Source organism: Lepidochelys kempii, chromosome 23, assembly GCF_965140285.1.
Source record: "Lepidochelys kempii isolate rLepKem1 chromosome 23, rLepKem1.hap1, whole genome shotgun sequence".
Lineage (NCBI taxonomy): Eukaryota > Metazoa > Chordata > Testudines > Cheloniidae > Lepidochelys > Lepidochelys kempii.
In genome coordinates this window covers 16,577,391-16,641,574 of record NC_136402.1, presented here as the reverse complement: position 1 = coordinate 16,641,574, position 64,184 = coordinate 16,577,391, and the positions used below count along the sequence as shown (strand labels likewise).

Below are 64,184 nucleotides of genomic sequence, written 5' to 3'. Positions count from 1 at the left end.
CCAGTGGGAGGGGGCCCAGTGAGGGGGCTCTGAGTGGGGTGACCCCCAGAGAGGGGCTGAGTGGACCCAGTGAGGGGGCTCCGAGTGGGGTGACCCCCAGAGAGGGGCTGAGTGGACCCAGTGAGGGGGCTCCGAGTGGGGTGACCCCCAGTGAGGGGCTGAGTGGACCCAGTGAGGGGGCTCCGAGTGGGGTGACCCCCAGAGAGGGGCTGAGTGGACCCAGTGATGGGGCTCTGAGTGGGGTGACCCCCAGAGAGGGGCTGAAGGGACCCAGTGAGGGGGCTCCGAGTGGGGTGACCCCCAGAGAGGGGCTGAAGGGACCCAGTGGGAGGGGGCTCAGAGTGGGGGTGGGGGCCCACAGGAGGGGAGCGGTTGGTGCCAGGTGTTTGGCTTGGCAGGGGGACGTCCAAGGGGCACCCCCCCACCCCCCTGCTCCCCCCCAGATTTGCTGCAGCATCGGCAGGACAGCCGGCACGTGGCTGTCTTCCACGCCGGCCGGTTCTTCCGCGTGGGGCTGTACCACGGGGGGCGGCTGCTGGGCCCCCGCGAGCTGCAGGCCCAGTTCCAGCGGATCCTCGACGACCCCACGCCCCCCGCGCCCGGCGAGGAGACCCTGGCCGCCCTGACCGCCGGGCCCCGGTGAGAGCGGGGGGCAGGACGGGACCTAGGGGGATGGGAACTGGGGAGGGGGGACAATGGGCGGGGTGGGAACTGGGGGAAGGAGGGCAGTGGGTGGGACGGGACCTAGGGGGATGGGAACCAGGGGTGGCAGGGCGGGACGGGACTTAGGGGGATGAGAACCGCGGGGGGGAAGCAGTGGGCGGGACAGGAGTTAGGGGGATGAGAACCGCGGGGGGGGGAGCAGTGGGCGGGATGGGAGTTAGGGGGATGAGAACCGCGGGGGGGGGAGCAGTGGGCAGGACGGGACCTAGGGGGATGAGAACCGCGGGGGGGGGAGCAGTGGGCGGGATGGGAGTTAGGGGGATGAGAACCGCGGGGCGGGGGGGAGCAGTGGGTGGGACGGGACCTAGGGGGATGAGAACCGCGGGGGGGGGAAGCAGTGGGCGGGACAGGAGTTAGGGGGGATAAGAACCGCGGGGGGGGGAGCAGTGGGCAGGACGGGACCTAGGGGGATGAGAACCGCGGGGGGGGGGAGCAGTGGGCGGGATGGGAGTTAGGGGGATGAGAACCGCGGGGCGGGGGGGAGCAGTGGGCGGGACGGGACCTAGGGGGATGAGAACCGCGGGGGGGGGAGCAGTGGGCGGGACAGGAGTTAGGGGGATGAGAACCGCGGGGGGGGAGCAGTGGGCGGGACAGGAGTTAGGGGGATGAGAACCGTGGGGGGGGAGCAGTGGGCGGGACAGGAGTTAGGGGGATGAGAACCGCGGGGGGGGAGCAGTGGGCGGGACAGGAGTTAGGGGGATGAGAACCGCGGGGGGGGAGCAGTGGGCGGGACAGGAGTTAGGGGGATGAGAACCGTGGGGGGGGAGCAGTGGGCAGGACGGAACCTAGGGGGATGGGAACCGCGGGGGGGGAGGAATGGGCGGGACGGGACCTAGGGGGATGGGAACTGCGGGGGGGGGGAGCAGTGGACGGGACTTAGGGGGATGGGAACCGCGGGGGGGGAGCAATGGGCGGGATGGGAGTTAGGGGGATGAGAACCGTGGGGGGGGCAGCAGTGGGCAGGACGGGACCTAGGGGGATGAGAACCGCGGGGGGGGGAGCAGTGGGCGGGACAGGAGTTAGGGGGATGAGAACCGTGGGGGGGGGAGCAGTGGGCAGGACGGAACCTAGGGGGATGAGAACCGCGGGGGGGGAGCAGTGGGCGGGACGGGAGTTAGGGGGATGGGAACTGCGGGGGGGGGAGCAGTGGGCGGGACGGGACTTAGGGGGATGGGAACCGCGGGGGGGGGAGCAATGGGCGGAATGGGAGTTAGGGGGATTGGAAGCGGGGGGGGAGGAGTGGGTGGGACGGGAGTTGGGAGGGGTTGAGGGACGGGAGACACGTGGGGGGGGACGCAGGAGCCAGGTGCTGGGGGAAGGGTGATTGGGAGCTGGGGGGAGGGGGGATATGGGCACCCAGTGGGGCAGGGGAGGGGGGAGGAGGTGCTGACCCCCCCGTACCCCCCCACAGGGAGCCGTGGGCCCGAGCCCGCCGGTCGTACTTCGGGTCGGGCCGGAACCAGGAGTCGCTCCGGGCGGTGGAGCAAGCTGCCTTTTTCCTCACGCTGGACACCACCGAGCAGGGGCTGCTGGGCCCCGAGCCGGGCCGGGCGCTGGACCAGTACGCCAAGGCCCTGCTGCACGGGCAATGCCACGACAGGTGGGGGACCCCGGCCCCCCGAAGGCCCCCCCGAGCCCCCAGCACCCCCCTGACCCGCTCCCTGACCCCCCAACTCCCCCCCGACCCGCTCCGCCAAGGCCCTGCTGCACGGGCAATGCCACGACAGGTGGGGGACCCCTGCCCCCCTGACTCCCCCCAACTCCCTCCCTGAGCCCCCCAACTCTTCCCCCGGACCCGTGATGCGAAGGCCTTGCTGCGTCTGACTGGCCCCCCAACTCTCCCCTACCCGCTCCCCCTGACGACCCCCCTCCACCCCGCCAGCCTCCTCCCTGGCTGCTCCCATGAGATTCTCCCCTCCCCAGGCCCACCCTGCAGTGCCCCTACCCTTTCCCCCGCCCCCCTCCTTCCTTGGGCCCCGGCCACAGGCCCCCTCTCACCGCGCGGCTGCCCCCTTGCAGGTGGTTCGATAAATCCTTCACCGTGATCATCTTCCGCAACGGCAAGATAGGGCTGAACGCGGAGCACTCCTGGGCCGACGCCCCCATCATGGGCCACCTCTGGGAGGTACGCCCGGACGCCTGGGTTCCTTCTCCCAGAGCTGGGGGGGGGTGACCTGGGAGCCCGGACGCTTGGGTTCCCTCCCAGCTCCAAGGATGGGGGCGGGGGGGGGCGCGGCTGGGAGCCCGGACACCTGGGTTCTTAACTGCCTGTGTCTCCCCCGTCCCCCACAGTACACGCTGGCCACGGACATCTTCCAGCTGGGTTACAGCGCGGACGGTCACTGCAAGGGGGAGCTGGACCCCGACATCCCCCCGCCCCAGAAGCTGCAGTGGGAGATCCCTGGGGAGGTGAGCCGGGGGTGGGGCCTGGGCAGAGGAGGGGCTGAGGGTGGGGTGGGGTGTGGGGGGCTGGTCCCAATAGGGGGATGGAGCCAAAGGAAGGTGGGGGCGGGGCCTGAGGTGGGGGTGGAGCCAAGGAAAGGTGGGGGCGGGGCCTGAGGTGGGGGTGGAGCCAAGGGAAGGTGGGGGCGGGGCCTGGCACGAGCCAGAGGGGGGAGGTCTGTGGTCTGACCCCCCCCGCCCCCCTCCCAGTGCCAGCGGGTGATCCAGGACTCCCTGCGGGTGGCTCAGGCCCTGGCCGACGACGTCGATTTCCACACGTTCGCCTTCAAGGACTTCGGCAAGGGGCTGATCAAGAAATGCCGCACCAGCCCCGACAGCTTCATCCAGCTCGCCCTGCAGCTGGCGCACTTCCGGGTACGGCCCCGCCCCACGGCCAGCCCCACGGCCTGCCCCAGCCCCGCCAGCTTCATCCAGCTCGCCCTGCCGCTGGCGCCCTTTGGGGTACGGCCCCACCCCACGGCCAGCCCCACGGCCTGCCCCAGCCCCGACAGCTTCATCCAGCTCGCCCTGCAGCTGGCGCACTTCCGGGTACGGCCCCGCCCCACGGCCAGCCCCACGGCCTGCCCCAGCCCCGACAGCTTCATCCAGCTCGCCCTGCCGCTGGCGCCCTTTGGGGTACGGCCCCACCCCACGGCCAGCCCCACGGCCTGCCCCAGCCCCGACAGCTTCATCCAGCTCGCCCTGCAGCTAGCGCACTTCCGGGTACGGCCCCGCCCCACGGCCAGCCCCACGGCCTGCCCCAGCCCCGACAGCTTCATCCAGCTCGCCCTGCCGCTGGCGCCCTTTGGGGTACGGCCCCACCCCACGGCCAGCCCCACGGCCTGCCCCAGCCCCGACAGCTTCATCCAGCTCGCCCTGCAGCTGGCGCACTTCCGGGTACGGCCCCGCCCCACGGCCAGCCCCAGCCCCGACAGCTTCATCCAGCTCGCCCTGCAGCTGGCGCACTTCCGGGTACGGCCCCGCCCCACGGCCAGCCCCACGGCCTGCCCCAGCCCCGACAGCTTCATCCAGCTCGCCCTGCCGCTGGCGCCCTTTGGGGTACGGCCCCACCCCACGGCCAGCCCCACGGCCTGCCCCAGCCCCGACAGCTTCATCCAGCTCGCCCTGCAGCTGGCGCACTTCCGGGTACGGCCCCGCCCCACGGCCAGCCCCACGGCCTGCCCCAGCCCCGACAGCTTCATCCAGCTCGCCCTGCCGCTGGCGCCCTTTGGGGTACGGCCCCACCCCACGGCCAGCCCCACGGCCTGCCCCAGCCCCGACAGCTTCATCCAGCTCGCCCTGCAGCTGGCGCACTTCCGGGTACGGCCCCGCCCCACGGCCAGCCCCAGCCCCGACAGCTTCATCCAGCTCGCCCTGCAGCTGGCGCACTTCCGGGTACGGCCCCGCCCCACGGCCTGCCCCAGCCCCGACAGCTTCATCCAGCTCGCCCTGCCGCTGGCGCACTTCCGGGTACGGCCCCGCCCCACGGCCAGCCCCACGGCCTGCCCCAGCCCCGACAGCTTCATCCAGCTCGCCCTGCCGCTGGCGCCCTTCGGGGTACGGCCCCGCCCCACGGCCAGCCCCACGGCCTGCCCCAGCCCCGACAGCTTCATCCAGCTCGCCCTGCCGCTGGCGCCCTTCGGGGTACTGCCACGCCCCACGGCCTGCCCCACAGTTGGCCCCCGCCCTATGACCTGCCCCAGAGCCATCCCTGACAGCTTCATCCAGCTCACCCTCCAGCTGGCGCACTACCAGGTACAGCCCCAGCCCCACGGCCTGACCTGCCCCCCACCCCAGCGGGGCCACGTCCCGGCGCCGGGCGAGGGGGCCCCGTCTAAGCCTCCTCCTTCCCCGCAGGACAAAGGGAAGTTCTGCCTGACCTACGAGGCCGCCATGACGCGGCTCTTCCGCGAGGGGCGCACGGAGACCGTCCGCTCCTGCTCCATCGAGTCCTGCAACTTCGTCCGCGCCATGATGGATGCTGCCCAGAGCGTGAGTCGGGGCCGGGGCAGGGGAGCTGGGGCCTTCCACATCAGGGGACCGGCCCGCAAAAGCGGGACGGAGGCTGTGGGGAGGGGTGAAGGGGGTCTGGATGAGCTTCCCCGTCTGGATGAGCTGGGGCCCCACTGCCCCTGGGCCAACTTCCGGGGGGTTCCCGCCGGCGGGAGACGCGGGTGTTGGAGCAGGGCGTCTCTCTGGGCCACCGTCCCGTTTGTTGGTGGCCTCCAGGGCCCGCCAACGCCGCGGGGGCAGAACCGCTCACACTTCCTTCCCCGGTACGTCCCCGGGCCTCTGCCCGGCCAGCGCTTTGCCTCCAAAGTCCTCGGCTTGCCCCCCAGCCTTGTGCCGGCTGCCTTGGTCCCTCTCCTCTCACTCCCATGTCCGTCCGTTCCCCCCAGACCTCCCAGCGCCTGGCCCTGTTCCGTGTGGCAGCCACCAAGCACCAGACCCTGTACCGCCGGGCCATGATGGGTGCGGGCATCGACCGACACCTCTTTTGCCTCTACGTGGTCTCCAAGTACCTGGGTGTGGACTCCCCTTTCCTCAGGGAGGTAAGTGGGGGGAGGGGGCAGGGCTTGGGGGGCACGGGGGTGGGGCTTGAAGAGGGGCCAGGGTAATTTCCAGGAGGGGGCTGTCTCGGGGCAGAACTCGGAGACCAAGGAGGTGGGGCAATCTCAGGGAGGGGTGGGGCTTGGGGACCAAGGAGGTGGGGCTTGGGGGACCAGGGAGGCGGAGCTTGGGAGGGGTGGACCTTGCGTGGGGGGGGGGCTTTGGGGGCAGGGCAATCGCAGGAAGGGGGCGAGGTGGGGGGAAGGGGATCAGGGCTAGGCCCCCCTGACCCTCCGCGCCCCCGTCCCCGGCCTTGCCTGGCAGGTGCTGTCGGAGCCATGGGGCCTCTCCACCAGTCAGACCCCCATCCAGCAGTTCGAGCTCTTCGACCTCAAGAAACATCCTGATTACATCTCCTGTGGGGGCGGCTTCGGGCCGGTGAGTGCCGGACGCCTGGGTTCTATCCCGGCTCGGGGAAGGGGAGTGGGGGCGGCTTCGGGCCGGTGAGTGCCGGACGCCTGGGTTCTATCCCGGCTCAGGGAAGGGGAGTGGGGGGCTACAGGCTGGAGCAGGGGGCCCGGGAGCCAGGACTCCTGGGTTCTCTCCTGGCTCTGGGTGGGGAGTGGGGTCTAGTGGTTGGGGCCGGGGGGCCTGGGACCCAGGACTCCTGGGTTCTCTGCCCCCCCAGGTGGACGATAACGGCTACGGGGTGTCGTACATCATCATTGGCGAAGACCTGATCACATTCCACGTCTCCTGCAAGTTCTCCAGCCCCGAGACGGTGAGTGGAGCCTGCCCCCCTCCCTCCCTAACCCCCCCCCATGGCAATAACCTCGCCCCCCCCCCCCCAGCTAACCGGTCCTGTCTTCTCCACCAGGACGCTCACCGCTTCGGGGCCAACATCCGGACGGCTCTGCTCGACCTCCGGGCTCTCTTCAACCTGCCCACCAAGTAGCCTGAAGATGCGCTGCGGGGGGGGGAATGGCTGGTTTTCCCCCCTGCCAATAAAGCGATGGGGCATGGAGACCCTGCTAGGGCATGGGCTGTGTTTGTATTCAGAAACCCCCCACTAGTGCGTCTGATGGTGGGAGGGAGTGCAGGAGTGGGCGGCTGGGGTGACTGCCGGGGGCAGGATTTGGCCCGGGGGGTGTTTCCCCGTCCTGGTGCTGGCTGGTACAGTTGTGTGGGGGTGCTGCTCGGGATGGGTGCAAAGCCCCCAGCTCCTGCTGGCCCCCCATTCTACAGAGCCCCCCCCCACAGCTGAGACACTGATTGACACTTCACCTATCCTATGGGCCCCCAGGAAATGGGGGGAGACTTTGCCATACTCACCCCCCCCAATAAAACAAAATTGGGGTTTTCAGCTAAGGCTGCAGCCATTGAGGGGGTGTCTGTGGTAGGGCCCCCCCAGTTCTTGAGGCAGCTTCGTACTTGTTTGTGAAGGGGGACTCTGAGGGGGGCAGGGCCCACCCGGGGGCTGAGACTGGAGTCGCTGGCTGCAAATGCGGACAGGCAATAAAGATCCAACAACAACAAATGTGAGAGACCTGGGGAGGGGGACATCTAATGACCCCCCCCCACCATGACGGAGGAATCTGCCCTAGAGCAGCATCAATACCCTACAGCAGAGCCCTGGGTTGATGCCCCCCTGCCCCGAAGACCCACACATGCACACGGGGCCGGAGACGCGGGCCCAGGGCCAGGGCAGGCGCTTTATTGGTGGCTGCGGTGGGAGTCAGCGCTGCTGGGGTGGAGGCGGTGCTGGAGGCTGGGCCCCCCCGTCCTGGGCCAGCTGGGCCTGCAGGGAGCTGAGCCGGGCATGGAGGGGGTCCAGGCCGGGGGGCTTCTCCCTGCAGGGGGCAGAAGGAGACAGCATTTGACAAGGGGTCGCTCCTGCGTAGGAGAGAAGCTCCCTCCCGGCTCAGGTAAACTGAGTCAAAGTGGAGGACTGAAGGGTCGGTTAGCAGAAGAGTCACGCAGGGAACAAACCGGCAGAGGAAACACAAGGTGGAGAAATGCAAACTGATGCCCGCTGGAAAACAGAATCCCGCCCAGCCGTGCAAAACCCCGGGGGCTGCATGAGCTGCTCCCGCTCAAGGCGCAGCAGGGCCAAAAAAGCCAACCGAGCGCAGGGGTGGAGAATCTGACTCGGGCAGTATTATTCACCCCGTCACTGCACACAAGAAACCAGGGCCCCCCCCAGTGCAAGTGCCCGGTGGCAGGTTTAAAACAAACAGGTGGAGAGGTATTTCTTCGCCCAACACGTCCCTATTAACCTAGGGAACTCCCTGCCAGGGGAAATTGAGGCCAAAACGATAACTAGGTTCAGGAAAGAATGAGAGCGGGAGGGTGGGTCTGTCAATGGCTATTAGCCAGGATGGGCAGGGACGCAGCCCCATGCTCTGAGGTCCCCAAACCTCGGGAGCTGGGACCAGCTGCCGGGACTAATTGCGTTGGGGCCTGTTGGCAAACAGGACGCTGAGCAAGATGGATCATTGGTCTGACCTGGCTTTCCTCTCCCTCCGGCTTTTCCTCCCTCAGCTGCTGGTACCTGGCTTTCTTCTCCCCTGCCCCCCAACTCTACCAATACCCCTCAATCCTGACCCACAGCCCCTTGCTCTCCCAGCCCTGGGGTCACCCCATACATACAGAGGTGAGAGTGGCAGAGTGACCCCGGTTGCTCCATGTCCCGGGGAGCTCCTGTGGCCCTAGATTCCAGTGTCGGGTAGTTCCACTGGCCCTTCTGCCCCACTGCGGGGAGAGGGGGCTGCGCATTACTCACTGGGGGCTGAGCCGGACGCGCTCCACATAGGTCTTGGCTCTCAGGGCTTCATCCTGTGCCAGGCGTAAGTTGGAGCTCAGGGTCTCCGCTCGTGCGTGTGTGTCCAAGGCGGCCTCCTCCAGCTCCTGCCCGGGGGTGTGGGGGAAAGAGACCTCGTTACGTGGGGGAGAATGGAGGCCATGGGGGGAGCAGCGTGGGGGCAGTGGGAGGCCCCCAGTGTGGGACAGGGGAACTGGGTGGAGCAGGGGGGGCCTGGCTGGAGGACCCAGCCTGCGAGGGGTCTTGCAGCAGGGTGCCCCTCTCCTGCCATGGACTACTTAAGTGGGGGCTTGGGGCCGTGAGAGACACCCTGGATCCCCACATCCTCCTACCCCCAGCCCCATACCAGGATCTTGTTCTGCAGCCGCTGGCAGGCGGGGCAGGGGGCCGGGGGGAGCCCGCACTGCCTCAGTTCCTCCAGCAGGGGCGTCACCGCGCGCTCCACCATCTGCCCCAGGCTCTGGGCACTGATGCAGCCCTGGCTGGGGGACAGGGGGGAGACAGGTCACAGAAAGAGCACGGCGGCGCCCCTCGCTCCCGCCCCCGCCCCTCACTCCCTCCCCGCAGCCCCCCGCCAGCCCGGCCCCGCCGGCGCCCCTCGCTCCCGCCCCCGCCGGCGCCCCTCGCTCCCGCCCCGCAGCCCCCCGCCAGCCCGGCCCCGCCGGCGCCCCTCGCTCCCGCCGGCGCCCCTCGCTCCCGCCCCGCAGCCCCCCGCCAGCCCGGCCCCGCCGGCGCCCCTCGCTCCCGCCGGCGCCCCTCGCTCCCGCCCCGCAGCCCCCCGCCAGCCCGGCCCCGCCGGCGCCCCTCGCTCCCGCCCCCGCCGGCGCCCCTCGCTCCCGCCCCGCAGCCCCCCGCCAGCCCGGCCCCGCCGGCGCCCCTCGCTCCCGCCCCGCAGCCCCCCACCAGCCCGGCCCCGCCGGCGCCCCTTGCTCCCGCCGGCGCCCCTCGCTCCCGCCCCGCAGCCCCCCGCCAGCCCGGCCCCGCCGGCGCCCCTCGCTCCCGCCCCGCAGCCCCCCGCCAGCCCGGCCCCGCCGGCGCCCCTCGCTCCCGCCCCCGCCGGCGCCCCTCGCTCCCGCCCCGCAGCCCCCCGCCAGCCCGGCCCCGCCGGCGCCCCTCGCTCCCGCCCCGCAGCCCCCCGCCAGCCCGGCCCCGCCGGCGCCCCTCGCTCCCGCCGGCGCCCCTCGCTCCCGCCCCGCAGCCCCCCGCCAGCCCGGCCCCGCCGGCGCCCCTCGCTCCCGCCGGCGCCCCTCGCTCCCGCCCCGCAGCCCCCCGCCAGCCCGGCCCCGCCGGCACCCCTCGCTCCCGCCCCCGCCGGCGCCCCTCGCTCCCGCCCCGCAGCCCCCCGCCAGCACCCCTCGCTCCCGCCCCGCAGCCCCCCGCCAGCCCGCCCCCGCCGGCGCCCCTCGCTCCCGCCCCCGCCGGCGCCCCTCGCTCCCGCCCCGCAGCTCCCCGCCAGCACCCCTCGCTCCCGCCCCGCAGCCCCCCGCCAGCCCGGCCCCGCCGGCGCCCCTCGCTCCCCGCCCCCGCCGGCGCCCCTCGCTCCCGCCCCGCAGCCCCCCGCCAGCCCGGCCCCGCCGGCGCCCCTCGCTCCCGCCCCCGCCGGCGCCCCTCGCTCCCGCCCCGCAGCCCCCCGCCAGCCCGGCCCCGCCGGCGCCCCTCGCTCCCGCCCCGCAGCCCCCGGCCAGCCCGGCCCCGCCGGCGCCCCTCGCTCCCGCCCCGCAGCCCCCCGCCAGCCCGGCCCCGCCGGCGCCCCTCGCTCCTGCCCCCGCCGGCGCCCCTCGCTCCCGCCCCGCAGCCCCCCGCCAGCCCGGCCCCGCCGGCGCCCCTCGCTCCCGCCCCGCAGCCCCCCGCCAGCCCGGCCCCGCCGGCGCCCCTCGCTCCCGCCCCCGCCGGCGCCCCTCGCTCCCGCCCCGCAGCCCCCCGCCAGCCCGGCCCCGCCGGCGCCCCTCGCTCCCGCCCCGCAGCCCCCACTCCATTCCCCCAGCTGCTGGTACCTGGCAGAGCTGGTGGGGGGCCGGTCGGGCAGCTCCAGGGCCCTGAGGCTCCCCAGCTGACGGGCCACGTCCTCCAGCAGCGGCTTGACCTGCCGCAGCCCCTCGAGGTCGGCGCGGAGCTGGCTCAGGGCCTGGGCCGTGCAGTTCGCCCTGCCGGGAGGGGGATTGCCTGAGTCTGCCGCCAGCCTGAGCCCACTGTGGCCAGGGGGCGAGGGGAAGGGGAGGGTATGGAGCCGAGGGAGGTGCCCTGGGGTGTGGGAGGGGGCAAGGGGGGGTGCCCTGGGGGCAAGGAGGTGGGGGGGCAGTGCCCTGTGGGGGGGACCTACGTACGTGTTGAAGGCTTCGTCCAGCCGCCCCTGGAGCTCCTGGTGCCCCCGTTGCCACCGCACCCCAAGCCGCTCGATGGTCCGCAGCATGGCCCCCTGCCTGGGGAGAGGAGTCAGGGGGCTGGGCTGGCAGGGATCCCCCACAGCCGCCCGCCAGCCCCCTGCCTGGGGAGAGGGGTCGGGGGGCTGGGCTGGCAGGGATCCCCCACAGCCGCCCGCCAGCCCCCTGCCTGGGGAGAGGGGTCGGGGGGCTGGGCTGGCAGGGATCCCCCACAGCCGCCCGCTAGCCCCCTGCCTGGGGAGAGGGGTCGGGGGGCTGGGCTGGCAGGGCCCCCCCCCATAGCCGCCCGCCAGCCCCCTGCCTGGGAGGGGAATATAAGGAGGCCCCCAGCCCACAATCTGGTCCCCTCGCCCAATTCCCCCCCACCCTACATGACCCTGGCCTGACTCACCAGCCTCTCCCCCATAACCTAGGGCCCCTCCCACCCCCCATATCTGCCCCTCCCCTCACCTCACCTGGATTCCTCCAGCGCAGAGCCCGGCTCCCTGCCCTGCACCCCCTGCGGGCTGCCGATGGGATCTGTGGGGCTGCCCCCTGCCAGGTCCCGGCTGTGCTTGGAGATCTCCGTGGCCACGTGCTGCTCCGGTTCCTGCCCGCCGAGCTCCCCGCCCTGCGCCTGCTGCTGCAGCGTCCGCAGCTTCTCCTGGGGGCAGGGCTGTGAACTTCCCCGCAGCAGTGCCCCAGCTGGGGACCCCAGAGCTGCGAGCTTCCCCCAGCAGTGCCCCAGCCGGGGACCTGGCCCTGTGAGCTTCCCACAGCCATGCACCCTCCAGGGACCCTGGTGCTGCAAGCTTCCCCGCAGCAGTGCCCGAGCTGGGGACCCTGGTGCTGTGAACTTCCCCCCAGCAGTGTCCCTAGCCGGGGACCCCGGCGCTGCAAGCTTCCCCCGAGCAGTGCCCCAGCCAGGCAACTGCAAGCTTCCCCCCCAGCAGTGCCGCAGCCGGGGACCCTGGCGCTGCAAGCTTCCCCCCAGCAGTGCCCCAGCCCGCTGTGAGCTTCCCCCCAGCAGTGCCCACTCCCCCATGCTCTCACCTCCAGCAGGACGGAGCTTTTCTTGAGCGCATTGGTCTTGATCTCAGCGTCTTCCACCGACTGGCTGACCTTGCGGCAGCTCTCCTGCATTGCAGGGTGGGAAGGGGGTTAGCACCCTGGGGAGCTGGGTACCCCTCCCTGACGTGGGACCCCTCTCACCTGGAGCTGGGTGCAGTACTCCTCCAGGTCCTCGGCCTCCCTCCGCCGGCGCTCCAGGTTGTCACACAGCATCGAGCATTCGCTCTGGTGGGGGGGCAGAGTGGGGGGTGAGCGGGGGGAGGTGTCATGGCGGGGGGGGGGAGGGTCAGCACTGGGGGGGGAGGGTCCATTACCCCCCTGGCAGGGACCCTCTGACTTGGGGAGGGGGCACAACCTGGGCCTGGAATAAGGGGCCCTGGGGGGGAGGGCAGAGACGGTGAGGGTGGGGACCCCGGGGCGGGTGGACAGATCCGGGGCAGAGGGGCACAGACCTGGAGGCTCTGCACCCGCCGGTTGACCCGGGACGCCCGCTCCTTGAGGCTGGTGACGGAGTCCTTGGCGCGCACCAGACCGCTGTTCACCATGTCCTGCAGGGGGAGACGGTGAGGAGGGGAGTCGGGGGGGGGAGACCTGGCACAGACCCCCCCCAACCTGGGACCCCCGGCACAGAATTCCCCCCCTCCCACCGACCTGGGACCCAAGGAGCAAATTCTGCCATCCCCTGTATAGGGCAGGGTCGGGGACGGGGGGTGTCCTGCCAGGGTAGGTCCCTATGGGGGTGGGAGAGTTCCCAGGTAGGAGGGGGATCCATGTAGAGGTCAGTGTTAATTGGAAGGGGGGTGGAAGGGCCTGAGGGGAGGGGTTTCCTGATGGGGGAGGTCTTGGGGGGCTCTTTGCACATGGGGGGGTCAGTGTCCCCAGGCAGGGTTGGGGGGGTCTCACCAATGGGGTGGGGGGTTGGTGCCCCAGGAAGGGTCCCCGTGAAGTGGAGATGGGGGCCTCACCAGCGGGGTGGGGAGTTGGGGTCCCCAGGTGGGTCCCTAGGGGGTAGGGGTCTCACCAGCGGGATGCAGGGGGGGTGTCTTTGCACATGGGGGGGTCAGTGTCCCCAGGCAGGGTTGGGGGGTCTCACCAACGGGGTGGGGAGGTTGGTGCCCCAAGAAGGGTCCCCGTGAAGTGGAGATGGGGGCCTCACCAGCGGGGTGGGGAGTTGGGGTCCCCAGGCGGGTCCCTGGGGGGTGGGGGTCTCACCAGTGGGGTAGGGGGTCGGTATCCCCAGGCAGGTCCCTGGGGGGTGGGGGTCTCACCAGCGGGGTGCAGGGGGTCGGTGTCCCCAGGTGGGTCCCCGGCAGGGTGGGGAAGGGTCTCACCAGCGGGGTGGAGGGGTCGGTGTCGTCCTCAGACCAGGCGGGGTCCCCGGAGGGCAGGGGGGGGCTGAGGGGGGCGGCCCCCCGCCCGGCCCCGTCGTCCGTGGACTCGGAGTCGTCGCCCGTCAGGTTCAGCAGCGAGACGTTGGTGCAGGCTGAGGAGCGCTTTAAGTTCAGGCGGCCGGGGGGGGCCTCGCTGGCCGGGGGGGGCTCCACCCTGCGGGGTGGGGGGCAGAGGTCAGCCACACGGGCCCCTGAGCCCCCTTCTGCCCCCCCCAGCCAGTGCCACCCCCCCTCCACCCCCGGCCTCAGCCCCCCCCCCCCAGGCCTGACCCATGGAAGGACACGGCTTTCTTCTTCCTGGGGAAGGCCTTGGGGCTGGCTTTGCCCAGCAGGTCCCGGGTGCTCTGGGCTCGGGTCTCTGCCCCAGAGGGGGGGTCTCCAGCTTCGTTGATTTCCTTCGACTGCCAGATGGTTTTCACGACCACGTTGGCCATGGTCCGAACCAGGCCGGGCCCCCAGGGGCTCCACCGGCGAGGGCCGGGCCCTCGTGCCAGGGGCAGGCTGCTGGTGCCAGGGGGGTTCACTCGAGCCAGGGGCTGGAGCTCGGTACCGGCCCCTCGTGCGAAGGGCTCTCGCCGCGACTCCTCCCGGCCGCTCCCTGTGACCTCACAAGTGCCGCGTGCCATCGGCCCCCGCCCCCGCCAGCAGAGCTCTATGAGGTCACCAGGGCTCTTCAAGCGGAAGGGGCTGGTGTGTGTGTCATAGCGCCCATACTGCTGCGTGGGAAGAGCTGCTTCCTGGCAGCCCGAAGCAGGGGGAGGGGTGGGGGATTGTTGCTGCCCAAGGGCCTGATCCCACAGTCAGTAGCGGTGGGGCCGAGGGCAGAGGGGAAATAGAACCCAGGAGTCCTGGCTCCCAGCACCCCCTGTGCTAACCGCTAGACCCCACTCCCCTCCCAGCACCAGGGAGAGAACCCAGGAGTCCGGTGTGTCTGCACTTGCAGGCTGGGCTTGCTGTTAGGGCTCCTGACTGGGCCTGGGCTGATCTGAGTCTGAGTCCCTGCTAGCTGGGCCTCAGTTTCCCTGTTTGCGGAATGCAGCATTGTGCAGCAGGGGGAGGCCAGGGAGGGGGCATGTGGGGCACTAGCATTGGAATAGCATTTGGGAGGCCCGGAGCCAGACACCCTCCTTCCCCCCGTGGTGTCACTCTTTCTCCAGGGTCAGGCCCATGGCTTCACCCACCCCTCAGGCTGGACTTCTGGGCCTGCAGACCCCTGGCTGCCCCCCATGAGCTCCACCCAGTGAGTCCCACTGAGCCAGACCCCAAGGAAGCCTGGCACCATCGTGGGGAGCAACATGCCCTGCCACCAGCTGGCACCTGGGTGGGTTTAATCAGCCGACTGGACCCAGTGCAGGAAAGCCTTGGTCAGGCCAGAGAACAGACAGAATTGGCTGTGTCGAAGCAGGACTGTTCTTAATGTTTCATCTGAATACTGTGGGGGTGCCTCAGTTTCCCCTATGCAGTTCTTAAGTAGCTAGGGGGTGGGATAAGGGTGTACGATCATTGCAGAGCCCTAGAGTGCAGGGGTCTGGACACAGAGAATGGCCGACACCCTGTTTCCTGACAAGTGGTGGGAGCGGTGGGATGTACTGCACCCCGTGGACGGCGCTTACTGCAGTAAGTGACTGGGGAGCAGTAAAACGAAGGGGGATTGATGAGGACCAGGAGTGCTAAAGTCAGGGGCGGAGGAGCCTGCGGCTTGGCCCTGGGAGAGAGAAGGACTTTTGCAGTAACAGGGTTCCCCGGGGGATTGCAGCGAGCGGCCCCAGGGTCGGAGGAGTCTGCGGCTCGAGGTGGTGACCTCGAGAAGGGCTGGCACACTAGGGGTTCTCACTGGAAACCGTGGGGGAGCTGAGAGCACACAGGCCTGTGAGTCCACAGCAACTTGGGAAGAGCGGAGTGACGGCCTGCGGTCTCCTTAAGAAGGACATTGTAACCCTGTGCAGAGAGGGTTGAGCCTTGGAAAGTTCACCAAAGTTCATCGTGCAGCTGGAGGAGGATGACCGCTCTCAGGGACAGATTCCTGACCCCAAATGGGGCTATAGCAGGATCTGGGAGCAGCTGGAGTGGGAGCCAGTGTCATGGAGTCCCTGGGCGATGCTCTGGATCTGCTCCCCATGAAGCCAGGCAGGACTCTGGGGCAGTCGCCTTTCCGTGAGCAGCCTGTCTGCAGGACACACAGCTCCCCCGGCTCCACCTTCCTGGGGCTGACCTCGGAGCATTCAGCCTCCCCTGCCCCTCCGTGCGCTTCCCACAGCGAGTCTGCCCAGACGGGGCTCCTGGGGAAGCCAGAGGGTCCTGCCCCCCAACTCCACAGTCAGACGTGACTCTCAGCCAGCCAGTAAAACCGAGGTTTATTAGACGACAGGAACATGGTCTAACACAGAGCTTGTAGGTGCAGAGAACAGGACCCCTCAGCCAGGTCCATTTTGGGGGGCCGTGAGCTAGACAACCACGTCTGCCCTTCACTCCATGTCCCAGCCAGCCCCAAACTGAAACTCCCTCCAGCCCCTCCTCCTCTGGGCTTTGTTCCTTTCCCGGGCCAGGAGGTCACCTGACTCCTTTGTTCTCCAACCCTTTAGCTCTCACCTTGCAGGGGGGAAGGGCCCAGGCCATCAGTGGCCAGGAAACAGGGTGTCGGCCATTCTCTGTGTCCAGACCCCTGCACACACCTGCCCTCTAGGGCTCTGCAGTGATCATACACCCTTATCCCACCTCCTAGATACTTAAGAACTGCCTAGGGGAAACTGAGGCACCCCCACACTATTCAGAGGAAACATTAAGAACAGTCCCACTTCATCACAGGCAGGCATCCCCAAGACTCCTGTCCCCAACCAGATGAGGGTCTTCATGATTGGGTTCCCCATCGGGGGATCGGAGACGGACGGGATTGGAGCTGAGTCCAAGAGAGCAAGAGGACTGTGAGAGACAGTGAGAGCCCGAGAAAGAGCTGCAGAAGCAGCAGCAGCATGAACTGGCGGTGGGGGAGCGGAGAGGCCTAGGGGACCTCCCCGGGGTGAGTGGGGATAGACCCCGGGGGGCCAGTTCCACAGGGAACCTCAAGACTAAATTGCTGCCCTTGGTTAAGGAGGGGGGGTGGATGCCACCCCACTGCCTTTGAGCAGGCTGGAGATTTGAACCAGGGGGACCCTGTGGAAAAGCCCCGGTGTCCAGCTCCCTTGATGGGTCCCAAGGCCACAAACTCCATCAGCCAGATGGGTGGGGAGGTGGACAGGCTCCCACTCCTGACCCCAACCTATATGTCTGTGTGGAGTTTCCTGGGGTCAGGCCCCTCGGACCCCCAGTGGGGGCGGAAGGTGATGGTCAATGGGGAGACATTTCTGGGGTGGCGAGATCCTGGGTCAGAGAGAACTGGTGTCAGGCCCCGGGTGGTGCAGCCTCAGAGGCTGAGGGGCTGGGTGAGCTGGGTGAGGGTCCCAGGGATGAAGCCCCTTGCCCTGCCTGGCAGAAGCCCGGGGGCAGCTATTTGGCAACCAGAGGGCGGCACCTTCCGGCCCAGCGGCCGCACCAGGTCCATGGGGACGAGAAAAGGGGAAGCAAAATTAGGAGACCAGGGGAGGGATGGGCCCCACTAACCCCAAATAGGTGGGGCCAGAACCCAGGCGTCCGGGCTCCCACCCACCCCCCTAACCAATAGCCCCCTCCCCTGCCAGAGAACCCAGGAGTCTGGGCTCCCCTAAATAATAGCCCTGTGCAGACCCAGGAGGGGTAGGGCTGGCTGGTCGTTGGGGTTCTCCAGGATATCTGCTGTGAGACCCTGTTGGGGAGAGACTGTGTCTCTTTGGAACAGGATCCAGGCCCTGCTCCTGTTTGAATTTCAATCCAGGGAACCAACCGACTGAGAGGGAAATGGTCAGTGAAAATGCAGATGACCTGGCTGGCAGCAGGGAGGAGCCGCTAGGCTCAGGCTACCTGCCTGCCTGTAACCAGCCCCCTGGGGCTGGGTGGGACAGAGAGATGCTACCTGCCCCCTTGCACACTGGAGAGGGGGTCCCGCTGGCTCTGATGCAGTGAGGAAAGCAGCGAGCTCCCTGACTACCCCCACTGGGACAGCAAGGGCAGCGCTGAGCACAGTGGGAGCTGAGACCCCAGCTGAGTGGGGGGAGACACAGGCAGGGCAGGGGATCTGTGGGGAGCGGCAAGGTGCTCGGTAAGGAAAGTCTGGCTGAGCCTAGGCAGCCTTGTGAGCTGATGGCTTTGTCCAGTCAGCAGGGTGGGAAGGCGAGGAGAGTGGAAGATGAGTGTCCCTGGACCTTACCTGTTAGCTGGGTGGAGAATTGGGACAGGGAAGGAAACGTGCCTGTGTCTGTCAGGGGTATTGACTTGCCTATGGAGGGAGCTACCCTGATCTCCAAGGAGTTGTCTGTGACCAGCCCTGTGTGCTGGGACAAGGGGAGAGAGGTCCCAAGCTGTGTGTCTGGGAAAGGAGAAAGTGTGTCCGGCTCTTCTTTGTCTGTGGAGCAGACAGAAGGGGCCTTTCAGCCTGTGATGGTTGAGGGTCGTGCAGTTGTCTCAGAGCTGGTTCTGGATTCAGCTAAAGCCCAGGAAGGGAAGGGTCCGAAGTTTGTGTCTGCTCGGGAGAATGGCCCTGTAACTAGGTTGCATCCAGTTAGTATCTATGTAAATCCCAGAGACCAGACAATTCTGGTGCTTGTATTTTGCCTGTTGCTCGTGTGTTGTTGGGAAAGGGTGGAGCAACTCTGTCTGATTAGGGTGAGATCCTAGCCAGGGCACAAGGAGAGCATGAAGGTGATGTGATTGTGTTACCTACTGAGGGTGTGGAAACCTGTAGCAAGAAGGAAAAGATTTTCCTGAACTTGTGGGTGGCAAAGGGAAGGAGAAGGCTTCTAGCCTTTTATCTAGGAAGTCTGTCAGTTTGCCTGAAAGGGGATTGTGTAGGAATCCTCCGGATGGGCCGGGGTAATTCTGGATGTAAGGGAGATCCAGAAAGAGTCTGTTGTTGCTCAGGAAAGTGTTCCTCTAGAGCAAGCCCTCCGTGAAGAGGGTAAGAGCAGAATTTCTGGGAGGGGTGAATTGTTGCATAGAAAAGCCCTAGGGAAAGGAATCCTCAGGGAGTCTTTACAAGCAGTTTACTGCAACTGAAGGGTGTGAAAGTGATTTAATCAAAAAGAAAAGGAGGACTTGTGGCACCTTAGAGACTAACCAATTTATTTGAGCATGAGCTTTCGTGAGCTACAGCTCACTTCATCGGATGCATGCCGTGGAAACTGTAGCAGACTTTATATATACACAGAGAATATGAAAAAATACCTCCTCCCACCCCACTGTCCAGCTGGTAATAGCTTATCTAAAGCTATTACCATATTCATAAGCTATTCATATTCTCTGTGTGTATATAAAGTCTGCTGCAGTTTCCACGGTATGCATCCGATGAAGTGAGCTGTAGCTCACGAAAGCTCATGCTCAAATAAATTGGTTAGTCTCTAAGGTGCCACAAGTCCTCCTTTTCTTTTTGCGAATACAGACTAACACGGCTGTTACTCTGAAACCTGATTTAATCAAGAAAGTTTCAGTTCCTAACAGCCAGAAATTTTCTGTTGTGAATGGATCCACTGACTTTCCTGTTGAAAGACCCAGTGTGGAGAGCTTTGAGAAGGTCTCAGATGAAGTGAAAGCTGTTAAGAAAGTTAAACAGTCCTATAAACCAGTGGCTGTGTTGGGCCAGCTTGTTGGGGAGACAAGGTTGTGGAGAAAGGGATGTCTCCATGCTAGTTCTGTAAGTGAACAGTATGTGGCCCAGGTCAAGATGGGGGCTCTTAACCAAGAGAGCCTGAATTGCAGCCCTCCAGACGGGAGCGCTGGGAGAAGAACCAATCCCAGTTTGACCCCCGGGGGTTTTGGGGTGGCCAAAGGGCACGGGCCGCATAAACCTTCCCACATGCGGCATGCAAGTGCCATCGACCACCCCGACCTAAGGGAGGGTGTGAAACTGGAAGGGCCTGGTGTAACTCCCACCAAGGAATGGGAGAGGTGCTGGGGCATCCATGGGAACGTTGGTGGCTTCGAACTTTCCCAGGTCACCGGTGAAAGTGACCCCGCTCAGTTCGGTCTCAAAGGGGGGAGAGATGTGACGAAGTGGGACTGTTCTTAATGTTTCCTCTGAATATTGTGGGGGTGCCTCAGTTTCCCCTAGGCAGTTCTTAAGTATCTAGGTGGTGGGATAAGGGTGTTTGATCGTTGCAGAGCCCTAGAGGGCAGATGTGCGCAGGGGTCTGGACACAGAGAATGGCCGACACCCTGTTTCCTGGCAATGGATGGCTTGGCCCTTCCCCCTGCCAGGTGAGAGCTAAAGGGCTGGACAACAAAGGAATCAGGTGCCCTCCTGGCCCAGGAAAGGGACAAAGCCCAGAGGAGGGGGGGCTGGAGGGGGAGTCAGTTGGGAGTGGCTGGGGACATGGAGTGAAGTGCAGACGTGGTTGTCTGGCTCACTGCCCCCCAAAATGGACCCAGCTGAGGGGTCCTGTTCTCTGCACCTACAAGCTCTGTTTTAGACCATGTTCCTGTCATCTAATAAACCTTCTGTGTTACTGGCTGGCTGAGAGTCACGTCTGACTGCGGAGTCAGGGGGCAGGACCCTCTGGCTTCCCCAGACCCTGCCTGGGTGGACTCGCTGTGGGAAGCGCACATAGGGGCAGGGGAGGTTGGAGGCTCCGAGGTCAGACCCAGGAAGGTGGAAGCCGGGTGAGCTGTGTGTCCTGCAGACAGGCTGCTCACAGAAAGGAGACTTCTCCAGAGTCCTGACTGGCTTCATGGGGAGCAGTTCCAGAGCAGCGCCCGGGGACTCCGTGACATTGGCCCAGAGCCCCACGCCCTGGCCCAGGTCAGGTGCTAGCCCCTCTCTGCCCCCTGGCCTGGGTGCCCCAGCTCGGCAAACCGGGCCAGCCGGGTGAGGGGTGCCAGGTATCACAGTCCCGGCGACGGGTTTTCTCACTGACACTGGGCCCAAGCCCATACCCCAGCCAGCCAGGAGCTGTCCACCACCGAGCCTCTGGGCCTCTGTGCAGAGCCACTGACCTGGCCTACCCCCAGGTAACCCGGCAGCACACGGGGGGAAACAGAGGCACACGCAGGCTTCCTGGAAGAGATTTCGCCAACACCCACTTGGGCATGTCAGGGAATGGCTGCCCCAGGTGGGGGAGGGGGAGGACTGGCGGGACCCCGGGGGCAGCTATTTGGCAACCAGAGGGTGGCATCTTCCGGCCCAGCGGCCACACCAGGGCCAGGGGGATGAGAAAAGGGGAAGCAAAATTAGACCAGAACGGCGGGGAGGGATGGGTCCCACTAACCCCGAATAGGTGGGGCCAGAACCCAGGCGTCCGGGTTCTCAACCACCCCCCTAACCAATAGCCCCCTCCCCTGCCAGAGAACCCAGGAGTCCGGGCCCCGAGACACCCCCCTAACCAATAGCCCCCTCCCCTGCCAGAGAACCCAGGAGTCCGGGCCCCGAGACACCCCCCTAACCAAGAGTCCCCCTCCCCTGCCAGAGAACCCAGGAGTCCGGGCCCCGAGACACCCCCCTAACCAAGAGTCCCCCTCCCCTGCCAGAGAACCCAGGAGTCCGGGCTCGCAGACACCCCCTAACCAATAGCCCCCTCCCCTGCCAGAGAACCCAGGAGTCCGGGCTCGCAGACACCCCCTAACCAATAGCCCCCTCCCCTGCCAGAGAACCCAGGAGTCCGCGCTCCCCCTTAACCACTATCCCCCACCTCCCAGAGAACCCAGGAGTCCGGGCCCCGAGACACCCCCCTAACCAAGAGTCCCCCTCCCCTGCCAGAGAACCCAGGAGTCCGGGCTCGCAGACACCCCCTAACCAATAGCCCCCTCCCCTGCCAGAGAACCCAGGAGTCCGGGCTCGCAGACACCCCCTAACCAATAGCCCCCTCCCCTGCCAGAGAACCCAGGAGTCCGGGCTCGCAGACACCCCCTAACCAATAGCCCCCTCCCCTGCCAGAGAACCCAGGAGTCCGCGCTCCCCCTTAACCACTATCCCCCACCTCCCAGAGAACCCAGGAGTCCGGGCTTCTAGCCCCGCCCCCCCTCGGCTGGCTCACTAACCCCACCCCTCCCGGAACTGCAGGCCCCATCCCACCAATCCCCTTCCGCCGTCTGGTCGTGGCCCCGCCCCCCTCAGCCTATCCGCTCGCGGGACCGCAGGCTCAGCCAATGCGAGAAGGGAAGAGGCGGGAAAGAACTTTGACCGACAGGGGAGCTGTTCAATGAGTGCAGCAGGTGGGCGGGACATAGCGGGGAGCGACAAGGCGGTGCTACGGAGCTGAATATAGGGGCGGCCTCGGGCACGTTTCGCAAGGACAACTGGCATTGGGAGGAGGGGCGCTGAGGGGCCGGCCAATGGGCGCGGTGCATGTGCGGGCTGGCCGCGAGCGATAGTGGGTCTGTCCAATGGGAGCTGAGAGCTGGGAGAGGCTGGCTCTGACTGGTTGCCGGCAGGCCAATGGGCGCGGTGCGTGGGCGGGGCTAGTCCTGAGGGATAGTGGGTCTGTCCAATGGGCGGGGAGACTGGGCGGGGCTGGTCCTGAGGGATAGCGTGTCAGTCCAATGGGTGCGGTGCGGGGGGCGGGCTATTTCCGAGGGATGGAGGGTCTGTCCAATGGCCGCGGGCATGGGCGGGGCTAGTTCCGAGGGATAGCGGCTCTGCCCAATGGGCACGGGCTGAGCAGGGAGCGGCGGGCGCGCCGACCAATGGCTAGCGGGGAGATGGGCGGGGCCTGTCGTGAGCGGCGGGCGCGGGCGGCCAATGGGAGCAGAGCGGGGGCGGGCGGCGCTGGGCCGGGCCCGGAGCTGCCGGAGGAGCCGTCGCGCAGGGAAGCGGGTCCCGCAGGCGCCGCGATGCCGGCCGTGTCCAAGGGGGACGGGATGCGGGGCCTGGCGGTCTTCATCTCCGACATCCGCAACTGTGAGCGGGGGGGGAGTGAGGGGGACCGCAGGGGGAGGAGGGGCTGCCATGGGGGGAGGGGGAGATGGGGCAGGGTTGGGGGAGGGGGACCACAAGGGGGAGGGGGAGGAGTGAGGGGGGAGATGGGGTGTCATGGGGGAGGGGCTGGGGGAGGAGTGAGGGGGTGGGGGGGAGACCACAGTGGTAGGGGGAGATGGGGTGTCATGGGGGGGGAGGGGAGGGGAGGGGGACCACAAGGGGGAGGGGGAGATGTGGTGGGGGGGGGGGAGACCACAGTGGTAGGGGGAGATGGGGGTGTCATGGGGGAGGGGGACCACAAGGGGGAGGGGGAGATGGGGTGTCATGGGGGAGGGGCTGGGGGAGAGGGGACCACAGGGGGAGGAGGGGCTGGGGTGTCATGGGGGGAAGGGGGAGGAGGGAGGGGGAGATGGGGAGGGGGTCCACAGGGGGGGAGATGGGGCTGGGGGAGAGGACCGCGGTGGGGAGGGGGCGCCGCAGGGGGATCAGGAAGGGGCATCGTGTGTGTGTTTGGGGGGAATTGGGGAGACCACAAGGGGCGAGGGGAGACTAGGGGAGCTGAGGATGGGGGGGATTAGGAGAGAGGGGAGACTGAGCTAGTGGAGGCTGCCCTGAGTGGGGGGATATCTGCTGGGGCGTGGGGGAGGCGCTGGGGGGCTGTAAGGGGAAGGGAAGGAAGGGGACAGTTGGGGGGGAGAGGCAGGGTGATGCGGTGGCGGAGTGGAGCGAGACCATGGGGGGAGGGGCTGGGGGGGAGGTTGGGGGGTCCATGGAGAGGGAAGGGCAGACAGTGAAGTGTGGGGCAGGGAGGGGGGAATGGGGAGAAGAGAGAGCGTATGGGGGTGGGTCTGACAGGAGGGGCCAGGGGGAAGGACGGAGAGACTAGGGATCGTGCTGACTTGGGGAGGTAGGACCCACGTGGGGGGTTGAGAAGAGGGACGGGGCCCTGGGGGGTTGAGGCAGAATGGACGGGCAGCTGGCAGGGGTTATGGGGAGGGGCTGGTGGGTGGGCAGGGGGAGCCTGGGGGCGTTGAGGAGACTGACATGGGGGCAGAGCCTGCTGCTGTGAGGTCACGTTCCCCCCCCCCCCAAGGAACCGGAGCCTGGGGGTGTGGGTCTTGATGAGTATCACGGGGGGTCTAATGGGAGGAGCCTGGGGGGCTCTGGAGGGATGGAGCCCCGGCCGCAGCCCAGAGGGGCCCGAATCCTTCGGAGGGCTGGGGGTCTGGGCTGTCTCTCGGTCCTGCTGAAGAGAGGAGTTTCCTGTTGCCCGCATGGCTGGGGAACGTGGTTGACTCAGCTAGTCCCCCCCCCAGAGGCCCCGTCTGCAGAGCCCGGCCCAGCTGCCCCCCAGAGACTAACTGTTTACAAGGCCTCTGGCTTGGCGCTCACACGCCACATGTGCGAACAGCCCCACCCTTCCCAGAACAGGGTGGCTCTGGAGGTGGGCCCAGCCTCTGGACTGGCTCCCACCCGAGTCCGTCTGTCTGGGTGTCCCGTCCCCAGGCAGCACTGGGGTAACCCCCAAGGCAACGCATTTCCTCCCCATCGCACCCCCTCGTGCCTGGCCAGTGGCAGTGAGTTCCCCAGGCCAACCCTATGCTGGGCAGAGAAAGCATTCATCCAGCGCCTCCTCATGCGGAGAAGGCATGCTTCGGCTGGCTGCCCTCCGTCCTGGGCATGGAGAGTCCGGGGTACGCCCCACCTTTGGACCAGCTTCAGGTGGCACCCATCGGTGCCAGAGCCCCAGGGGCCCCGCGGCGTCCCTGTCCCCAAGACTGAGCCCCTGGGCACCAGCCCCCCACGGCTCCCGGGACCTCTGCCTAGCGGCTCTGACCAAGCCAGCCGCCTGGCAGAGCCTGGTCTCCTCTGCGGGGCCCCCACCCCCCAGCTGGGGTCTGCAGGGCTGCCCAGTGCCACTCTCCGCACGGAGCGGGGTTTGCCGGTCGCCTGGGCACGGTGCAGGGAGCCGGGGTCGTTTGACCCTCCCCCTCTGCTTGCCTGTCTGTCCCACCGGTGAGCTGGCCACCTGACCCCTCTGGGCCTGTTGTCCCCCTGGTGCGGCCCTGCACTGAGCTCCTGTCCTCGGCTGCTTCCCGTCCCACTGGCGAAGCCTCGGCTGTTCAGTCCTGGGGGCTCCCGCAGCCTGGCTGGCCCCTCCACTGATCCTTGATGCCCCGTTCATCCACCCCACCACCCGGTTCTGGCTCCTGTCATGGCTCCCGCTCGGCCCCTCAGAGCAGCTGCTTTACCCTTTCCCACCCATGGGCTAGCCCCGCAAAGCGCAGAGGGAAACTGAGGCAATCACAGGCATCCTAAAAATCTTACAGAAAATTCCTCCTTCATGTCAGATGTGTATCAGGACCCCACAGCCCTGTCAGCCTCAACTCCTGGGGTATAACCGGCTCCCACACCCCACCTCAGAGGTGGCCGCATCTCAGCACCGGGCTGTATAACCAGCCTGCCGAGTCTCTCCCAGAGCTTCTGTAGGTCTGGGGATTGTGGACTGAGAGGCGGTGGGGAGGAGAGATGGCTGATGGGGTGGGATGGTGTCTAGGCCTTAAACTTCTTTGGGGGGGGGGTGTTGAACCTCAAGAAGGGAGGGAAGATGGCAGGGGAAATATAGGGGCTGTTGGGAACCTAGTTAACACCAGCATGGAGACTGGGACACGGGGCCTTTCCCTTCTAGGGGGTGCCGGCTCCCATCTGGCCTCGGGGCGGGGACTGGCTGGCTTGGGGGGGGGGGCAGGGAATGGGACACAGGGGCTTGTCTCTCCCCCCTGAGTCTCTCTGTCCTTGGTGTGTCTATTTCAGGTAAAAGCAAAGAGGCTGAAATCAAGAGGATCAACAAGGAGCTGGCGAACATCCGCTCCAAGTTCAAGGGTGAGCTCGGCCCCCGCCGGCATGGGCACGCAGGGCTCCGCCATGGGGGGTGGTACAGGGGGGACCTTGGGCTGTTTCCTTCCCCTCAGCCCTTCCCTTGCCCAGGCCAGCCTCCCATACCTTTCCTTGTTCTCCCCCACCGGGGATGTTCCCCCCTCGCAGCCCCCACTTTATTCTGACTACCCCTGCTGACCCCCCAGGGATGATACCCCCCCTACCCTGCCTCTGTCCCTGCTTGGCCCCCCTGGCTCTGTGCCCCCCCCCATGTCTCCCTGCTCTGCCTCTCACCACCACAGCTCCCTCCCTGCCCCCAGTCACGTTAGTGACCCTTCTCCCTCGGCTGCCCCCCAGGGGACAAGGCCCTGGACGGCTATAGCAAGAAGAAATACGTGTGCAAGCTGCTCTTCATCTTCCTGCTGGGCCATGACATCGACTTTGGGCACATGGAGGCCGTCAACCTGCTGAGCTCCAACAAGTACACGGAGAAGCAGATTGTGAGTATGGGCTGGGAGGGGGACTGGGGGTGCAACTGAGAGGAGCTGGGGTGGGGGATGTCCCTGTAGGCCTGAAGGGGGTTAGTGCAAAGGGTGCTGCTGCGGTGGGACTGGAGGGCGGGGGTAGGGAGGGGAGGAGCTGGGCTGGAAAGGGCAGGGGCGGAGCTAGGGAGGGAGGGGGGGAAGCTGGAAAGGGAATGGGGAGGGAGGGAAAAGGTGGACTTAAGTGGGGAGCTGGGGAGGGAAGGGGCGGAGCTCATGTTCCTACTACAGCAATGGAGGGCTGATGTCTGATTTTTGCGGGGGTCCCGGCCCCCCTGCCCCGTTGCGCCCTGGCGTCACCTGCTTCCCCGCTCCCCCCCAGGGTTACCTGTTCATCTCGGTGCTAGTGAACTCCAACAGTGAGCTGATCCGCCTCATCAACAACGCCATCAAGAACGACCTGGCGAGCCGCAACCCCACCTTCATGTGCCTGGCGCTGCACTGCATCGCCAACGTGGGCAGCCGCGAGATGGCCGAGGCCTTCGCCTCCGAGGTGCCCCGCGTCCTGGTGGCCGGGTAAGCGGGGCCCCGTGCCGGTGGGGGGGGAGGGGAGGGGGACCCTCCTGCGCACCTGACCCTGCCTCTCCCCACAGCGACACCATGGACAGCGTCAAGCAGAGTGCGGCCCTCTGCCTCCTGCGCCTCTATAAGACCTCGCCCGACCTGGTGCCCATGGGCGAGTGGACCTCCCGCGTGGTGCACCTGCTCAATGACCAGCACATGGTACGTCCCGCCTCAGCTGCTCCCCCTAATGACCAGCACATGGTACGTCCCGCCTCAGCTGCTCCCCCAATGACCAGCACATGGTACGTCCCGCCTCAGCTGCTCCCCCAATGACCAGCACATGGTACGTCCCGCCTCAGCTGCTCCCCCAATGACCAGCACATGGTACGTCCTGCCTCAGCTGCTCCCCCAATGACCAGCACATGGTACGTCCCGCCTCAATTGCCCCCCCAATGACCAGCACATGGTACGTCCCGCCTCAATTGCCCCCCCAATGACCAGCACATGGTTTGTCCTGTCCCAACCATTCCATGGGCAATGACCCATGGTACGCCCCGCCCCCAGTGATCAGCAAGATACATCCTGCCCCAATCTCCTCCGCTCGACCATCTGCACATCCCACCAATTTGCCCCCCACAACAACCAGCATATGCTATGTCCCCCCCCAACAACCAGCATATGGTGTGTCCCACCCAATTTGCCCCCCCTAACAACCTGCACATGGTACATCCCACCCCATCCCCCCCCCAGTGACCAGCACATGGTACATCCCACCCAATTCCCGCCCCCCCCAGTGACCAGCACATGGTACATCCCACCCAATTCCCTCCACCCCTCTCCCCCCCCAGTGACCAGCACATGGTAGTCCTGCCTCTGCTCTTCTCAAGCACTGCCACATGGTATGTCTGAGCTCCTCAAGCTTCCCCCCATCAGCACTTGGTACGCCCTGCCATCCCAGGACCCCGGCACCCCCCCCCATGGTTTGACCCCCTTCCCCTCCCCCGCAGGGCGTGGTCACGGCCGCCGTCAGCCTCATCACCTGCCTCTGCAAGAAGAATCCCGACGACTTCAAGACGTGCGTCTCCCTGGCTGTGTCCAGGCTGAGCCGGGTGAGTGGGGTCGGACCCCTGGGATCCACCCTGGCTCGGGGGGCGGGGCAGGGGCCGGACGCCTGGGTTCCACTCGGCTCGGGAGGGTGGAGGCAGGGGCCGGACACCTGGGATCCACCCTGGCTTGGGGGGCGGGGCAGGGAGCGGACGCCTGGGTTCCACTCGGCTCGGGAGGGTGGGGGCAGGGGCTGGATGCCTGGGTTCCATCCCCGGCGTGGACAGGGCAGCATTCGGGGTGGGAGGGCCCGTGGCTGGGGACTGACCCCTCACTGTGGCCCCTGCCCAGATTGTGTCGTCGGCCTCCACGGACCTGCAGGATTACACCTACTACTTCGTGCCAGCCCCATGGCTCTCCGTGAAACTCCTGCGCCTGCTGCAGAGCTACCCCCCGCCAGGTAGGGGGTGAGACTCCCCACCCCTGCGGAGCATCGGGAGAGTCAGGACACCTGGGTCCTCTCTCCAGCTCTGGGAGGGGAGTGGGGTCTAGTGGGTTAGAGCAGGGTGGGCTAGGAGCCAGGACCCCTGGGTTCTCTCCCCAGCTCTGGGAGGGAAACGGGGTCTAGTGGTTAGAGCAGGGGGTGGCTGGGAGCCAGGACGCCTGGGTTCTCTCCCCAGCTCTGGGAGGGAAGCAGGGTCTAGGGGTTAGGCTGGGGGCTGGGAGCCAGGACTCCAGGGTTCTCTCCAGGGTTGGTGTGTGGGCCCCACGCTCCCACCCCCATGCTCTGTGGCCCCCGCAGAGGACGCGGCGGTGAAGGGGCGGCTGGTCGAGTGCCTGGAGACCATCCTCAACAAGGCGCAGGAGCCCCCCAAGTCCAAGAAGGTTCAACATTCCAACGCGAAGAACGCCATCCTCTTCGAGGCCATCAGCCTCATCATCCACTACGACAGGTCAGCACCCCCTGGAACCCCCAGCCCTGGCCCCTCAGCCCTGGGCTCCCCCCAAGCCCTGCCTTCCAGCCCCGCCACCCTGCAGCCCCCCTCCATTCCAGCCCCAGGCTGCCCCTCGCCATTGACACCCTGGTGTCCCTGCAGTGAGCCCAACCTGCTGGTGCGGGCCTGTAACCAGCTGGGCCAGTTCCTGCAGCACCGGGAGACCAACCTGCGGTACCTGGCGCTGGAGAGCATGTGCACCCTGGCCAGCTCCGAGTTCTCCCATGAGGCTGTCAAGACCCACATTGAGACGGTCATCAATGCCCTCAAGGTCAGTGGGGGGGTGGGGCCCTGGGGGCGGAGCTGGGGGAGAAGGTGGGCCCTGATGGCGGAGGGGGCGGAGTCAGGAGGGACTCAGTGGGCGGGGCCCTTGGTGTGTCCTAGGTGGGGGAGGAGCCAGAGGGGTGGAGGGGACCCTGGGGGTGCCCCATGCATGCTGGGGCTCTGTTGGCAGGGCCTCGGGCGTGTCCTAGAAGTGGGAGGAGCTGGGGACGAGTGTGGGAGGGCCCTAGTATACCCCACGGGTGCTGGGGCTCAGCCGGGGGGGGGCCCTGGGCATGTCCTACGTGGGGGAGGAACCCGGGTGGTTGGGGGGGACACTGGGGGTGCCCCGCGGGTGCTGAGGTCCAGCGGGTGGGACCCTGGGCGTGTCCTAGGATGGGGAGGAGCCTGGGGATGGAGGGGAGGAGCCGGGGCCGGGTGGGGGAAAGCCCGGGGTGCTCCCGCAGGTGGCGCTGACCATCCCGCCCCGCAGACGGAGCGGGACGTAAGCGTGCGGCAGCGTGCGGCTGACCTGCTCTACGCCATGTGCGATCGCACCAACGCCAAGCAGATCGTGTCCGAGATGCTCAGCTACCTGGAGACGGCCGACTACTCCATCCGCGAGGAGATCGTGAGTGGGGCCTGACGCTGGGTCCTGGGGCTAGTAGTTAGAGCAGGGGCCTGGGAGCCAGGACTCCTGGGTTCTATCCGGGCTCTGGGAGCAGGGTGGGGTCTAGCGGTTGGAGCAGGGACTGGGAGCCGGATGCCTGGGTTCTTTCCCCAGCTCTGGAAGGGGAGTGGGGTCTAGTGGTTAGAGGTGGGGGCTGGGTGCTAGACGCCTGGGTTCTCTCTGGGCGTGGGCATGAGCCGGCTGGCGGGTGCCCCCAGGTGCTGAAGGTGGCGATCCTGGCAGAGAAGTACGCAGTGGATTACAGCTGGTACGTGGACACCATCCTCAACCTGATCCGCATCGCGGGCGACTACGTGAGCGAGGAGGTCTGGTACCGCGTCATCCAGATCGTCATCAACCGTGACGACGTCCAGGGCTATGCCGCCAAGACCGTCTTCGAGGTCAGGCCGGGCGTGGGGGGGAATGGGGGTAGGAGGCGGGGGGATGGGGATGGAGGGAGGGCGGGAGGGGCTGTGGGAATGGTTGTAGGGGACATGGGGGATGGTGCTCTGGGGGAGGGGATGGAGGGAGGGTGGGGGTGCTGGGGAAGGGTGGGGAGCACTGGGGGACGGGGAGGTGAGGGATGGGGGAGGGGATGGAGGGAGGGCGGGGGTGCTGGGGGAAGGGTTGTAGGGGTGTGGGAGATGAGGTGCTGGGGAGGTCAGAGATGGGGTGCTGGGGGAATGTGGGGGACAGTAGCCACCAACTGCCATACTCCACAGTTCAGGCTCACTCCTGCCTGGAACCAGGACCCCCTGGTCCCTGCATTCCCCCCCTTTCCCCTCACTTGGGCATCGCTCCCCAGGCCCTCCTCCCTTTGCCGTTTCTGGCCGTTTGGGAACTGATGCCCCAGGCCGTGTGTCCCCTGGCGCCCCTGGGGGGTGAGTCCCCCCAGCTTGGGCCTGCCTGACCCCTCCCCCTCTCCTCCCCCAGGCCCTGCAGGCTCCCGCCTGCCACGAGAACATGGTGAAGGTCGGGGGCTACATCCTGGGGGAGTTCGGGAACCTCATTGCCGGAGACCCCCGCTCCAGGTACGGCCAGGGCGGGCACTGGAGGTCCCTGTGGCGGGGGGAGGCCCTGGGGCTGTCAGGAGGAGCTGGGGGGCTCTTGGGGGTACCCGGGGTGCCCCCGGGCCCATGCTGACACGCCCCCCCACCCCGGTGCCCGCAGCCCCCTGGTGCAGTTCAACCTACTGCACTCCAAGTTCCACTTGTGCAGCGTGGCCACCCGGGCCCTGCTCCTCTCCACCTACATCAAGTTCATCAACCTCTTCCCCGAGACCAAGGGCACCATCCAGGAGGTGCTGCGCTCCGACAGCCAGATCCGCAACGCCGACGTGGAGCTGCAGCAGCGTGCCGTGGAGTACCTGAAACTCAGCTCCATCGCCAGCACCGACGTCCTGGTGAGAGCCGGGGGGGACTGGCTGGGGCAGGGAATGGGGCACGGGGCCTGTTCCCTCTCGGGGGCGCTGGCCCTGGTCCAGCCCCAGGGTGGGGACTGGCTGGCTCCCGGGGGTCGGCGGGGGAATGGGACATGGGGCCTGTTCCCTCTCGGGGGCGCTGGCCCTGGTCCGGCCCCAGGGTGGGGACTGGCTGGCTCAGGGGGGCAGGGAATGGGACATGGGGCCTGTTCCCTCTCGGGGGCGCTGACCCTGGTCCGGCCCCAGGGTGGGGACTGGCTGGCTCCCGGGGGTCGGCGGGGGAATGGGACATGGGGCCTGTTCCCTCTCGGGGGCGCTGGCCCTGGTCCGGCCCCAGGGTGGGGACTGGCTGGCTCAGGGGGGCAGGGAATGGGACATGGGGCCTGTTCCCTCTCGGGGGCGCTGACCCTGGTCCGGCCCCAGGGTGGGGACTGGCTGGCTCCCGGGGGTCGGCGGGGGAATGGGACATGGGGCCTGTCCCCTCCAAGGGGCGCTGGCCCTGGTCCGGTCCCAGGGTGGGGACTGGCTGTCTTGGGCCAGGCGGGGGGAGTGGGGTACAGGGCCTGTCCCCTCCAGGGCGCTCTGGCCCCGACCCAGCCCCTCTCTCCCGCCAGGCGACGGTGCTGGAGGAGATGCCGCCCTTCCCAGAGCGCGAGTCGTCCATCCTGGCCAAGCTGAAGAAGAAGAAGGGCCCCGGGGCCGGCAGCGAGCTGGACGAGGGGAAGAAGGAGCCCGGGGCAGAGCTCAATGGGGGCATAGAGCCCACGGCCAGCACCACTGTGAGTCTCCCGCGAGCCCCCAAAACCTGCATTTCTCCTCTTGGCAACTCACCATCAGCCAAGCGTCCTGGGGTTTCGGCCAGCCGTGGGGCGGGGGAGCCAGGCGGCCTGGGCACTAGGTCAGCCGTGTGTTTGTTGTGGGGGGAGCCTGGCGGCCTGGGCGCTAGGCCAGCCGTATGTTGGCGGGGAGGAGTGGGGCCTGCTGGGAGGGTGGGGTGGAGCCTGGGAGCCAGGAGGTCTGGGGTGCCTGGCTTGTCTGTCACCCAGCACCAGCAGGAGGCGCCCTACAGGTGGGAGTGGCCCCCCCAGCAGGGTTTGGCTCTGTGCCCCCCTCTTCCCTCGGCCGGACGATCTCACTCAGCACTCTTGGCGCCCACAGTCCACCCCCTCACCATCGGCTGACCTGCTGGGGCTCCGGGCGGCCCCCCCTGCCAGCTCCGCTGCCCCCCCCAGCGCGGGGAACCTGCTGGTGGACGTCTTCTCCGACAGCACCTCCGCCACGCCTGGCCTGGCTCCTGGCACCGAGGACAACTTCCTCAGGTGAGGGTGGGCCCCCGGGCGCCAGCTCCCACCAGCCCCAGGGCGGAATGGGGCATGTGGCCTGTCCCCACTAGGGGGCGCCGGTTGAGCCCCTCATTCCCAGTTGGCCCTTTCTGTACATCAAGTTGCTGTGTCTCGGGGGTGGGGGGGGTGTCTGGTGTTCATAGGGGCCGGGGAGGGGGTCTGTTCTCATGGGGGGCAGCGTGAGCTAGTTCCTGGACTGGGGGCTGTCTGCCCTTCTGGTGTGTGTGTGTTTGTGTGGGGGGGGGCAGTTTGTCCATGTCTAGATGGGGCGCTGGAGGGGGGCGGTGTTGGTCTGCGTCCCTGGCCTGGGGGGGATGTGAGGGGGTCGGTCTGCGTCCCTGGCCTGCGGGGGGTTGCTGTGTTGGTCTGTCCCTCTGTGTCTGTCTGTCTCCTGCTGCCCTGAGATTGAGTGTCCCGCTTGGCTCCGGCTGCTGCCCTGGGATTGGATGCTGCAGTGACTTGGCGCTGGACACCTGGGTTCCCTCCTCAGCTTTGGGAAGGGAGTGGGGGCTAATGTTTAGAGCCGGGGGGAGGGGCGCTGGGAGCCAGGACTCCTGGGTTCTCTCCCCAGCCCTGTCCCTGTCTGCCTTGCTCCAACCCCTGTGTGTCTCGTGCTGCATCAGGAACTAACTGTCCAGGAACTAACCCCGCGCTTGCTCCATCTTCTGGTGACTTGTCTTCTCTGCTCTCTTCCCCGCCCTGCTGCCCCCGCCCCCCCACTACCCCCCCAGCTCGGGAGCAGCTGCTTCCTCCGATGACCCTGCTTTGCCTATCTCTGAAGCTGATGAGCTGCTAAACAAGTAAGAGACAAGGGAGGGGGGTGGGGCTGGGTCCCGGATGCCTGGGTCCCTGGGGCAGGACACTGCCAGGTGGGAGCAGCCCCCCATTCCCTCCAGATGCAATCCTTTTGTGCGATCTGTCTCCTCCCCCCCGGGGCAGGGTCTGCATGTGGTATTGGGGTGTCTCTCGCTTCCCTGTCGCACACTGACCCCCGTGCCAGCTTTCACAACTGCAACTCCCGTCTGCCCTCTGTTGCCCCGGGGGGGTGGGGGGGGTCAGACCTCAGGGGATCAAGCTTTTGGGTCCTGTAGCCCAGTGCCCCCGGTATCACGAGTTTGCTCGTCACGCAGGCAGGCTCCTGTCAGCCACAGATGCTGGGGCTGTATTGTGGGGGCTGTAAATTGGGAATGAGGGACCCCCAGCAGGACGGGGGCTGCGGGTCGGGAGTGAGGGGCACCGGCAGGGCCTAGCTCACTCCCCCCTCCGCATGGCAGGTTCGTGTGTAAGAATAACGGGGTCCTCTTTGAGAACCAGCTGCTGCAGATCGGGGTGAAATCCGAGTTCCGGCAGAACCTGGGTGAGTCGGGGTGCTGGCCAGACGGGAGTGTTGGGGGGTTATCGCCCTATGCCTTTCTGGGGTGGGGGAGGGGCTGTGCAGATTCCCTTCCCCCAGGCCGGGGGGGGGAGACACCGGTGGGCGAGGGAGGTTTGTGAGGTGGGGGTTAGCAGGCCAGGTATGTGGTGTGAGGGGGAGGTTTTGGGGGTCTGCTCCCCACCACTGCTGTCCCAGGCCGGGGGTGGGGGTTGGGTGTAGGCGTGGGGAGGCTGGGAGGGGCTCTGGGGGGGCTTTGGCTTAGGTGTGGGGGGGCCAGGAGGGGCTCTGGAAGGCTGTAGATGCGGGGGTGGGTCCAGGAAAAGCTCTGGGGGGGCTGATCCTCTCACTCGCTGCCGTTCCAGGCCGGATGTACTTGTTCTATGGGAACAAGACGTCAGTTCAGTTCCAGAGCTTCACCCCAACCGTCACCTACCCCGGCGAGCTGCAGAACCATATCCTGCCGTGGGGCGGCTGGGGGGTTCCAGGGGGCGGGCGGCAGGGGAGATCCGGGGGCCTCGGCCCGTCCTTAGTGGGCGCACAGCTGAACATCCAGACGAAGGCCGTGGACCCGCTGGTGGAGGGCGGCTGGGGGGTACTGGGGGGGAGGGCAGCTGGGGGAGTACTGGGGGGGCGGGCACAGGGGGACCCGGGGGCCTCGGCCTGTCCTTAGTGGGCACACAGCTGAACGTCCAGACCAAGGCCGTGGATCCGCTGGTGGAGGGCGACTGGGGGGTACCGGGGGGCGGGCACAGGGGGACCCGGGGGCCTCGGCCTGTCCTTAGTGGGCACACAGCTGAACGTCCAGACCAAGGCCGTGGATCCGCTGGTGGAGGGCGACTGGGGGGTACCGGGGGGCGGGCACAGGGGGACCCGGGGGCCTCGGCCTGTCCTTAGCGGGTGCACAGCTGAACGTCCAGACCAAGGCCGTGGACCCGCTGGTGGAGGGCGACTGGGGGGTACCGGGGGGCGGGCACAGGGGGACCCGGGGGCCTCGGCCTGTCCTTAGCGGGTGCACAGCTGAACGTCCAGACCAAGGCCGTGGACCCGCTGGTGGAGGGCGACTGGGGGGTACCGGGGGGCGGGTACAGGGGGACCCGGGGGCCTCGGCCTGTCCTTAGCGGGTCACAGCTGAACGTCCAGACCAAGGCCGTGGACCCGCTGGTGGAGGGCGGTGCCCAGGTGCAGCAGGTGCTGAACATCGAGTGTCTGAGCGACTTCACCCTCGCCCCCCTGCTCAACATCAAGTTCAGGTAGCACCTGCCCCGCCCCCGCTGGCGGGGGGGGGAATGGGGGGAGCTGGGGATGGGGTGTTCCTGGGGGAGGAGCCTGTGGTGGGGCGGAGCCCAGGGGGAATGGCCCCTGGGGGCAGAGCCTGGGACAGGTGTATCTTAGGCTGGGGGATGGGGGGCACTGGAGCGAGTCCCCAGGGGCTGGGTGTGCAGCAGGGGGCTGTCGGGGGAGGGGCTGCCCCCCTGACAGCTCTGCTCCCCCCAGGTACGGGGGTACCCTGCAGAACATCACCCTGAAGCTGCCAGTCACCCTGAACAAGTTCTTCCAGGCCACCGAGATGCTGTCGCAGGATTTCTTCCAGCGCTGGAAGCAGCTGAGCCAGTACGTGGTGGGGCGTGGCAGGGGGGGCAGACAGACTGTGAGGGGACAGGCAAGGGGCAGCCAGATCGTGGGTGGGGTGGATGATAGGCAGGGGGCAGCCAGTCTGGGGGAGTGGCCTGTTCTGGGCGACGGGGCCCCCAGGGCATGGCTCCAGTAATTTTCAGCCCTCCCCCCCATATGGCACCGGGAGGGGGAGGCCTGTCACAGTAAGCCCATTGCGGGGAAGCCTGGAGGTTGAATCTCAGCCCCCACAGTGTTAGGTGTGTGGGGGATGCACCATATGACACCCTGAACACCACCACCCTCTGCAGGCCTCAGCAGGAAGCCCAGAAGATCTTCAAGGCAAATCACCCCATGGACTCCGAGGTGACCAAGGCCAAGGTGAGGGGCTGGGTGGGGTGGAGGTCAGCGGTTGGGGGGACTGGGAGCCAGGATGCCTGGGTTCTCTTTCTGGGAGGGGAGTGGGGGCTAGTGGTTAGAGCTGGGGCTCTGGATGCCAGTCCTTGGTTCTCTCTGGGGCGGTGGCTGAGGAGCTGGGGGCTCTGGTGTGGGTCAGCAGCCCCCAGAAGAGCCCCTCGAGACCTCTCTATAAATCATATTGCCTTGATCTCAATCCAAGGCACACCCACATCTGGAACACTGCGTGCAGATGTGGTCGCCCCATCTCAAAAAAGATCTGTTGGAATTGGAAAAGGTTCCGAAAAGAGAAACAAAAACGATGAGGGGTCTGGATCGGCTTCCGTACGCGGAGAGATTAATAAGACGGGGACTTTCCAGCTTGGAAAAGAGACACCTAAGGGGAGATACAATCGAGGTCTATAAAATCATGACTGGTGGGGAGAAAGCATATCGGGGAGTGTTGTTTATTCCTTCTCACAACACACAAACTAGGGGTCACCCCATGAAATGAACAGACAGCAGGTTTAAAGCAAACAAAAGGAAGTATTTCTTCGCACAGTTAACCTGTGGAACTCCTTGCCAGAGGATGTTGTGAAGGCCAAGACTATAAAAGGGTTCAAAAAACAACTAGATAAATTCCTGGAGGATAGGCCCATCGATGGCTATTAGCCAGGATGGGCAGGGATGGTTCCCCTAGCCTCTGTTTGCCAGGAGCTGGGGATGGGCAACGGGATGGATCACTCAATGAGCCCCTGTTCTGTTCGTTCCCTCTGGGGCGCCTGGCCTTGGCCACTGGCGGCAGACAGGACGCTGGGCTGGATGGACCTTTGGTCCAACCCAGTCTAGCAGTTCTGATGTTCCCCACCCCTGGCGTCTCCCCAGCTCCTGGGCTTCGGCTGCGCCCTGCTGGACAAGGTGGACCCCAACCCTGATAACTACGTGGGAGCCGGCATCATCCAGACCAAGTCGCTGCAGGTCGGCTGCCTCCTGCGGCTGGAGCCCAACGCCCAGGCCCAGGTGAGGGGGCCCAGACGCTTGGGTCCGGGCTGGCGGGTAGAGCAGGGAGGGGAGGAACTGGCAACCAGGATGCCAGGGTTCTATTCTGGCTTAGGGGGGGGCAGTGGGGGCTAGTGGGTTGGGGCTGTGTTGCAGATTTGGGTTTTGGAGAGGGCTGTCAAGTGATTACAAAAATTAATCACGCTGTTAAGAATAGAATCCCTTTTACTGAAATATTTTTGAATGTTTTCTACATTTTCAAATATATTGATTTCAGTTACAACTCAGAATACAAAGTGTACAGTGATCCCTTTATATTTGTTTGACAAGCATTTGCACTGTAAAAAAACAAAAGAAATATTTTTCAGTTCACCTCAGACAAGTTCTGTAGTGCAATCTCTTTGTGAAAGTGCAACTTACAAATTACATACAAAAAAATAACTGCATTCAAAAATAAAACAATGTCGAATTGCAGAGCCTAAAAGTCCACTCAGTCCTACTTCTTGGTCCACCAATTGCTCAGAAAAACAAGGTTGGTTACATTTATAGGAGATAATGGTGTCCGCTTCTTATTTACAGAGTCATATGAAAGTGAGAACAGGCGTTCGCATGGCACTTTTGTAGCCAGCACTGCAAGATATTTACATGCCAGATGTGCTAAAGATTCATATGTCCCTTCAGGCTTCAACCACCATACCAGGGGACCTGTGTCCATACTGATGACGGGTTCTGCTCAATAACGATCCAAAGCAGAGCGGACTGACGCATGTTCATTTTCACTGTCTGAGTCTGATGCCACCAGCAGAAGGTTGATTTTCTTTTTTGGTGGGTTTGGGTTCTGTAGTTTCCACATCGGAGTGTTGCTCTTTTAAGACTTCTGAAAGCACGCTCCACACCCCGTCCCGATCAGATTTTGGACGTCACTTCAGATTCTTAAACCTTGGGTCCAGTGCTGTAACGATCTTTAGAAATCTCACATTGGTGGCGCCTTTGCGTTTGGCAACCCTGCAGTGAAAATGTTCTTAAAACGAACATGTTCTAGGTCATCATCCGAGACTGCGTAACATGAAATGTATGGCAGAATGCGGGTAAAACAGAGCAGGGGACAAACAGTTCTCCCCCAAGTTGTTTGGTCACAAATTTAATTCACGCATTTTTTTTTTTAATGAGCAGCATCAGCATGGAAGCATGTCCTATGGGATAGTGGCCGAAGCATGAGAATGTTTAGCCTATCTGGCACATAAATAACTTGCAACGCCGGCTACAACGGTGCCATGCAAAGGCCGGTTCTCACTTTCAGGTGACACTATAAATAAGACGCAGGCAGCATCACCTCCTGTAAATGTAACCAACCTTGTCTGAGCGATTGGCTGACCAAGCAGTAGGACTGAGTGGACTTGTAGGCTCTGAAGTTTGACATTGTTTTGTTTTTGAGTGTGGTTATGTAACCAAAAAAATCTACATTTGTAAGTTGCGCTTTCACGACAGACATTGCACCACAGTACCTGTATGAGGAACTGGAAAGTAGTATTTCTTTATCATTTTTACAGTGCAAATATTTGTAATCAAAAATAATACACACTTTGATTTCAGTTACAACCCAGAATACAATATATATGGAAATGTAGAAAAACATCCAAAATCTTTACTCCATTTCCATTGGTGGTCTAGTGTTTACTGGTGCGATTAAAACCGCGATGAATGGCGATTAATTTTTAAAACCGCGATTAATTTTTTGTGAGTTAATCGCCTGAGTTAACTGTGATTAATTGACAGTCCTAGTTTTGGGGTGTGGGGCTGCAGTATGGGGTGGGGGTTATAGGAGAGGTTTGGGGGGCTGTAGGGAAGTTTGGGGGTCTTGGGGGGCTGTTAAGGGTGGTTTTGGTGGGCTGAGGGGAGGTTTGGGGGGCTGTTGTGGGAGCAGTTTGGGGGGCTGAGGCTGGGGGGCTGAAGGAAAGTTCAGGGGCGATTGGGGGCTACGAGGCAGGGGCTGAGGATGGTGAGGGGCGATTGGGGGTACCGCCTGACGCCCCTCTCCCCCAGATGTACCGCCTGACGCTGCGCACCAGCCGGGAGCCCGTCTCGCGGCACCTCTGCGGGCTGCTGGCTGAGCAGTTCTGAGCCTGGGGGCTGCAGCCGGCTCTGGGGGGTGTCTGCATCGAGCCCCTGCCCCATCCTGTCGTCGTGGTAACCGTGTTTTCATCGCCTGGCCCGTGGGGGGCCCAGTGCTTCGGATGGACCAGGGGGCCCCCCCCCAGGCGAGGGCCTTTCGTTCCCCCAGGAGGGGCCTGCGGGAGCTACCTTTTTGGGGGGGAAGCTCAAGCCCCTGATTCCTGGGTTAGTCTGGTCACCCCCATTCTCTGGGCCTTGGGGGGCTGGAGTGTGTCTGTTTACTCTAAGCCCCCCCTTGTGAGCTCCGGGCCCCCTAAATCCCCCCCACCTGCACAAAGAGGGAGGGAACTCAAAGGGGGGGGGAGCTGGGCTGCCCCACCCTGGCAGCTCAGAGCAGCTGGGGGGGCTGCAAATGATCCCCCCCCCCAGCCCTGACCCCCTCAACCTGGGGCTGGACCATGGGTGGGGGAGGTGAGGGGGCTGCCCCCCCCAAGGGAAGATGTTACATGAGGGGGGGCTGCATCTCCTGCCTCTCCCCCCCGTGGGACCCAGCCCCTTTTGGCCTGAATCCCACCTGGGGGGGGCAGCGGTTGGGAGGACCATGTGACTTGCCGTTCTAGGTGTTTCTAGCGTCCTGTTGTCTGCGGAACTGAGCGCGTGTATCGATCTCCATGTGACTGTAATAAACGGGGGGTCACCCCCCCATGCCACCTCGGCCTCCTCCTGTGCTGCCAGGGGTTCGGGGAGGCTGGGGTGGAGACGGGGGGGGCTGAGGACATGGGGACCCTTCGCTGGGATGGAGGAGGGAGGCGGGGGGACACGGGGACCCCTTTCCTGGGTGGAGATGGGACCCCTCTTGGGCGGGGCATGGGGCTGGGTATACAGGGACCCCTTGGCCAGTTGGGGTGGAGTGGGGGGCTGAGGAAGGAGAAAGCAGGTGCCAGGGAGGAGCAGCCTCTTCCTCGTCAGGGTATGGAGGTAAGTCTCCTCTGCCCCGTGTAGGGGGCTGGGGCTCTCCTGTGAGACCCCCATCTGCCCGCCACCGAGGAACAGGAGGGGCCGAGCCCCTGGGGTGGCAGTTTCATTTTGGTGCGGTTATTTCATCCAGCAGCCTCCAGGCAGAGCAGGTGAGAACCCAGGGGTGACGTGTGGATTTATTTATTTATTTATTTATTTTTGGGGGGGGTACTTTGTATGCACATGGTGTGTGCCTCGGTTTCCCCAGGTGCTGCATGATTAACGAAGGGGTGGGGACAAGATGTCATGAGGCTTCCTGTCCATTTCCTGAGGGCAGATCTCATCCAGCTTCTACAAATCCTCTAGCGCAGGGCCCCCGTACCCTGCTTGTGGGATTATTCCCCCAGCAGGGTGGGGCCTTTCATGCACCCCAAAAGCTTCAGGGCTCAGTTCACACTTGAGCAGCAAAGCTTGTTTGAACCCCTGGTTCTCTGCTCCATCCACACAATCTCTGGGAGCGAGGAGGGGGTGGGACAGTGGAACCATCCACACAGTCAACCTGCTTCAAACCACAAACCTCCCAGGCGCTGAGGAAGACGTCTACACGCACCCACCCACATAAAGTGGGGCACCACTCTGGAGTCCTGTTCCTGCAGCACGGAGTCTCCCCGCTTACCCCAAGGGGGACCTCCTGGCTCTCCAGTCCATGGTTCCGCTGGGCCACCCAGTCCCTCTCCTTCCCTCTGACAGTAGCCTCAACCTGCTGCTGGACAGGAAACGGGGTCTCGGGACGCCCTGCTGCTGCTCCCAGCCCCTCTTGTAGCCCTGGTGGGGTCCGGAACCTGCCTCTTCGGCTGATCACCCTTCTCTGGCCGTGCCTTGGTGAGCTCCCCTTAGAGACGATCCCACAGCTGACGCCACCCGTCGCAGGCTCAGTGCTCTTGACCAGCTCTGAATCGGTCCCTCTTCAGTGTGGACATGCTCTCACTGGGGTAAGCCTCCTGGGATTAACCTCAGAGCCTTGCGCCCCCCTGCTTACAGCAGGAGCACCCCAAAAGGGGAGCAGCACCCCCCCCCCCCAGTCTGTAGCACCTCTCAGCCAGCGTGGCTGGAACGCAGCGTGGAAAATCCTTTGGTAGCACCGAAAGCAGGAAGTTACAGCCAAGTCCAGCTGGGTGAGCCAAGGGCGCTGCTCCCCTGCCCCAGCCAGGCCCGAACCGTCTCACCAGCGGACCCCAGCCCACACGCAGGCCCCCTCTCCCCACACACACACCTGGCCCCTTCTCAGTTGGGGACCAAGCCGGGTCCCCTGGTCGCCCCTCCTGACTTGCTCTTTGCTCTGCAGCTGGTCAAACCACCGGGCGTCCTGCAGAGGGCCAGGGTCATCAGTTGCAAAGACACAAATCACCGGGCAGGCCCCACCTGGCTATCTGGATTCTTCTGCAAATAAACACCTCTTCCCCTTCCCCTCATTACTCAGGTAGATAGGGGAAACTGAGGCACACACCCGCCTACAGTGGGATATGATAGCAGTGTGGAGCAAGGGACTCAGGAAGTGTTATTTACTCCTCATAACCCAAGACTCACCCAATGAAATTATTAGGCAGCAGGCTGAAAACAAACCAAAGGAAGTATTTCATCACCCAACCTGTGGAACTCCTTGCCAGAGGACGTTGTGAGGCTAAGACTAGAACAGGGTTCAGAAAAGAACTAGGTAAGTCCCTGGAGGATAGGCCCATGGATGGCTACTAGCCAGGCTGGGCAGGGATGGTGGCCCTAGCCTGTGTTTGCCAGGCGCCGGGGATGGGTGACGCGATTGTCGAGTGATCCACCCTTGTTCTGTTCATGCCCTCTGGGGCAGCTGGCCGCTGTTGGCAGGACACAGGGCTGGATGGGCCATTGGTCGGACCCAGTCTTTTGCACGCATGATAATCCTACAAAACAGCCTGAAGAAACCCCCCTTCGTCCCCCAGGCGTCCGGGCCAGCGTCTCAGAGGGCGGTGTCCCCGGTGAGGCGCTGCAGGGTGCGGGCAGCCAAGGGCCGCAGGGCGAAGGTGGGCACGTGGGGCGCCAGGAGCAGGAACAGCTGGTGCTGGGGGGCGTGGATGGCGTAGGCCTTGTGTGTGGCGCTCACCACGTAGCAGTGCCGGGCACGGTGTGGGAAGCCGGCCTGGAAAGGCTCCTGTGGGGGGGCTGCCAGACATGGGGGGAAGGTTAGGGTGGGGGGAGGCCCCAGGTGGGTTTGAGACCCCTCTGCCCTGGGGTCTCTGCCATTCCTCACCCCCTGGCTTTCCCCCTCCCTTCCCACTCACCTGGGCTGCCCTCCCAGGGGAAGTAGCGGGCGGCGACCAGGGTGTAGAAGTGGCGCAGGGCGCGGGCGCGGCACCTGGGGGACAGGCCTGTGGGGAGGAGGGAAGACACTGAGATGGGGGCTGGACCTCCCCCTGCCTGGCCCCTGGGAGGGCGTGTACCCACTCCCCAGATGCACTGGGGATGCCAGGCAGGGGGGCAGGACCTACCCGCCCCAGGCTGGCTTTGGGGGCAGGGACCTACCCTCTCCCACAGGCTGGGTTGGGGGACAGGACATACCCTCCCCCCCCGATCCTGGGGGCTGCACTGAGCTCTGGCTGCTTCTCTGCTCCCGATGGATCAACAGGAACCTGAGAGAAAAGAGGAACAAGGGGGGGCTGGGGGCTCCACTGTCCAGAGGCCCTTCTGGGGCTCCCAGGCTGCAGCCCCCCACAGCCCTGGCCATCCCAGGTCCCTCCGGTGTGCCCTGTCCCTCCCCCCCCAGCACTCCCCCCAGTCCCCAGGGCACTCACGCCAGGACTCCAGGGGGTAGCGTGGTGCCGTGGGGCAGGCCGTGGGGCTGGGGGCTCACACACGCCTGCAGTGGCTCCAGCAGGGGCTTCCAGAACCGTGGCACCAGCTGGGGGGCACAGGGGAGAAGGGGTTTAAACGTGCTGGGGGGGCCAGCCCCACTCCCCCTTTAGGGGGCACAGGATGCCACCTGCACCCCCCCACACACACCCACCTCGGTCTCCACGGTGTGCAGGGCAGGGCTGGGCCCGCAGATCAGGCAGGCCTCCAGGCCGGGCAGCAGCTGGCAGGTGAGGAGCCGGTGGGGGACCTGGGGGGGGCAGTGTCAGAGAGAAACCCCTGGGCCCCCAGCCCAGCCTGCCCCCTTGACAGCCCCCCATCATCCAAACCTCAACCCCTGCTGACCAGCTCCCCGGCATCCAGACCTCTCCCCTGTCCCTGTCAGCCCCCCAGCCATCCCCCCATGACACCTCAATCCTTCCTCCCCCTCCTGACCAGCCCCCAACCTCCCCCCCCCCACGCACTCACCGTGGGGCTGCCATGGGGCAGGTAGATGGGGTAATCCCGCGCTGCGTGGGGGGGCAGCGAGCCCACCAGCCAGCTCAGCAGCAGCAGCTCCTGGGGGGCCAGCTGCCACCAGGGCTCCGTGGCCAGCACGAGCCGGCCCCCAGCCACCAGGCAGCCAAAGCGGCTCTCGGCCGCGCCCGCGAAGGCTTCCAGGCACTCCTGGCGCACGGGGAGAAAAGGGCGGAGGGTGTCGGGGGTTGGCCCTTCCCCAGGACCCTCCCACCGCCAGCTGGGGACCAGGGCGGGGTGACCCCCCCCAATCCCAATACCCCTGTTCCCCATAGCTCTCAACCCCAAGAACCTGGGGGCAGAACCCGCCCCCATGAGATCCCTCCAGGGTTCCCCCTACCCAGAGACCCCCAGGGCTGTATGGCTCCCTTGCCTACCCCACAGAGTTCCCCCTACCCAGGGCAGGGGATGGTTGCAGGGGTCCCCAGAGGGTCTCTATTCCCAGGTTTGCTGGGGGTGCCTCTCACCTGCAGGGCGGCGCCGTGGGGCACAGGGGACACACTCCACACACTGCGTCAGGTCCCCGCTCCGCTCCAGGGGTGCCAGGAAGCTGTCGATCAGCTTGTAGCAGGCCTGGGGTGGGGGGTTGGGAGGGGCTGGTGAGCCTGGGAGCGGCCAGGCGGGGGTGGGGGCTGCAGGGTTCAGCCCCCTCCCCTCCCCAACTGCTGCATACGAGCCCCACGGCTTCCGTCTGTCCCAGATACAGGGACAGGATGTCACGCCATGGGCTAGGACTGTTACCCCACAACACAGCCCACTCCCATGCCCTATGGGGCCCAGGGTGGTGGGCAGCCCAGCCCCCACCCACCCCCAGGGCCCAGGCTTGCAGGGTCCCAGTCTCCCCCCGCAGGGCCCAGTCTCCTGTCTCCCCTCAGAGCCCAAGCTCAGGGGGGTCCCAGTCTCCCCCACCTGGGGCCCAGGCTCCGGGGGACCCAGGCTCCCCTCCCACAGGGCCCAGGCTCCCCCCCCACAGGGTTGGGGGGGACCCCAATCCCCCCACTCACCCTCAGGTCCTTTTTGAGGCGTTCAATGTTGCGGACGTTCACCAGCTCCTCCAAGCCCAGGATTAGCACCTGGAATGATTCCCCAGGCTAGTCAGTTGCCCCCCGCTGCATAGACCGGGCAGAGAGCCGGGGGAGGGGGAGCATCTGGGGCAATTCCTGGCCCACACATCCTGCTGTTCTTTAACCAGTTTGCCCGGCACTGGAGTCAGGCTCGCCGGCCTGGAATTGCCAGGATCGCCCCTGGAGTCTTTTTTAAAAATCGGGAGCACATTAGCTGCCCTCCAGCCGCCTGGTCCAGAGGCTGAGGTAAGCGACAGGCAACGCCCTGCAGCGAGTAGTTCTGCAGAGTCCTATCCGAGTTCCTGCTGAACCCTTGGGTGATTCCCAGCTGGGCCGAGGGACCTAGTCCTGGTTAATTTACCACTTTGTTCCCAAACCTCCTCTCCCGACGCCGCAGTCTGGGCAGATCTGTCACCCAAAAACCATGGCTCGGGTTTGGGAATCTCCCTCCCATCCCCTGCAGTGAAGACCAACTAGCAAAGAATTCATCTGGCTTCTCCGCAACGGCCTTGTCTTCCTTGAGTGCTCCCTTAGCACCTCGATCGGCCAGTGGCCCCACTGGTTGTTCGGCTGGCATCCTGCTCCCAGAGCATTTCACAGTCCCCTGGGGGGGCACAGTCAGGGCTGGGGGTTTGGGGGGGGCAGGGGCTCACCATAGCGCTGAAGGCGTTGTCCAGCAGGCGCCCCAGGGCGAAGTCGCTGGCTCCTTCCTCCGACGACAGGACGATCAGGGTGATGCTGGAAAGGTTGGGGTGATACTGCGGCTCATGGGGGGGCAGCTGCTCCCCAGTCCACCCCCCCCTGCCTTAGGGGCAACCAATCCCCAGCCCCCCGCCCCCCCCAAGGGCCAGCATCTCCTGCTCTGGGGCCCTCAGCTCCCAGCCTGCCCCCTCCAGCCCGCTGCCCTCTGACCTGTTGTGGAAAACCCTCCACACCACATGGGTGTTGGTGGTGCAGGCTGCCGTCAGCAGGACGTCCAGGTTCGCCCCGAACATGTGCACCCCATTCAGGGAGCCGATCACCGGAAAGGGCAGCTGGGGAGAGAAAGGGGGAGAGGGGGAGCGTCACTCAAAGGGAATGGGCCAGAGAGCCAGGACGCCTGGGTTCTCTCCCCGGCTCTGGGAGGGGAGAGGGGGCTAGTGGTTAGAGCAGGGGGGGCTGGGAGCCAGGACGCCTGGGTTCTCTCCCTGGCGTGGTTGGCTCTGAGAGGTAATTACCATTTGGGAGTGGGGGTGTTTCTAGGGAAACACAGCTCTTCCCCCCGAACCTAATCTCGTTCCTTCCTATAACCCCCCTCCGCACCCCCCCACACTCTAGGGTTAGGGGGCACCAGCTCCACAGGGCGGGGGAGGGTCAGGGGCCTCACCTGGTGCTTGGAGGGAGCCCCCATGCTGCGGCAGAACAGGGGGACCCCGCTGCTGGCTGTGAGGCAGAGCAGGGTGACGGAGCCCCCCTCCTCCCCCATGGCCCCCCAGTGGGCCCAGCCCTGGCTACCCACTCAACTCTGTCGGGTGCCCCGCCCCTCCTCCGGCCCCGCCCCCTCACAGGCCCCGCCCCTCCTCCTACCGCACCCACAGGTCCGTCCCCTTCTCTTGCTGGGGCCCCGCCCCCTCCCCAGTCCCCCGCCCCCTCAAGGACCCGCCCCTTCTTAGGCTCCACCCTCCCCAGTCCCCCCCCCTCACAGACCCCGCCCCCTGCCGGCACCTCCTGCTCAAGCCCCGCCCCTGCCCCGCCCTAGGCCCCGCCCCTCCCCCTTCCTGGGCCCCGCTTCCCGGCCCGCCCCTCCCCGCTCAGGCCCCGCACGCGCCGCTCCCCAGCGCGCCCCGGCTCCGGCTCAGCCCCGGGCCGCGGCCATCTTGGAGCCCGGTGGCTGCCGGGAGCGATGACGCTGTTACCATGGTGACGGCGGGGCGGGCGGGGACCGGGGCGGAGCAGAAGGAGCAACTTCCGGTGGGGGTGGGGCCAGGCCGGAAGTGGCGGGAGGAGGAGGTGAGGGGCGCTGGGCGCGCGGCCGCGGGGGGCGCGAGAGAGAGGAGGGGGCAGGCGGGAGGGGGGATGGGGCGGTTGGGGAGGGGCAGGGGAAGGGGCGGTTGAGGAGGAGGGTTTGGGGGGGGTGGGGGAAAGGGGGGATGGGCGGGGGATGGGGGGGTTCGGGAGGGGGGAGGGGCAGGGGAAGGGGCGGTTGAGGAGGAGGGTTTGGGGGGGCAGGGGAAAGGGGGGAGGGGCGGGGAAAGGGGGGGTTGGGGAGGGGAAGGGGCGGTTGAGGAGGAGGGTTGGGGGGGCGGGGGAAAGGGGGGGTTGGGGAGGGGCAGGGGAAGGGCGGTTGAGGAGGAGGGTTTGGGGGGGTGGGGGGAAAGGGGGGATGGGGAGGGGATGGGGGGGTTCGGGAGGGGGGAGGGGCAGGGGAAGGGGCGGTTGAGGAGGAGGGTTTGGGGGGGCGGGGGAAAGGGGGGAGGGGCGGGGAAAGGGGGGGTTGGGCAAGGGAAGGGGCGGTTGAGGAGGAGGGGTTTTGGAGGGGCGGGGGAAAGGGGGGATGGGCGGGGGATGGGGGGGTTCGGGAGGGGGGAGGGGCAGGGGAAGGGGCGGTTGAGGAGGAGGGGCAGGGGGGGCGGGGGAAAGGGGGAGTTGGGGAGGGGCAGGGGAAGGGGCGGTTGAGGAGGAGGGTTTGGGGGGGCGGGGGAAAGGGCGGGAGGGGCGGGGGAAAGGGGTGGTTGGGGAGGGGAAGGGGCGGTTGAGGAGGAGGGTTTGGGGGGGCGGGGGAAAGGGGGGAGGGGCGGGGGAAAGGGGTGGTTGGGGAGGGGAAGGGGCGGTGAGGAGGAGGGTTTGGGGGGGCGGGGGAAAGGGGGGAGGGGCGGGGGAAAGGGGTGGTTGGGGAGGGGAAGGGGCGGTTGAGGAGGAGGGTTTTGGAGGGGCGGGGGAAAGGGGGGATGGGCGGGGGATGGGGGGGTTCGGGAGGGGGGAGGGCAGGGGAAGGGGCGGTTGAGGAGGAGGGCTTGGGGGGGCGGGGGGAGGGGCGGGGGAAAGGGGGGGTTGGGCAAGGGAAGGGGCGGTTGGGGAGGAGGGTTTGGGAGGGGCAGGGGAAAGGGGCGGTTGAGGAGGAGGGTTTGGGGGGCGGGGGAAAGGGGGGAGGGCGGGGGAAAGGGGGGGTTGGGCAAGGGAAGGGGCGGTTGAGGAGGAGGGTTTGGGAGGGGCTGGGGAAAAGGGGGATGGGCGGGGCGGGGGATTCGGGGCACCGAAGGGTACGTACCCCGCCCCCCCTGAGAGCGTCTCCTCCCCCTTCCAGCGGCCGGCGGGGCTCGGGGCGCCCGGCGGGGCGATGGTGGTGCCGGGGCTGGAGCTGCCCGCGCAGGCCGTGGCCGGGATGGTGGCCGACGTGGTGTTCGTCATCGAGGGCACGGCCAACCTGGGGCCCTACTTCGAGTCGCTGCGCAAGCATTACCTGCTGCCCGCCATCGAGTGCGTCCTGCACCCCCCCCGCCCCAGCCAGCCCCAGCCTGTGTCCCCGGCCACCTGGCCCCCGCGTGTCCCAGTCGCCCCCCGAGCCCACCGCCTGCCTCCCAGCCCCAGCGTCCTCTCACATCTCCCTAGGCCTTTGCTGGGGGGAACCCGCCCCATACCCCCCCCCCCCATGGGCAGGCTTTGCCCTGCCCTCAACCCCGTATCCTCCCAGCCCATTGTCCCCTCCTCAGTGGACAGCCTGCATCGTGGCCCCAATCTCCCAAGCACGTACTCCCAAGCCCTCCCCATGAGCAGCCTCCACCCCAAGCAGCTAGTCCCTCTGCACCCCCCCCCACCCGTAGCTGAGCAGGGTCAGCCCCACTCCCACCTTGGATGGGAGGCTCCAAGGGAAGTGAGGGGGGACTCTGCTCTGTGCCGCCCAAGTGCAGGGCGAGCAGGCTTGGCATCCCCTCAAGATCTGATGGGCGCATTCTACTTGTGTCCCCCCAGGTACTTCAATGGTGGCCCCCCAGCTGAGACAGACTTCGGGGGAGACGTGAGTGGGCGCCCTGATGAGCTTTGGGGGAAGGCCCCCAATCTCACCCCATCCACCCCCTGTACAACATAGTTTCTGGGGCTGTGGGGTACCCTCCATCTCCCCCATAGGAAGTGGGATTTTGGCGGGGCTGGGCAGGACTGGGAGAGCACCTCTCATTGTACCCCCATCCCCTTGCGGGTGCTAGAGTTTGGGGGGTGAGGCTGGACTGGTTTGTGGGTCGCCCCCCATCTCACCCCAGGCTCCCTGCTGGTCATTGGGTTTGCGGGGGGCTGGGCAGGTTTGTGGGGCTTCCCTTGAGCACCCCTGGTCCCTCTGTGAGCAGTGTGGGTGGGGGTTGTCAGGGCACTCCTGGATCTCACCCCGCTCTCCCTGGCAGTATGGCGGCACCCAGTACAGCCTGGTGGTGTTCAACACGGTGGACTGCGCCCCGGAGTCCTATGTGCAGTGCCACGCCCCCACCAGCAGCGCCTACGAGTTCGTGACCTGGCTGGACAGCATCCAGTGAGTGGAGTGGGGGGCGGGCTGCGGGGACAGGCAGATCTTCCTGGGGGGGGAGACCCCCTTCCCCAACTTTCAATCCTGGGAAGTGCCATGCTGCTCACCGGGAAATGTCTCCTTAGACAGATACAAGCCAGAACTCCTGGGTTCTCTCCCTGGTCCTGCGAGGGGAGTGGGTTCCTGTGGGTCAGAGCATTGGGGGCTGGGAGCCCGGACTCCTGGGTCCCATCCCTTGCTCCATGAAGGCTGTGTCTTGGGGGCCTCACTCCGCTCCATGTCCCTCCTGTGCAGGTTTGTGGGGGGCGGCGGCGAGAGCTGCAGCCTCATCGCCGAGGGGCTCAGCACGGCCCTGCAGCTCTTCGATGACTTCAAGAAGATGAGGGAGCAGATGTGAGTGCGGGGGCTGGGGCGGGAGCCAGGATGGCGGGGGCGGGGGGGGTCAGGGGCTTGGCGGGCTGCGTTCCCCAGCTCCCACCATGCTGTGCTACAGCTGTGTCCCAGGGCCAAAGCGTGGTATGCTGGGAAATGGAGGCTCCATAGCATTGCCCGCACCCTGTCTGTCTCTCCCCTTCCCCCCCCGCCCCAGAGGCCAGACCCACAAGGTGTGCATCCTGATTTGCAACTCACCCCCTTACCTGCTGCCTGCTGTGGAGAGCACCACCTACTCCCGGCTACACCACCGAGAACCTGGTGCAGAAGATCGGAGAGGTGAGGGGGGGGAGAGGTCTAGTGGTTAGATCAGGCGGGTGCTGGGAGCCAGGACTCCTAGGTTCTCTCCCTGCTCTGGGAGGGGAGTGGGCTAGTGGTTAGAGCAGGGGGGTATGGGAGCCAGGACTCCTGGGTTCTCTTCCGGCTCGGGGAGAGGAGGGGGGGGTGTAGTGGTTAGAGCATGTGGGGGAGGGGTGTCTGGGACCCAGGATGCCTGGGTTCTCTCCCCATTCCTCGGCCTCCACTCACCCCTGTCCCTCGCCTCCCCAGCGCGGGATCCACTTCTCCATCGTGTCCCCCCGCAAGCTGCCGGCGCTGCGTGTGCTCTTTGACAAGGCCACGCCCGGCGGGATGCTGGAGGCCCAGCCCAAAGACTTCAGCCAGGATCCCCGGCACATGATCCTCATCCGCGGCATGGTGCTGCCGGGTAAGGGGGAGCGGGGGGCTATCAAGGGGGGCTGGCGCCTTCGCTCCCCACACTCTGCCGGGGGAGGTCAGCGGGACCCTTCCCTGCAGGTGGCACTGGGGGGCAGAGGAGATGGCCTGGGGAACACAGAGCAGCTACGCTGGGCCCAGCCAACGCTGCCACGGAGCTGTCGCATAACGCCCGGGCGGGAGGGGGCAGAGAAGAGCCACGAGGCCGACGAAAGGGGCAGACTCCAGGAGCATCAATGAGGAACGTGGGCCAAGAGGGTCTGAGCCAACGAATGGCAGCCCTGTGCGGGCAGCCGACATTTCCCAAGGGGCTTGCCAGTGGGCAGAGGAGGGGTGCCCGCGGGCCTGGGGCTGGGCGGTGCCCCGGGAATGAACACATGGCAGCCCCACGGGCGGAGGCCACGATCGCGCCTGTCTTGGCTGGAAACTAGGAATCTGTAGGCTCCAGAGGTCACACTGGGGTCATCCCGTCTCAGCAGGGGATCGGAGGTCATGCCGGGGTCGCCCCTCCCTGGCGGGAGGTTGTAGGTCATGCCGGGGTCGCCCATTCTCAGCTGGGAGGTCAGAGGTCATGCTGGGGTCACCCATTCTCAGCTGGGAGGTCAGAGGTCATGCCGGGGTCGCCCCAGCTGCAAAAGGCTCAGGGGTCACAGCAGGGTCACCCCTTTCAGACAGGGAGGGAGAGGTCATGCCGGGGGGCCATCTCTTCTTGTGGGAGCAGCACAGGTCATGCTGGGGTCACCCCACATACCAGGGGGTCAGAGGCCGACAAGGGGTCAGAGGTCATGCTGGGGTTGCCTCCTCCTGGCAAGGAGTCAGAGGTCTGGTTGAGTCCCACCCCAGGGCCTGGGGTGCATTGTGGGGTCCGGCCTGTCCTGCCTGCTGACCTGTCTCCCATCCCCCAGTAGGTGGCAGCACAGCCTCTGGCCCCATCCAGCCCAAACAGGTGGTCCCCCAGCCACAGCTCCCCACTGCGCCCCCGCAGCACCCGCCGGCCCCGCAGCAGCCCCTGCCGCCCGCCTCCCAGCCCTACCAGGTACGTCCCGCCAGGGGGTCCCAGCACCGCCGCCCGCCTCCCAGCCCTACCAGGGACGTCTCCCGGGGGGGTGTCCCAGCCCTGCCTCCCAGCCCTGCCTCCCAGCCCTGCCAGGGACGTCTCCCGGGGGGGTGTCCCAGCCCTGCCTCCCAGCCCTACCAGGTACGTCCCGCCGGGGGGATCCCAGCCCCGCCGCCCGCCTCCCAGCCCTGCCAGGGATGTCTCCTGGGGGGGTGTCGCAGCCCTGCCGCCCACCTCCCAGCCCCGCCAGGTGCGTCCCCCCGGGGGGGTGTCCCAGCCCCGCCAGGTGCGTCCCCCCGGGGGGGTGTCCCAGCCCCGCCAGGTGCGTCCCCCCGGGGGGGTGTCCCAGCCCCGCCAGGTGCGTCCTCGACCGGCTCACCCTCACTTCACCCCACAGGCCCCCCCGCCCGGCTCCCTCAATGCCGCCCAGGCTGCCGCGCAGTCTGCCGTGGAGGCCGCCAAGCACCAGAAAGCCAGCCTGGCTGCGCGCTGTGAGTGGGGGGGGGGCAGAGGGAGGCTGAGGGGGAGATGGGGAGGTCTCACCATGGAGGGGGAGGTTGTGGAGCAGGTTCTTTGGGGGTGAGGTCTCAAGGTAGGGCTTGGGGGTTTCAGGGCAGAGGGGAGGGCTCTTGGGAGGGCCTGGGGGGAGGGGAAGGGGCTGGGGGGGTGGGATCCTGACTGCTTTCCTCCTTCCCACCTCCCTGCAGTCCCCCCCCTGAACCCCTTGCAGACGCCCTTCAGCCAGGCTCCCACGCAGCCGCTCCCCACCGGCTCTGTCCCGGCCTTGGCCCCCAAGCTGCCGCCCTCCTCCCAACCCAGCCTGGTCTCCACCGTCACCACCGGCTCCAGCCTGCTGACCCCAGCCGCCCAGCCAGCCCCCCCCACAGCCCGGGGCCCCAGCCATGGTACGTACGGCCCCGTGGGGCCTCTGTGAACTCTCCTCGGCGTATAAAACGGTCTTCTGAGCCCCAAAGGCCCAGCCATGCTACCAGGTCTATATTAGTTTGGATCTGACTATGACGGGTTCCCCCCCCCCCAGGGGCGCCACCTGGAACTGGGTTCCCACTGAACCCCACCCCGACCCACCAGCCTGGGCTGCAAAGCCCTCCAAGCCAGCACTTTCCCCCGCATTCACACAGGTAGGGACCCACACTGCAGATGCTCCAGCCACCAGCTCTTCTTCCGGCGCTTGCTCACGTCCATGGCGTGCGTGTGCTTGCCACAGGCCCCGGTGCCAGAAGTTTGTCCCTCAGCAGTTACCGTAGGGGTGTGGCAGTGGTGCCCACGTGGCACGGTATAAGGGGTGCCACCGGCTCCCACCACCCTCCCTTCCTCCTTGCCGGAAACTCCGACAGCGGGGAAGGAGGACGGGTCGTGGAAGGGGCGTGAGAACCGCCTCTCGAAGAACACCCATGAGGGAACCGGTAGCGGACTTCTTCCCAGCCTGGGGCCCCAGGGCAGGACCGATGTGACAGATACTCACGTCCTGCAGAGCGAGACTTTTCGAACGGTACCTCACCAGACAGACTGGGCGCAAAACGTCCCCTCATTCCATGCCCGTGGTGGATAAGGGCTGCCAGGGCGTCGCCCCCAAAAGACCCCGCTGCCAGCCCACCCTTCAGTATGTAACCCTAAAGGTTTTATTAGAAAAGAAAGAAGAAAGGAGTTAATAGTCAAAGCGTTCCCATGCGTATGCGTGGTGTCACGGAGTGTGGGGGAGTCAGGGCCCTGAACCCCCCACTTCCTGCTATTCACCGAGACCCAGCACCTCCAGCTGGCACCTTGCAGGGGGGAAGGGCCCAGGCCACCAGGAGACGGGGCGTCGGCTGTTCTCTGTGCAGACACCATCACACTGGCCCGCTTGGGCTCTGCAACAATCACACCCCCTTACCCCACTCCTGGATACTTAAGAATGGCATAGGGGAAACTGAGGCACCCACCCACTAGTCAGAGAAAACATTAAGAACATGCCCACTTCGTCACATGTGGCTTCAGAGTTCGTCTAGCAGGTTCTCAGCCGCGTCTGGGAGTTTGCCAGCTTGTTGAGTCCTTCTGGGACACGGCTGAGGCTTGGCTGGGCCGGTCAGTCCGTCCGCTGGTGGAGCCGTGACTCCAGAGGTGAGACGCAGGATCGAAGACGAAATGGAGAAGATGCAACTGCCTTTTGATATCCTTTGCCACATGGCTTGTGCTTCCTCTGTCCCAAATGAAAGCTTCACGGCACGCGGCCTGGGAGAGTCGCCTGCGCCCGGGCTTGTCCGGCACGGCCTCCTGCCTCCTGGGCGTAGCCCCCAGGCTTCTCTCAGTGGGTTCATTGTGTGGCTGGTAGGGGCGGTGCCAAGGCCAGTCTGTCTGGGGGGTCGCTCAGTCACCGTACGATGAGTGTATCGTATACAGCAGCTCAGCCTTTTCCCACCGATACCTCCCACGGCATAGCTAGGGCGAGATCGATAGCCACACTATTCTCAACAGTCAGCCAGATTCCTTACAACCTCACAGCCCTGTCTCCTCCGGGGGGCGCCGGGTCCCACCCGCCCCAGGCGAGACTGGCTGGCTCAGGGGGGCAGGGAATGGGGCATGGGGCCTTTCCCCTCTAGGGGGTGCTGGCTCCAGGGCAGGGGACTGGCTGTCTCTAGGGGGCAGGCACCTGGGCCAGGTCTGACCATGCTCTCCCTCCCCCAGCCTAGCAGTGTGGCCCCCAGCACTGTGAGCGTGGCCCCGCCGGCGGCCCCCCAGCTGGGGGCGGCCCAGCTGCCCGGGGCCCAGCAGTCGGTCACCAACAAGGTGCTGGCCTGGAACGGTGTGCTGGAGTGGCAGGAGGTGAGAGCCCGCCCCTGGGGAGGTGGGGGGGGAGCCGTGACCCAGCCCCTCTGACCCCCCACTTCCCCCCTAATATCTGCAGAAGCCCAAACCGGCCTCAGTGGACTCCAGCACCAAACTGACCCGGTCGCTGCCCTGCCAGGTGTACGTCAATCCTGGGGAGAACCTGTGAGTGCTTGGGGGGGGAGGTGTCTGTGTCTGGGGGGAGGCTGGAGGGGGGAGGGCGGGGTACAGCTGAGGGTGTGGCTGCAGGGGTAATGCCTGGGGGTGCCTTTCCCCAGTTACTGACTCCCTCTTCTGCCCCAATCCCCAGCAGGAAAACGGACCAGTGGCCCCAGAAGTTGATCATGCAGCTCATCCCGCAGCAGTTGCTGGTAAGGGCTGGGGGCCGGGCTGGGTCTCTAACCCCCCTCCCTGCTGGCCGTGGGGGAGGGGATGAGCTAGGACTCTAATACTCTGAGATAGCGCGTGTGCTGTGTCTCTAACCCCCCCTCTCCCCACAGACCACGCTGGGCCCCCTGTTCCGCAATTCCCGCATGGTGCAATTCCACTTCACCAACAAGGACCTGGAGTCGCTCAAGGGGCTTTACCGCATCATGGGCAACGGCTTCGTAAGGCTGGCCCCTGCCCCCCCCCGATCCTCCCCAGCCCCCCGGGATCCCCCTCACCATGTCCGGAACTCCCCCACTGCATCATGGGCAACGGCTTCGTAAGGCTGGCCCCTGCCCCCCCCCATCCTCCCCAGCCCCCCGGGATCCCCATCACCATGTCCGGAACCCCCCCACCGCATCATGGGCAACGGCTTCGTAAGGCTGGCCCCTGCCCCCCCCCGATCCTCCCCAGCCCCCCGGGATCCCCCTCATCATGTCCGGAACCCCCCCACCGCATCATGGGCAACGGCTTCGTAAGGCTGGCCCCTGCCCCCCCCCCGATCCTCCCCAGCCCCCTGGGATCCCCCTCATCATGTCCGGAACCCCCCCACCGCATCATGGGCAACGGCTTCGTAAGGCTGGCCCCTGCCCCCCCCCCGATCCTCCCCAGCCCCCCGGGATCCCCCTCACCATGTCCGGAACCCCCCCACCGCATCATGGGCAACGGCTTCGTAAGGCTGGGCCCCCCAGTGGGAGTCTGGCAGCTGGCACCGCTCCACCTTCCCAGCCCAGAGTGACCTGGCCCCCAGAACAACCCAGCACTGGGGCAGGCTCTGTGAGCATTTGCCCCCCTACCTTTGGGGGTGGGGTCAGGCTGGGGGCATGGCCTGAGTCCCTGCTGTGTGCACTTTGCCCACACCATCCTTGTGAGGGGGCGTGGCCTGTCCTGGGGGCATGGCCTGATGCGGTGCCCCCCCGGGCGAGCTGCAAGGGGGCGCGGCCTGTCCTGGGGGCATGGCCTGATGCGGTGCCCCCCCAGGCGAGCTGCGAGGGGCCTGACATGGTGTCCTCCCCCGGTGGGCTGCGAGGGGCGTGGCCTGTCCTGGCGGGGGTCTGACATGGCGCCCCCCCAGGCAGGCTGCAAGGGGGCGTGGCCTGTCCTGGGGCAGGGTCTGACATGGCGCCCCCACCCCGGCGGGCTGCGAGGGGGCGTGGCCTGTCCTGGCGGGGGTCTGACACGGTGTCCTCCCCCGGCGGGCTGCGAGGGGGCGTGGCCTGTCCTGGCGGGGGTCTGACACGGCGCCCCCCTCCCCCCCCAGGCGGGCTGCGTGCACTTCCCCCACACGGCGCCCTGCGACGTCCGGGTGCTGATGCTGCTCTACTCCTCCAAGAAGAAAATCTTCATGGGGCTGATTCCCTACGACCAGAGCGGCTTCGTCAACGGCATCCGGCAGGTCATCACCAACCACAAGCAGGTGCAGCAGCAGAAGATCGAGCAGCAGCGGAGCGTAAGGGACCCCCCCCCCGAACCCCGACCCCGCCGTCCCCCTCTCCCTGAACCCCGATCCCCCTGAACCCCATCCCCTGCCCGGTTCCTGAATCCCGTCCCCCTGCCCCAACCCTGAACCCCGACCCCCCAGTCTCCCCAACCCTGAACCCCATCCCCCTCCTGGTTCCTGAACCCCGACCCCCCGTCCCCCCTCCCTGAACCCCGATCCCCCTGAACCCCATCCCCCGCCCAGTTCCTGAATCCCATCCCCCTGCCCCAACCCTGAACCCCGACCCCCCAGTCCCCCCAACCCTGAACCCCATCCCCCTCCTGGTTCCTGAACCCCGACCCCCCCGTCCCCCCTCCCTGAACCCCATCCCCCGCCCGGTTCCTGAATCCCGTCCCCCTGCCCCGTCCCTGAACCCTGACCCCCCCGTCCCCCCAACCCTGAACCCCAGCCCCTGCCCGGTTCCTGAAACCCGTCCCCCCCCGTCCCTGAACCCCCGCCCTGTCCCTGAACCTTCACCCCTGCCCCAAATGCCCATCCCCCGCTCCTGAACCCTGCCCTACCCCTGAATCCTGACCCCTGTCCCCCCGCCCAGCCTGGAGGGTCCCCTCCCCTTCCAGGGCCTGGCAGCACCCCCCTCCCCCCCATGACCCCAGACACACCCTGGCCTGGATCAGCCCCCCTGACTTCTCGAGGCCAGGCTGGGGGCTGTGCCCTGGCCACCCCTCCCTACTCCTGCTCCCCCAGCAGCCTCTCTCCTCTCTCTCCCCAGCAGCTGGGGGGCTCCGCGCCAGTGCCCAACGCCCAGCCCTTCCTGGCCAAGCAGCCGGGGGCCCTGCCTGGGGCCCAGGGGGGGCAGCAGCAGGTAAGGGGGGGCAGCGCACCGGGCTGGGGAGGATGCTGTCTGGGGCCGCCAGGCGTCTTGAGGGTGGCCGATCGTGTTGCGGGTGGCCTGGGGGGCAGGAGGGTCCTGGCAGGGTTTGGGGGTGCGGCCCCCCGCTGCCGCTCTCACCTGTCCCATCCCCCCCAGATGGCCGGCCCGCAGGTGAGCCCCGCCATGGCCCCAGTTCCCATCATGGACGACCAGCAGCGGCAGCAAAGTCTGGTGAGTTTCTGCGTGGGGAGGGGGTGTTCCCCCATGGATGGGACCCGGGGGGGGGGGGCAGAGGGGGGGTGTTGCTCAGCCCTAGTGTGTGGCAGGAGGGGGAGGAGTCACGGGCGGGGGCGGGGAGCTGGCTGACCCCTCCCCCGCTCTCAGTTGCAGCTCCGGGTGCAGCAGCAGGCAGCAGCCACGCAGCAGCAGCCGCCGCCGGGGCCCCCGGCTGCCCCCCCGCCCCCCTCGGCCCCCGGCCCCCCCCAGGCTGGGCCGCAGCCCACGCAGGGGGGGCCCCTGCTGCGACCCCAGAACCCGGGCGCCAACCCCCAGCTCCGCAGCCTTCTGCTCAGCCAGCAGCCGGTGAGTAACCCCCCCCAAACCTGGCAGCTCCCCACCCCCATGGCACCGGCCTCCCCCCACATCGCCAGCCCCCTGATACTGCCGGCATCCCACCTCGGGAGCCAGGGGGGCCCATACAGCATGGGGGGGATGTCAGCTCCCCCCTCCCAACCCCTCTCTCTGGTTTCTTCATAGCCCCAGCCTGGAGTCCCGCAGGCCCAGCAGCCTTTGCATCACCTGCAGCAGCCGTCCCAGGGGCTGCTGCCCCATCAGGCCATGGGGCAGGCTATGGGGCAGCAGCCGCTGCAGCTCCCTGGCCAGCCACTTATGCACCAGGCGCCCGGGCAGCAATGGCCGGGCCAGCTGGCCCCCCGGGCCCCACTGCCAGGTAAGGGGGGAGTGGGGTCTGAACAGTCCCCCCAATCCTGTCCCAGCACCAGGTGAGGGGTCCCCCATGTACCCAGTCTTCCCCCGTGCCCCACAGGTCCCCAGCATCTGTCTCCTCTCCCCAGGTCAGATGCTGATGCCCCCGGGGCCCCGGGGCCCAGGCCCCCAGCCTGGCCTGCAGCCACCCAGCGTCATGGAAGACGACATCCTCATGGACCTGATCTGAGAGCAGCGCCCCCTGTGTGTGGGGGGGGACGCTGTACCTGTCAATAAACCTCGGGCTGCCCTTGCCCCCCTCTGCTGCCTGCTGGGAGAGAACCCAGGAGTCCTAGCGCCTTGTTTCCTTACTAGCCACACAGTGGCGCCAGGCTGCTCACTGACCTGCACCTCCCCTCCCCCTTTCCAGGGAGGGAACCCAGGAGTCCTGGCTTCCTGCCTCAGAGTGGGGGGAGCCCAGCTCCACCCCCCCCCCCCCCCAGCATTTGGTGTTGCCCCTTTCACACCTGCAGAGACAGCCTCACCCATCGTGCTGTGTGGCTGCAGGCCCCCCCCTGCACATCCCGGGGGGGGGGGGGGAGAGAGAGAATCAGGCCAGCACCAGGCTCCACCCCCTCCCAGGGGCAGTGCACACAGCAGGCCATGCCCCCCTAGAGACCCCACCCCCAAAAGGTGGGTGGGGGGGCAGGTAAATGCTCACAGAGCTTGGGGCGTGGGGGGGTACCAGGTGGTCACTGCAGGAGAAATCCCTGTGCCCCTGCCCTCTGCCTTCTCCAATAAGACGGGGGGAGTGGGGGGCAGGCTCCACCTCCGCCCCCCCCCAAGAACAGACACCAGGAGGCATGGTCACTGCTCTGGCTTTATTGAGTTGTATGTTTCCTGGGGGCCCCGCTCAGCCCTCGGAGAATTGGCGGTAGAGCGCCTCCTGGTGGGCGTCGGTGAAGCGGGGCACAAAGTGAACTCGCAGGATCTGGGCAAAGCCCTCGCTCAGCGACGGCTCCACAAACTTACTCCTGGGGGGCAGAGAGAGGCAGGGGGTTAACAGGCAGATTCTCCCTCCCCCCCCCAGCAGGACCCTCCCACCCCCACACTCACTTGTAGCTGTTTAGCACAATGTCCGTGACTGAGACGTGACCCGTGGCCGTCAGATCCCGGAACTGGAACCAGAAATGGGCTGTCACAGGGGGGCTGGGGGGAAAGGGAAGAGGGCCCAGCCCCTCCCGGGGGCACCAGCTCCCACCCAGCCCCAGGGCCGGGAAGGGGCCCCCGGGGGCGCAGCTCACCCGGTTGTTGTGCTTGGCCTGCTCCAGGGTGGCGGTGAAGAGGAAGCAGCGGCAGGGGACCCCGGCGTCCTGGGCACATTCAATGTACCTGAAAGGGAGGCAGAAGAGATGGGGGAGGGGAAGACAGCAGTTCTCCCCCCACCCCCAGTGGGGCCCCCCTACCTGCGGCGCGATTCGGGGTCCGGGTTGGTGTTGTCCACAGCTGCGCTCTTCCCCTCACGCAGTGCCACCGCCACCAACGCCACACACTTCTGCCAGGAGCCCAGCGTGTCCTGGGGGGGGAGGAGGGGGAGGTTAATGGGGGGGAGCCCAGCCCCTGCCAGCAGGGAGAGGTGCAGCCCCCCAGCCCCCCTTACCCGGTTGGCGTAGGCATAGCCCGCCGGCACCAGCTGGCTCTTCAGGAAGGTTGACTTGCCTGCTGCGGGGGCAGGGAGAGAAGAGGGGGGGAAGTCAGTGCTGGGGGGCAGGGAGGGGGATCAGGGGGCACGTGGGGGGCATCTGACTCACCTGCAGGGAAGCCCACGGCCACCACCAGCTCCGGCGTGGGGGACACCAGGGGAGCGTCAGGGGGGTCATAGAGGCGTCCCTGTGGGTCCAGCTCCCGCTGCAGGGAGAGATCGGGGGGGCGGTTAGACAGACCCAGCAGTAGGGGGAGGGGAGCCCCCGGGAGGGCACCTGGGGTGTGATCAGGGCCCGGGGGGCAGCCAGGAGGGAGGGCACTCACCGGGTCGAAGGGGGGCAGCTGGTAGGGGGCTGGCGCCCAGCCCAGGAAAAACTCCTCAGGTGTGTAGAACGGCAACCCGGCGTTCAGGGCAAACTGGGGGGACAAGAGACAAGTCAGGGGGGCAGTGGTGAGATGGGGGCTGGTTGGGGAGTGTGGGGGATGAGGTTGTGGCAGAGAGCAATAGGGTGTGGCGGGGGGCCAGCAGGGGCTGGGAGGAGCAGCGGGGGTTGGGAGTGTGGCAGGGAGCTGGGGGGCCAGTAGGGGCTGTGGGAGGCTGGCAGGGATGGGAGGAGCAGCGGGGGATGGGAGTGTGGCAGGGAGCTGGGGGGCCGGTAGGGGGTGTGGGGCGCTGGCAGGGATGGGAAGGGAAGAGCAGAGGGGGATGGGAGTGTGGCAGGGAGCTGGGGGGCCAGCAGTGGATGTGGGGGGCTGGCAGGGATGGGAGGAGCAGCGGGGGATGGGAGTGTGGCAGGGAGCTGGGGGGCCAGCAGTGGATGTGGGGGGCTGGCAGGGATGGGAGGAGCAGCAGGGGATGGGAGTGGGGCAGGGAGCTGGGGGGCCGGTAGGGGGTACCAGGCGGTCGCTGCAGGAGAAATCCTTCTTCTTGTGCCCAGGAGCCCAATTGGGGGGACGCCCAGCTGCGTCTGAAAGAACGTGGAGGGGTTAGAGGGGAGATCAGCTCTGCTGCCCCACGCGGCCCCCCACGGCCAAGACCCAGGGCTGACAGTGGAAAACCCCCCGCCGCTGCCCCCCAGACCACCCCCAGGTGGAGAGAGGGGAGTGTGACGAAGCAGGGGATTGTCTTCTTCGTGTTGTGCAGGAACACGGTGCGTGCCTCAGTTTCCCTGTGCGCTGGGCGTGGAATGGGGCAGCCGAGGAGGGTTGTTGCTGCAGGGGGCCAGGTGTGATCTCGCCCAGCAGCCGGGCCCCCAACAACAGCCTGGAGATGGGGGACCCAGCGACTGGTGCCCGGGAGGCCCCCCCCACAGCTCGTAATCAGCTGGGCCGAACCCGAGGACAAAGGGGGGAGGGGGGCCTGTGGGGCAGGTGATGTGGGGAGGGCATATGGGGCCCGGCTGGAGGGGGGCTGTGGGGGAGGGGATAGAGGGGCCCACGCAGATCCAGGCGATGCAGACTCAGCGGTGCGGCCCCAGGAGGCGGCGGGGCCCAGGGCTGGACCCCCAAGAGACAGCACCTGCCCCCCAACAAAGTGCTGCCCCTCCCCCGCTGCCCCGCAGACCCTCACTCACCTCCCACGTAGAGACTGCACGGCAGGGCCACGGACACGGTGCCGTTCGCCTGGGGGGGAGGGGGTCAGACATGTGGGGCGAAAGGGGGGGCTGGCCGAGGCCCCGCCCCCCGACAGTAATTGCAGGTCCTTGCACCCACAGCCGCGCCCACCTGCGACTCGGGCTGGGTGGCGTCCGCACCCGCGGGGGCCCAGGGTGCTCGCCAGGCTCCCCCCATGCCCGCCCGGCAGGGCTGCCAACCATGATCCCCAAAACCTGAACACCCTGGCCCCACCCCTTCCCAGAGACCACGCCCCTGCTCACTCTCCCCCACCCTCACTCACTTTCCCCAGGCTGGGGCTGGGGGTTAGGGGGCAGGAGGAGGTGCGGGGGTCAGGCTCCAGGGGCAGGGGGTTGGGGGGCAGGGCGACGGTGCTTACCTTGGGCGGCTCCCGAAAGCGACCGGCAACAGCTCCTAGGCAGGGGGCTGCAGGCACCACCCCGCAGCTCCCATTGGCCGCGGTTCCCGGCCAATGGGAGCTGTGGAGTCGGCACTCGGGGCGGGGACACCAGGGGCCATGGGCCCGTTCCAGCCGCACCCGGGAGCTCTGCTGTGCTGCCCAGGGGCCCCTGGGCCCCTTGAAATGGCCAGGGCCCCTGGGCAATGCCCTGCCCCTCCCCCATTGCTCCCCACTGCCCCCCCGCACTCCCCCCATACCTTCTCACACAGATACTCCCACATGCCCAGCAGGGGTTTACGGTAGATCCCGGTTCCAGTCGCCACGAACACCTGGGGGGGGCAGAATAGGGTGGGGGGGGTCACGTCCTGGGACAGGCATGGCACCCCCCCACCGCTCCCCCATCCCGATTCTGGGGGACACCTCCTGAGATGGGAATGGAGCCCCCACTTGTCACCCCTTCCCCCACCTGTCACCCTTCCTCAGGGCATGGGAGGGGGCAGGTGGGGGAGGTCCCCAGCCCTGCTTAGAGATTCACCCCCAGCCCCCCTCGACACCAGGAGGGGCCCCAGGATTTGGTGCCCGCAGCCCCCCTACCTGCACGGGAACTCCCAGTCGCTCCACCACGGCCTCCGCCTTCGCCTTGAAAACCTCGGGGCGCACGCGCCCCCGGCTGATCCCCAGCTGGTTGGTGAAGACCACGATCTGGGGGGGTGGGGGGAGAGACACGACACATGGGAGGTCAGGGGACTGGTCAGAGTGAGGGGTTCCGGGGGAAGGGGGGTGAACAAACCTTGTACCCCTCGTTCTGCAGCTGCTTCAGCTTCCGGGGAACCTCAGGGTACAAAATCCTGGGGAGAGACACAGGGGTTACCCCAAAACACCCCCAAGTCCCCAGCTGCACCCCCCATGGCTTCCCCCAGCCCTGCCGGTGCCCCTCACTCCCAACCCGCAGCCCCCTGCTCGCCCAGCCCTGGGACCCCCCCAAGCCCCGCCGGTGCCCCTCACTCCCGACCCGCAGCCCCCTGCTTGCCCGGCCCTGGGACCCCCCAAGCCCTGCCGGTGCCCCTCACTCCCGACCCGCAGCCCCTGTGCTCACCTCCAGTCATCAGGGCTGGTGGGAAAAACCTTCCCAGACTTCGTCGTGATGACGGTTCCATCCAGGTCAAACCCAGCGACCTGCAGAGACAGCGAGGCGCCCGCCGCACCCCCCGTCAGAGCAATGGACCCATCCGCCCCCCCATCACGGCAATGGACCCACCTGCCACCTCCCCCTTACAGCAATGGATCCATTCCCGCCCCCCCCCGTCAGAGCAATGGACCCATCCGCGCCCCCATCACGGCAATGGACCCACCTGCCACCTCCCCCTTACAGCAATGGATCCATTCCCGCCCCCCCCATCAGAGCAATGGACCCTCCCAATGCCTTGCCACCACCCCCAACAACAGACCCATTTGCTAACCCCCCGTTACAGCAATGGACCCATCCACACCCCCCCCCATCAGAGCAATGGACCCTCCTGCTCCCGGCCGGCTGCCCCAGACAGTGGTGGGTAGTTCCCCGGGCTAACTCCTGCCAGCCAGGTACCTTGGCACTGGGCACCACACCCTCCTTGGTGAAGACCAGCAGCTTGCCATGCTCCTCCCAGGAGTCCCTGGGGTGGGGGGGCAGCCCCGAGGACCCCCCCTGGGGCAGGCGGGATGCCCCAGCCTTTGCCTGCTCAGCGCTGGCTGCTGTCTCCTGCAGCTGGTGCAGCTTCGCGGCCACGGCAGCGTCCTCCTCCTCCTCGGGGCTGGGGGCCTTCGGCCTCTTGGGGGGCCGCCCCGCCTCGCCCTCGGCCGGCGGGCGGCGCTTGGGGCTGAAGAAGTCCAGCAGGCTCCGGCGGGGCGCGGGCAGGAAGCGCAGGGTGTAGGGGTAGCGCCCGTTCACCAGCCACAGCGTCTGCCCCTCCTGCAGCGTGCTGCTGTCACCCGGCTGCAACTGCAGCTCCTCCACCGACGTAGGGTTCACGCCCCGCTGCAAAACGGGGGGGCTGAGCGCAGGAGAGGGGCCCCCCCAGAACCACCCCAGCCCCCCACCCGGGGGGGGCTGCATCTCGGCGCCCAGCGAGGGGACCCCAGATCCCCCCCCCAGGGGGGCCGCGTCCCAGTGCCAGACAAGGGGTCCCTGGAGAACCACCCCAGAGGGGCCACATCTCAGCACTGGGCGAGGGGTCCCCCGTCTGCCCGACCCCCCCAGCTCCCCCCTCACCTGGGTGACTCTCACAGCCCGGTGTTTGTAGTCAGCCAGTAACTCCACTGCAAGAAAGGAGGGGGGGGGAGATGGGTGAAGGGGAAACTGGAGCCCCCCCTTTGCCCGCCCCCCGCCCAGTGACGCAGGCAGGGCCCCATCCTGGCAAAGAGCCCCGAGCGCAGAGCCCCTGGGGGGCTGGTTGGGGGGCGGGGCCCCACCGGTTCCCACCTTGCGTCCGGGAGCACTTCTTATCCGCCACGCGGGTGCGGGGCCCCCTGCCCAGCACCACCGGGACCCCGTCGGGCAGGGCCAGGGGCTCGTGCTGCCCGTCCCGGCTCACCAGCGAGCACTCCATGGCGCCAGCGCCTGGGCACGGGACACAGGGGGGGTCAGGGTCAGCCGCCCCCCCGGACTGCGCCCCCCATCGCCCCTCCCCCAGCCCCCGGACTGCGCCCCCCATCGCCCCCTCCCCGGACTGCGCCCCCCGATCACCCCCTCCCCCAGGCCCCCGGACTGCGCCCCCCATCGCCCCCTCCCCGGACTGCGCCCCCCATCGCCCCCTCCCCCAGCCTGCACCCCCCCATCACCCCCTCCCCCAGATTGCAACCCCCCCAGCCCCCAGACTGCGCCCCCCATCGCCCCTCCCCGGACTGCGCCCCCCGATCACCCCCTCCCCCAGCCTTCGCCCCCTCCCCCAGCTCCCCCCGGGCTGCGCCCCCCGTCCCCGAAACGACCCCCCAGCCGTCCCCCCCCGGAAGTGGCTCCTAACCGCACCCGGGAGGGGGGGGCCCTATTTCCAGGGGAACCACGGGGGGGAGGGGCCGTAGAGATCCCTAGCCAGGGACCGTCTCAAAGACCTCGGGAACTTCCGGCGGAGCGACACTTCCGGCGGGCGCAACCGCCACTTCCGCCCGGCGCCGCACGCGACCCTACGCCGCGGGTTCCGGGGCATTTTGTTTCCTAGGCCGGGGAGGGGGCGGGGCTCCTCAGACGGGGGCGGAGCCTCCCCCAGCACCCTACGTGCCCCGCCCCCAAAAGGGGCCCGGGCCCCCTGGAGGGTGGGAGTCCTGGGGGCAGGTTTTAGGGGTACAGGTGTGAGGGAGCAGGGAGGGGGGCAGATTGACCTGGGGCTGCTGCGGGGGAGTTTTATTGGGATTG

The 64,184-nt window shown here is 66.7% G+C and overlaps 6 protein-coding genes across 14 annotated transcripts in view; 3 read left to right on the top strand and 3 right to left on the bottom strand.

Annotated features, from left to right (window-relative positions):
- Positions 1–6,746, top strand: part of CPT1C (carnitine palmitoyltransferase 1C) — a 13,844-nt gene extending 7,098 nt beyond the window's left edge. Inside the window, 10 exon segments of the mRNA XM_078850071.1 lie at positions 444–639; positions 2,135–2,323; positions 2,743–2,848; positions 3,016–3,132; positions 3,376–3,540; positions 5,023–5,157; positions 5,565–5,717; positions 6,040–6,153; positions 6,404–6,496; positions 6,593–6,746. Coding sequence (XP_078706197.1) covers positions 444–639; positions 2,135–2,323; positions 2,743–2,848; positions 3,016–3,132; positions 3,376–3,540; positions 5,023–5,157; positions 5,565–5,717; positions 6,040–6,153; positions 6,404–6,496; positions 6,593–6,670 — 1,346 coding nt within the window. The 3' untranslated portion in view covers positions 6,671–6,746.
- A 677-nt stretch (positions 6,747–7,423) lies between these two features.
- On the bottom strand, positions 7,424–13,792 carry TSKS (testis specific serine kinase substrate). Its single transcript, XM_073321832.1, has 11 exons — positions 13,629–13,792; positions 13,299–13,512; positions 12,420–12,515; positions 12,109–12,192; positions 11,950–12,033; positions 11,373–11,560; positions 10,861–10,956; positions 10,531–10,680; positions 8,883–9,018; positions 8,498–8,622; positions 7,424–7,565 (listed from the first exon to the last, which is right to left on the bottom strand). Exons 1-11 carry the CDS (start codon positions 13,790–13,792, stop codon positions 7,451–7,453), a joined length of 1,452 nt encoding a protein of 483 aa, XP_073177933.1. The 3' UTR covers positions 7,424–7,450.
- An 8,362-nt stretch (positions 13,793–22,154) lies between these two features.
- Positions 22,155–39,192, top strand: AP2A1 (adaptor related protein complex 2 subunit alpha 1). 2 transcript variants are annotated; one of them, XM_078849938.1, is made up of 23 exons: positions 22,155–22,314; positions 25,147–25,215; positions 25,567–25,709; positions 26,074–26,267; positions 26,345–26,474; positions 27,263–27,364; positions 27,651–27,759; positions 28,102–28,252; positions 28,397–28,565; positions 29,049–29,186; positions 29,444–29,626; positions 30,159–30,256; positions 30,396–30,627; positions 31,260–31,424; positions 31,804–31,964; positions 32,720–32,788; positions 33,263–33,345; positions 33,726–33,816; positions 34,491–34,613; positions 34,858–34,974; positions 35,286–35,355; positions 36,256–36,390; positions 38,413–39,192. In XM_078849938.1, exons 1-23 carry the CDS (start codon positions 22,248–22,250, stop codon positions 38,488–38,490), a joined length of 2,877 nt encoding a protein of 958 aa, XP_078706064.1. In that variant the 5' UTR covers positions 22,155–22,247; the 3' UTR covers positions 38,491–39,192. The 2 variants fall into 2 exon arrangements, with proteins under 2 accessions (XP_078706064.1, XP_078706065.1); XM_078849939.1 differs by lacking the exon at positions 32,720–32,788.
- A 431-nt stretch (positions 39,193–39,623) lies between these two features.
- FUZ (fuzzy planar cell polarity protein) lies at positions 39,624–45,402 on the bottom strand. Of its 7 annotated transcripts, none has more exons than XM_078849940.1 (11): positions 45,265–45,399; positions 44,811–44,932; positions 44,552–44,636; positions 43,839–43,907; positions 43,302–43,407; positions 42,787–42,984; positions 42,473–42,568; positions 42,261–42,367; positions 41,992–42,098; positions 41,751–41,837; positions 39,624–41,631 (listed from the first exon to the last, which is right to left on the bottom strand). In XM_078849940.1, the coding sequence occupies exons 1-11, from the start codon at positions 45,361–45,363 to the stop codon at positions 41,373–41,375; spliced, it is 1,335 nt and encodes a 444-aa protein (XP_078706066.1). In that variant the 5' UTR covers positions 45,364–45,399; the 3' UTR covers positions 39,624–41,372. The 7 variants fall into 7 exon arrangements, with proteins under 7 accessions (XP_078706066.1, XP_078706067.1, XP_078706068.1 ...); XM_078849941.1 differs by having other exon boundaries at positions 42,028–42,098; XM_078849942.1 differs by lacking the exon at positions 43,302–43,407 and having other exon boundaries at positions 45,265–45,401.
- A 282-nt stretch (positions 45,403–45,684) lies between these two features.
- MED25 (mediator complex subunit 25) lies at positions 45,685–57,420 on the top strand. Its single transcript, XM_078849965.1, is given in 20 exon segments — positions 45,685–45,887; positions 47,182–47,354; positions 47,847–47,892; positions 48,272–48,396; positions 48,685–48,783; positions 48,980–49,061; positions 49,063–49,101; positions 49,372–49,528; positions 50,442–50,572; positions 50,991–51,084; positions 51,301–51,502; positions 53,284–53,413; positions 53,496–53,581; positions 53,730–53,787; positions 53,917–54,024; positions 55,104–55,292; positions 56,311–56,385; positions 56,539–56,736; positions 56,911–57,103; positions 57,228–57,420. Coding segments are annotated over 20 exon segments (2,379 nt in total). The 5' UTR covers positions 45,685–45,794; the 3' UTR covers positions 57,329–57,420.
- Positions 57,421–57,945: 525 nt separating this feature from the next.
- PNKP (polynucleotide kinase 3'-phosphatase) lies at positions 57,946–63,884 on the bottom strand. 2 transcript variants are annotated; one of them, XM_078849963.1, is made up of 17 exons: positions 63,801–63,884; positions 63,255–63,392; positions 63,045–63,091; positions 62,382–62,810; positions 61,893–61,972; positions 61,587–61,644; positions 61,391–61,498; positions 61,054–61,125; positions 60,357–60,405; positions 59,680–59,750; positions 59,107–59,199; positions 58,890–58,986; positions 58,739–58,800; positions 58,545–58,654; positions 58,383–58,470; positions 58,195–58,256; positions 57,946–58,112 (listed from the first exon to the last, which is right to left on the bottom strand). In XM_078849963.1, exons 2-17 carry the CDS (start codon positions 63,379–63,381, stop codon positions 57,992–57,994), a joined length of 1,674 nt encoding a protein of 557 aa, XP_078706089.1. In that variant the 5' UTR covers positions 63,382–63,392; positions 63,801–63,884; the 3' UTR covers positions 57,946–57,991. The 2 variants fall into 2 exon arrangements, with proteins under 2 accessions (XP_078706089.1, XP_078706090.1); XM_078849964.1 differs by lacking the exon at positions 63,801–63,884 and having other exon boundaries at positions 63,255–63,450.
- Positions 63,885–64,184: the final 300 nt, after the last annotated feature.

Coding starts and splice junctions, on each gene's coding strand:
- FUZ (XM_078849940.1), bottom strand. CDS start 45,363: ATGGGGGAGGAGGGGGGCTCCGTCACCCTGCTCTGCCTCACAGCCAGC. Junction 44,933..45,264: donor GGGCTCCCTCCAAGCACCAG/GTGAGGCCCCTG, acceptor TTCTCTCCCCAG/CTGCCCTTTCCGGTGATCGG. Junction 42,569..42,786: donor TGCCCCATGGCAGCCCCACG/GTGAGTGCGTGG, acceptor TGCCCCCCCCAG/GTCCCCCACCGGCTCCTCAC.
- PNKP (XM_078849963.1), bottom strand. CDS start 63,381: ATGGAGTGCTCGCTGGTGAGCCGGGACGGGCAGCACGAGCCCCTGGCC. Junction 60,406..61,053: donor GGGAGTATCTGTGTGAGAAG/GTATGGGGGGAG, acceptor CCTCCCCCCCAG/GCGAACGGCACCGTGTCCGT. Junction 58,655..58,738: donor GCTATGCCTACGCCAACCGG/GTAAGGGGGGCT, acceptor CTCCCCCCCCAG/GACACGCTGGGCTCCTGGCA.
- AP2A1 (XM_078849938.1), top strand. CDS start 22,248: ATGCCGGCCGTGTCCAAGGGGGACGGGATGCGGGGCCTGGCGGTCTTC. Junction 27,760..28,101: donor GCAGAGCTACCCCCCGCCAG/GTAGGGGGTGAG, acceptor TGGCCCCCGCAG/AGGACGCGGCGGTGAAGGGG. Junction 34,975..35,285: donor CGCTGGAAGCAGCTGAGCCA/GTACGTGGTGGG, acceptor CACCCTCTGCAG/GCCTCAGCAGGAAGCCCAGA.
- TSKS (XM_073321832.1), bottom strand. CDS start 13,792: ATGGCCAACGTGGTCGTGAAAACCATCTGGCAGTCGAAGGAAATCAAC. Junction 11,561..11,949: donor AAAGCTCCGTCCTGCTGGAG/GTGAGAGCATGG, acceptor CCCTGCCCCCAG/GAGAAGCTGCGGACGCTGCA. Junction 8,623..8,882: donor GGCTGCAGAACAAGATCCTG/GTATGGGGCTGG, acceptor ACCCCCGGGCAG/GAGCTGGAGGAGGCCGCCTT.